Source organism: Peromyscus leucopus, chromosome 10 (genome assembly GCF_004664715.2).
Source record: "Peromyscus leucopus breed LL Stock chromosome 10, UCI_PerLeu_2.1, whole genome shotgun sequence".
Taxonomy (NCBI): Eukaryota; Metazoa; Chordata; class Mammalia; order Rodentia; family Cricetidae; genus Peromyscus; species Peromyscus leucopus.
In genome coordinates this window covers 93,592,042-93,642,674 of record NC_051071.1, presented here as the reverse complement: position 1 = coordinate 93,642,674, position 50,633 = coordinate 93,592,042, and the positions used below count along the sequence as shown (strand labels likewise).

Here is a 50,633-nt window from a genome sequence, read left to right as displayed (position 1 = left end):
CTTCCGCCTAGCCAGTTCCAGGTCAAGATAGCCATTTCTGGGTCTAGGTGTCTCGCATGACCAGGATCCATGACTTTGCATGGTTACGTAAGCACGCAACGCAACCATGTGATCTATGCACATGCGTGGAGTAGTTACATTGACCTGTGCACGCCCAGCCTTTATAAGCCGTCCCATATTCCTGACTTTCTCTCTCTCCTCTATTTCTTCTCTACACACGTGTCTTCCACAGGCCTGGGCACTCTCTGTCCCTTTCATTTTAATAAAACTCTTGTTAGTGGATTCTGTCATGTTTCGTGACATTTCCTCACAGGGTAAGAGCGCTGCAAAATAACTAACAGTCGGAACGACCCAGACCTCCCCTGTCCACGGGAGAGAAACACACTGGGCCAGGAGTCTTGTCAAAGAAGGACTTTATTGCATCAGGAGTGAACTTATATAGGTGGGATGATAGGGGAATGGTGTGAGGATAGCGAGCCAATGATATGATGCCATCTCAGCAGTTACTAGGCAGAGGCCAATTCTAGGTGAGCTAGTGTTGAGTCACTCATGTGGAAGTCATGTCCCAGGACAGGTCGCCAAACTCGAGCTAGGCTGGGGAAGTTACACTGGGCTTCACACTCGGGCCTTATGGGGCCCAACAAGAAACTGCACCTGCTTGCTATCTGATTAGAGCCCAGACTGTTTGGGAGTTTGCTGGGATCCTTTTATCTGGTGTCTTGACTGCTAGTCCAAGATTGAAGGGCTCATGGAAAGTTGATGACGCTGTAACAGATTTGAAACACCTGCAGAGAGGACCTGAGAGAACACTGCTAGCAAGGTGTGGAAAGTTGGACAGCTCTATGTGTGATATAGAACTAGCATGGTAGGAAAGCTGCATGTGCTAGGGATGACAAAGCCTGAAATATGGAGCTTCCCCAAGCTATGAAAGCCCAGAATATCATGAAGAGTCTCAGATTTTGCATAATGTGATACGGGAGGTTGTTAGCTTTTGGTTTTGTTAGTTATTTAGTGGCACTCTTACCCTGCGAGGAAATGTCATGAAACATGACAGAATCCACTAACAAGAGTTTTATTAAGATGAGAGAGACAGACAAGTGCTCAGGCCTGTGGAAGAGACACGTGTGGAAAAGAAGGAAGCCGAGAATATGGTGCCAGCTTATAAAGGCATACACAGGTCGATGTGGCTACGTGCCCTCCTGTATGTGTGAAGGGTGAGGTAACAGTTCCTCTAAGGTTTCAGTGCAGGAATGAGAAGGAGAATAGTCAGCATTAGGTTGAGGGAGGAGGCTTGAAATATTAAGAGGTGGACAAGTCCAGAAAGTAAGTGTGGCATCCTCTAGTAGTGCCACCTAGAGAGAAAAAAACCAGGAAGGAGGTAGAGTTTGTAAGTCTTTATAAGTTAAAAGATGGGACAGATTATGATGAGAAAACACAATAATGGGTGACCCAAAGCTTAGCTTTTTTGATTCCTGAATAAGGAGCTCTGCAGCTGCTAAGGCACAGATGCAAGGTGCCCAGCCATGACTGGTAAGGTCTAACTTCTTTGACAGATAGGCTACAGGTGCAAAGGAGGGTCCCAGCTGATGCCCTAGAGTTCCCAGGGCAAATCCCTCCTTCTCTGCTACACAGAGAAGGGACAGGTTAAGTCTGGGAGATGAAGTGCTGGGGCCTGAAGAAGAGCCTGTTGGAGCTTTTGGAAAGGTTTAGTGACAGGATGGAGGAGGGGCTCATGTGGTGAGCCCTGAGCTGCCTCTTATAAGGGGCGAGCAAGGAGAGAAAAAAGATGGAACCCAAGACCATAGGAAGCCAGCTATTCCTAGGAAAGACAGAATCTTTTATTTAGTAGAAGGGACTGTAAGAGACTGGATTAGATGCTTTCTGTCTACAGTAATAGCCTTGTGGGTTAGAGTAATGGATAGGCCCAAATAGGTGACCTGGGGAGTTGACAGCTGAACTTTAGAAGGAGATACCCTGTAACCTTGGCTGGATAAGAAATTTAGGAGAGCAGAGGTGTTAGTTTGGCTAACCTGTAAAGATGGGCTACAGAGTAAAATACCATCTACATACTGTATTAGTTTAGACCCAGGGAGAGACAGAGAAAGCAGGTCAGAGGCCAGAGCCTGACCAAATAGGTGTGGACTGTCTCTGAATTCCTGTGGCAGAACAGTCCAGGTCAGCTGTGTGGACCATTGAGTGTCAGGGTCAGTCCAGGTGAAAGCAAAGATATTTTGAGACTGAGGACTGAGAGGAATAGAAAAGAAGGCGTCTTTGAGATCTAGAACTGAGAAGTGAGAGGTTCCTGAAGGGATAGTGGATAGGAGAGTATAAGGGTTAGGCACTACAGGATGGAGGGGGACCACTGCAGAGTTAATGAGCTGGAGGTCTTGAACCAGGTGGTAGGTTCCATTAGACTTTTTAACTGCAAGTATGGGGGTGTTAAAAGGTGAAGAGGTTAGGCGGAGCAGCTTTTTCCTGAGAAGGTCAGAAATGATAGGCTTAAGTCCTCTTAGGCTCTGGAGTGAGAGAGGGCACTGAGCTTGGGTGATATATCTGGTAGGGTCCTGTAACTGGACAGTAATAGGCTGATGGTGTCTAATGATAGAAGGGTTTTGGATATCCCAGACTTTTGGGTCTACCTGAGAGGCTGTCAAGGGAAAAGAACTGTTAGAGTCAGGAAAAGGAGGATCTGGAATGAGGAGAATGTGTGGAGTGAAAGAAATGAATGCTCCTACCTTAGCTAGACGATCCCTTCCCATTAAATGTACAGGGCAGCTTGGCACCACTAAGAATGTGTGTGAGAGAGGGATGCCTCTGAAAATGCAATTAAGTGGTGGTATCTGATGAGGCAGGTAAGGCTGTCCCCCAACCCTGAAAATAGGGAGATGAGCAGGGTAGGTGGGCCTCCAAAACTCTCTCAGGACAGAGTAGGTAGCTCCAGTGTCCAAAAGGAACGAGATGGGTGCCCATTTACTTTTATTATTACCCTTGGTTCCCTGTGTGAGATGGGAGTGGCCGGGGTGGGAACCGGACAGTGTCAGTCATTGCTGTAGGCCAAGCCTAGAAAGTCAGCCAGAAGGTGGTCTTCGTCTGGCGTTCCTATGTCGCTTGGGACATTAGGACAGTCAGCTGACCAGTGACCCTTTTGGCAACATTTTGGACAAGGCCTTGTCGGTGCCCTTTGTGGGGCGGTGGTGCAAGCCCGGGCCCAATGGCCTTCTTTCCCGCACTTGAAACAGGGACCAGACGGCAGGGGATCCGCCGCGTGAGGCAAGGATTCCCCGGGAATCCGGACAGCATCTACCACTTCGTCAAGCCATGTAGCGGTAACGCCCGCATTACCGATACCCGTTCACCATGTCCAAGCAAAGGGCTGCAGATTAAAAATAGAGACAAGAGACAGCGAGTCATTCGCCACGACTGAATGCCGAATGCCCTTTATTGAAAGAGGGAAGAAACCTTAAATACAGGCTTACAACATAAATGGAGGAACCCCCGGAGGGCAGAAATTCGCTACCAATGGTCTACATTCCAGACCCAATGTTCTACATTCTTGCACCTAAGTTGTTAACGCCCAATATGCAGGATACACAAACAAGGAACTTCCCTTAAGCATTCAGAAGGGTGGATACCGGCAGGGAATCTGAATAGGGAGGACATCTGATCAAGGTCAGCAAGCAAGGCGGCAGCCACTCACAGTCAGGAGCCAGGGCCCATGGCGCCAACAAAGCCAGAAGAACATGTAGCCCTCACACAGGCCCCAGGACGCACCCAACAGCGGTGGTCCAACTGCGAGGTTGGGTTTCCAGGTGCAGGGCACCCCAGAAGCCCCTGCTTGGTCACAACACCAGATGTTAGTTACTTAGCAGCGTTCTTACCCTGCGAGGAAATGTCACGAAACATGACAGAATCCACTAACAAGAGTTTTATTAAGATGAGAGAGACAGACAAGTGCTCAGGCCTGCGGAAGTGATGTGTATGGAGAAGTGAAGGAAGCTGGGAATATAGCACCAGCTTATGAAGGCTGGGTGGCGCACGCGTACACAGGTTGATGTGGCTACTCCACACATGCATGTAGATCACATGGTTGTGTTCCACGCTCTTACGCAACCATGCAAAGCCATGGGGTCCTGGTCATGCAAGACCCCTTGACCCAGAAATGGCTATTTTGGCCTGGAACTGGCAAGACGGAAGTGTCTAGGTCCGCCAGACATGCCCAACCATGGGGGCGTGTTGTGAATCTATCAGGTTTTTTTTAAGTATGATTGATTATTTGTTATGCTCCTATTCTTCCCTTTTTGAAAACAGTGGGCTTTTACTCATTTTTTTTCATAGAATATACATTTAGGAGACTATGGACTTTTTAAATGTTGGGATTTTTAAGACTATAGGATTTAAAAAGTTGAAAGTGTTTTATGTTATCAATAACATGAGACTTTGGGGACCATGGATGGAAACATCTTGTTTTGATAGGAATGTACCATAAAATTATGAGTCAAATGAATGTTTTTCACCCACAGTTACTTTGAGTCATGCTGTGGGATGTCTTTCTGTATGGTGCAAATATGTATGGCTCCCATTGGATAATAAATAAAGCTGTTTTGGCCTGTGACAAGAAAGCTTACAACTAGGTGGGTAATCCAAACAAAGATACAGAAAGAAAAAGGGCAAAGTCGGGGGAGACACCAGCCCACTACCAAAGGAGCAGCAAGATGCCAACAGACCAGTAATGCCACAGCCATGTGGCAACATAAAGATTAATAGGAATGGGTTAATTTAAGATGAAAGAGCTAGCCAACAAGAAGCTGAAACCATAGGCTATACAATCTGTAATTAATATAACCCTCTGAATGATTATTTTATAAGTGGTTATGGGACCATGGGTGGGAAAGATTTGTCTGGACCATGGGGCAAGGCAGGACTGGAGAAATTTCCATCAGGTTATTTTATCAGTGTAGTCAGTAATGTTTTTGAGATACCCTGTGTTCCCCTTGTGCATCATTGTTTGTAGCCTTCTCCTGAGTTTTACCATTTATTGCATGATACTTTCTGCTGACTTCATAGAATTTCCCCCTTTCCTTCTATTTTCCCCCAGAAGTAGTATACAAGAAGCTATTCTTCTTAAGAAGCTTATTTGGCATGAGGCAAAGCTTGTGTAAGACCTCCCCAACCCAGCTTTTAGTTTTTCCACCTTATACTTTTCCTATCTTTCTCATCCCCTGGCACCTTCACCTCAGGATCCTTCCACTGAAGAAGGTCCTACTAGTTCAGATCACTGGTGTACTTAATAAATAATTGTGGAAATATCTTTGTTGTGTAAGTCTTCCATCTGCCCAAGTAGCTAGACTTGCAGTTTTCTCTATTTAAATTGTTCAAAGTGTAACCTGGAGCCTGAGCCTAAAAGACATAAGGATGACAGCATATGTGGAATACAAAATATGTTCTAGGCTGGTTCTCTTTGAGCATTAGCCAGAAATAAATGCATGCTGTCATTAAAGAGATTTTTCTTTATTAATCTCTTAAGTGTTGTAGAGTGATTTCTCCCTGGGAAAGCATATTAATTCTAGAACAGCTGCATTTCAAACCTTTTAGAAAAAAGTTTCTGGGACATGCTCCCTTATGTTGATTCACATGGCCTTGATCCCAGTCTGTTGCTCTCCAGGGCAATGACCTTGCTGACCTCTATATTACATCTCCAAATGTAGGGCCCTGTCCCCCCATTTTGGGTAGCTGCCGCCTTGCTTGCTGACCTTAACCAGATGTCCTCCCTATGCTGATTCCCTGCAGGTTCCCTTCTTTCTGAATGCTCACCGGAGGTTCTTTGTTTGTGTATCCTGCATTTGGTGTAAACAGCTTAGATGCAAGAATGTAGAACATTGGGTAGTGAACTTCTGCCCTCCAGGGATCGTCCATTGTGCTGTAAGCCTGTATTTAAGGTTTCCTCCCTCCTTCAATAAACGGCATTCGGCATTCTGCTGAGGCGAATGACCTGCTGACTCTTGTCTCTGTTTCTCGATCCACAGCCCCTCACTTGGACATGGTTACTGGGTGGTGGTAGCGTGGGTGTTACCACAACAAATGGAGGTTCTACAGAGATCCGAGAAAGAAGGGACATTGCTGATGGACACCTGAGTAAGGCTGGCCAGCATTTTAAAGAAAAAAGAAAAGGTAAGGGTGAATTGAATTGAAATGGGTGCAGCTAGCTCACAGTCAGTTAATTGGACTGCTGAAGCAGGAAGGCACCGAAGTTAAGATAGGGCAAGACAGCTAAAGATTTTAAATAAAAAAGGAAATCTTCCCAATAGAGAAGAGGAAAGGAAAGGAAAGGAAATTTTCCATTAGAAAAGGGAGAAAATTTTAATCAAGAAAAAAGAATTTTCCCCATAAAAAGGAGAAAAATTTTTAAACTAGGCCTAAAGATTTTTAGGGCCCTGTAGAGGAAGGATGAAGGAAAGAGAAAAGCCTCTTCCCAGTGGTAATGGAGGAAGAAAAGGCTCTTTTTGATATAAAATTTTCAGAATAGCTGAAACTCTGAGCTCCTCCTGCCTGCCAGTGTAGAGCGCCAGCATCCGAATTACAAAGAGTCGGCAGGTGGGCCTCACTGCTGCTGGATGAACAAGCAAGCAAGCCCAGAGGTTAGAAGTTTCGTTGTCTGTTTGCTTAATTTTGGTTTAAATGTTTTTTATTTTTCCCTCAGAGTGGGAATAATTCAATATTTAGGATCCCTTTGTGAGAAATATTTTTCTGTTTTTTTCCCTTATGGTGGGAATAACTAATTATTAGGTAATCCCTTCATGGGAGTTAGAGAAAGCTTAAACAGGAATGCTTGGTGGGAGTGTGCACACCCAGCACAGTGGACAAAGGCACGTGTGGCAGCATGCGAGATAGCCTGGAGCTGCGGGCAGACAGGTACACACGGGTGGAAGGCGGAACTGCGATGGAGTGTGGCCCGGGCAGGTGCTGGCACTAGAGCCTGAGCACCGGGCACTAAAAGTTTAAATGGGCCCAACTTCTAGTGAAAAATTGTTTCGGTCAGAACATGGAATGTTAAGTCAATGCTGTTTGAATTTCCAAGGATATTAACCTATTGGTGAAATTATTAAGGCCACTCCACATAGTTAAAAGGAGATTTATTTAATGGTGTAACTTACAAATGAAGGAATAGGTAGGTTGAGGGTTCTGGGAAAGATGCAGAAGTAGTCCGGCGATGTTCTCTGGAGAACTCTCCTCCGTCACCTCTAGCATCAGGGCTCCCAGCAGCAAGAGAGCACTGCACGTCCCGATCTCGGGTCTTCAGGCCCTCCCTTGGCCCCGCCTTGTGGGCATGATAGTTACCAAAACCTCAATGGGGGTTGGAACTTCCAGACCAAAGCTATATCTCCCCCCCTTTTTGTCTAAATAAGAAGGCTCTAACTTAATACAAGGCTATATACAAAGGAATGGTTATTAAATATTGTCCCGGAGTAATGAGGGATAATGACCTAGATAAGATGGAACTACAATCAAAATTCTGTTGATGTGAGACACAATTGCTCCTGGCTGCACCAATTGATCCCGAGAGAATGTTGGGCTTCTAAGACATTTCCATTTGGAAGTTTGTCTTTTTGGCACAAAATGGCCTACTGGGCAAAGAACTGCCCTTGCCTTGATGGCTGACAGTACAAATGCAATGCTGTCCTTTCTGGACAAGCAGAACACAAGGAAAGCGACCACTGTACTCTGCCAAGACAGGGTAAGATGGTCTTTCAGAATTCCTGCTTCTGAAAATGGTCTGTCAGATACTCTAGGCCTGTAGCCAATTTAAATGCACCAACAATGCTGAGAAACATTAGGTGACTGTCCAGGCTGCCAGCTGTCTCTGTCTACTCTTGCAAGACTCCCGAAAGTTGCTTGCATCCATCTACCATTTCTCAGGTACCATTATCTTCCTTCTCGGGTCTTTGATGTGGTTAAAGACTAGATAGTTGTAATTTCCTCAGTTATGATAAAAGATAAGTTAGATATAAAACCTTAAACTCACAAATATAAGATATATAGGACATCTTCTTTAATATTGTAACTGTAATTCTTGCTTGATAATTGTTTTGTTATATGTAATTTTACCATGTTAAAGTTAAAACCTTCCTTTTTAAAAAAAGAAGAAAAGGGGAAGTGCTGTGGATATTGTTCTATATAAATAAAACACTGATGGCCAGGGACCAGGCAGGAAGTAGGTGGGACAAGGAGAGAGGAGAATTCTGGGAAGCGGAAGGCTGAGGGGAGAGACACTGCAGCCACTGTGAGGAGAAGCAGCATGTGAAGACGCCGGTAAGCCACCAGCCACGTGGCAAGGTATAGATTTATAGAAATGGGTTAATTTAAGATAAAAGAACAATTAACAAGAAGCCTGCCACGGCCATACAGTTTATAAGTGATATAAGCGTCTGAGTGATTATTTTATAAGTGGATTGTGGGACTGCGGGGCTTGGGGAACCTGGAGAGAAGCCCTCCAGCAACACACATCCTTGAAATAAACCGGTTGGTTTAGCTCAGGAGTTTTGTCTGTCGTCCAATGTCTCTCTGCAGCTGTTGTTCCTTTCTCATCAGCATTGAGAAAATTCAAGGTTAATAAAGCACTATGCAGTCTATTTCTAGGAGTCACTGTTACCTGTTGCTGTTTATTTAGCATCTCCTTCAAAGTTCAATTGGATCTTTCTATGACTGCTTGGCCTGTGGGATTTTGTGGTATACCTGTAATGTGCTTTATATTGTAATAAGCAAAGAATTGTCTCATTTTATTGGAGACATATGCTGAGGCATTGTCTGTCTTAATTTGTACAGGTATTCCCATGATGGCCATAACTTCTAATAGGTGTGTGATCACAGAATCAACCTTTTCAGAATTCACAGGAGTTGCCCATTGAAATCCTGAAGAGGTGTCAATGGTATGATGTACATACTTTAATCTTCCAAATTCTGCAAAATGAAACACATCCATCTGCCAAATTTCATTTCTTTGTATACCTTTTGGATTGCTCTCTGCAGGTAATGGAGTTTGGTTATAGATGGAACAAGTAGGACATTTTTTCACAATATCCTTAGCCTGTTGCCAAGTGATGGAAAAATCCTTCTTCAAACCTTTGCTATTTACATGGTATTTCTTATGAAATTCTGAGGCTTCTAGCACATTACCTATTAGTAACTGATCAATCTCATTGTTACCTTGTGCTAGAGGTCCTGGCAGACCTGTATGGAATCTGATACGTGATATATATATATATATATATATATATATATATATATATATATGATGTTCCCTTTTTCTGATGATTTCCTGCAATTGTATGAATAATGACGTTAATTCTGTATTATCAGGAATAAATTCAGCAGTTTCAATATGTAAAACAACTCTCTTTGCATATTGAGAGTCAGTGGCTATATTGAGGGGTTCTATGAGGTCCATTAGTACCATAAGAATGGCATATATTTCTGCCTTTTGTACAGGGCTGTATGGACTTTGTACCACTTTACTTAAGTCTCCTGATTTATATCCTGCTTTCCCTGATTTATTTGCATCAGTATAAAGTGTGAGGACTCCAGAAATTGGCTTTTGTCGTACAATGTGAGGAAGGACCCATTCAGTCTTCTTTATGAATTCTATTCTCTTGCTTTTGGGATAGTGGTTGTTGATCTCTCCCAAAAAGTTACTGCAGGCTCTCTGCCAGTATTTATTATCTTTCCATAGTGATGAAATTTCCTCATTAGTTAAAGGTACTACAATTTCTGCCGGGTCCATTCCTGTCAACTGGCAAAGTCTTAATTTACCCTTTTGAATCAAATCAGACATCTTTTCTATATAAGTCTTTAATTTCTTATTTGGTTTATGTGGTAGAAATATCCATTCCAATATAATATCTTCCCTCTGCATCAAAATACCTGTTGGGGAATGTCTGGAGGGGAATATGACAAGAATGCATTTAAGTTCTGGATCCACACGATCCACATGTGCTTCTCGAATTGTCTTTTCTACTAGAGCCAATTCCTTCTCAGCTTCGGCTGATAATTCACTTGGACTATTTAATTCTTTGTCCCCTTCTAGAGTATTAGCCAAATTTTGTAGTCCATCTTTGGGTATTCCCATGATACCCAGTAAGTTGGAAATGCTTCCTAATAACTTTTAAAAATCATTAAGAATCTTCAATCGATCTCTCCTTAGTTGTACCTTTTGGGGTCTAATTTTTCATAGCTCTATCTTATATCCTAAGTAATTAATAGAATCTCCTCTTTGTATTTTTTCAGGAGCAATTTGCAGTCCCCAGCAAGGCAAAACTTTTTTTACTTCTAAAAACATGCTTTCTAATGTATCTAACTTTGGATCAGCTAATAGGATATCATCCATATAGTGATAAATTATGGATTGTGGAAACTTTACACAAATTATCTCCAATGGTTTCTGCACAAAGTATTGGAACAAAGTAGGGCTGTTTAACATTCCCATGTGGGAGGACCTTCCATTGATATCTCTTGATTGGCTGAGAATTGTTATAATTAGGTACTGTGAAGGCAAATTTTTTTCTATCATTTTCTTGTAAGGGTATGGTAAAGAAACAGTCTTTTAAGTCAATAACTATTATAGGCCATTCTTTGGGTAGCAGAGAGGGCAAGGACATCCCAGTCTGTAGGGAGCCCATTGACTGAATTACTTTATTAATAGCTCTCAGATCTGTCAGCATTCTCCAATTACCAGACTTTTTTTTAATAACAAATACAGGAGAATTCCAAGGGCTGGTAGATTCTTCAACGTGTTGAGCATTTAACTGCTCTTGAACCAGCTGTTCTAAAGCTTGTAGCTTCTCTTTTGTCAAAGGCCATTGTCCAACCCAGACAGGTTTATTAGTTAGCCATTTTAAAGGTAAGGCAGTTGGTACTTCTGAGAGTTCAGCAGCAGTTGTGCTCTATTTGTATACAGCCTGAATGGTTGGTGACTGTTTTTTTATAGCATGTTATGATATTATTCCTAGAAACATGCATTGGTCTGTATTCCTTTTCTGAGAGTGTAGGAATTTTAATCTGGGTATTCCACTGTTGTAACAGATCTCGGCCCCAAAGATTTACTGCTACATTTGTTACATATGGCTTCAGCCTTCCTCTCTGTCCTTCTGGCCCTATGCATTCAACCCATCTCGAACTCTGTTTTATCTGAGATAGGGTGCTAATCCCTAAAAGTTTGACATCTACCTGTTGAAGAGGCCAATTCGGATGCCATGATTTTGGTGTAATTATAGTCACATCTGCACCTGTGTCTATCAGGCCCTCCAGAACCAGGCCATTAATTCAAATTCTAAGCTTTGGTCTTTGTTCATTTATGGAAGTCTGCCAAAATATTTGTTTTATAGTGTTCTTTGTAAACTGTGATACAACTATCAGAGCTGTTTCATCATCCAGTGCAATATCGGTTTTACATTAGGCATTGGTTTATTCAGTTGTCCTGAAGAGGAATTTCTTCCACAGTAGCTGGGAATGTTCATACTACATTTGATTTGGGGGCCTGCAAGAGGCCCCCTGAGGTGTTTTCCGCCAGTAAAGGGTTGCCTCGTATATCTATTTTTGATCTGCACTCACTGGTCCAATGTCGGCCTTTGCCACACCTTCTACATAATCCAGGAGGTGGTTGGGATCTCCTGTTTAGGCTATTCCTAAAAGGAGTATTAATTCTAGGAGTACCCCATGTACAGTTTTTACTTATATGACCTGGTGTACCACATTTAAAACATTTGGTACCACGGGGCCTTCTTTCACCTCTGGGATTTGTCTCTCCTATCCAAGCCTCATTACTGTAGTTAAGAGACTCAACACCATTAGTATACTGAATCCATTCTTCCAAAGGAGCTGATCTGATCTTTAATGGTATAAGTATTCTTCTGCATTCTGTATTAGCATTGTCAAACGCCAAGGACTCAGTTAATACTTTTCTTAATTCTTTATCTGATACAGCTTTTGTTATAGCTGTAAAAAATCGGTGAAAGATTTGTGCAGTCCCTGAACTATCTTTGTGTATACCTCTGTTGGTTTTCCAGGTTCTGGAATTTTTTCCCAAGCATTTAGAGCTGCTGTACGGCATAGGGATATTGTATGCTCATCATAATTGGCTTGTACATTCCTGTCAGCGAAACATCCCTCACCAAGTATTTGATCTTGGGAGATCACAAAACCTCTAAGTTTACCTTGTTGTTCTAAATTTTTTGCCTCTTCTCTCAACCAGCTTTTCCACTGTAACTGCTGGCTATATTCTAGAACAGCTGATGCCAGTCATCTGGAATGATTCTATGTGAGGTAGATCACGAATTTAACATCTGTTTTACATATGTGGAGTGTATCCCATACGTAACTACTGCTTCCTTTATATTTTTAAAGTCCCTTGTTGAAATTGGTTGTAATGTATATGTATTATATTGTTCAGGGTGTGTGTCATCTGCTGGCTTCTCATGGATGATAACAGGATAAGCCATTGTATGAGAGCCATTTTAAGATGGTACAACCTCTATGGTCTTGCTCTTCTGCTTATTAGGTCCCTTGTCATGTTTACTGAGAGTTTCTTCTAGGGCTTGCAAACGAGCACCTAGGGTCTGTTCTAGGGAGTGAACCTCCTCTCTTGCAAGGGACTCCAGATTTCTCATGGAATCATGGAAGTTTTTATGTTCTTCAGAAACACATGATTCCATGGACCTTATCTTATCAATTAATGATAATTTTTCTTCCTTATATAGTGTCTGAGTAGCCACAACTTCACTCTGGAGAGTTAGTGTTCTAGCCATTAAATATTCATATTTATTATCAATAAAATCAATTTTGGGTACAAGCCTGTTTTGTAAATCCTGGTTAGCAGATTCCAGAGAAAGATTTTTTCTTGTAAGCCTTCATTGCTATCTTTGAAAGCAGATTCCAGAAAGAGAATCTTTTTCTGTAAGACTTCATTGCTATCTTTGAAAGCAGATTCCAGAAAGAGAAGCTTTTTCTGTAAGCCTTAATTGCTATCTTTGAAAGCAGATTCCAGAAAGAGATTCTTTCTCTGTAAGCCTTCATTGCTATCTTTTAAAGCCTGTATCAGTCCCAATAATGACTCATCTTTGTTTTTATTATTAAACCAGTGTTTGAACACTGTGTGAATTATTACAATGAATGCCAAAATGATACAGGCCAAATATGCCTGAGGAAGGTCGTATATTTCCCGGAGAATGTCATTCATCATACAGGCAAAAACGTTTTTAAATACTTGTGAGGTAATGTTGTCGGCCATATTACAAGAATTACTCAAAATTTGTTAGTCAATTTTAAAATATAAAATTATCAAGTACTTTTACTTGAAATAAGACACTAGCTTACCTTTCCGTGGTTCTGGGGGTGTAGGACTTTTCAGCCAGAAGGTGGCGTTGGTACAGCTCCAAAGCAGGGCCTGCTGGTGACCTTGGCTGACCACAGATGAAAGCAGGATTCCAAATGGCAGGGAGCTGGCACTTGGAGCAGGGGAATGCCTCACTCACAGCGGTTTTTCGCTGTTCTCAGGGCTAAGCTAGGGAACTGAGATCGGACTGGCTGCTCCCATTTTTGGGAATGGAACCGTGTAGACGTTCCCTGGTTATATGGAACTTTGCAGGCAGGTTTAGGTACCCGCCAGCTGGGGAGGAGGCAAAGGGTGGGAGCTACCCAGACCTTTGGAATTTTCCCCATGTGAGCACCAGATATTGGTGAAATTATTAAGGCCACTCCACGTAGTTAAAAGGAGATTTATTTAATGGCGTAACTTACAAATGAAGGAATAGGTAGGTTGACGGTTCTGGGAAAGTCGCAGCAGTAGTCCACCTCTAGCGTCCGGGCTCCCAGCAGCAAGAGAGCGCTGCATGTCCCGATCTAGGGTCTTCAGGCCTTCCCTTGGCCCCGCCTTGTGGGCGTGATAGTTACCAAAACCTCAGTGGGGGTTGGAAATTCCAGACCAAAGCTGGAATGGCTACCCACTACTTTAATCATCCATTATATAAAGAATGTGCTGTTCTTTTGATTGTCTTAATAAATGTTTGGATGAATGTTTGATTTTCATGGCAGATGAACTAAAGGAACAGAATTCATAATTTTGAACTATATATTAGGTGTGCTCTTGTCTGTTGATCATTGCCGAAAATTTGGCTCTGCTATTTAAGTTGCTTTCTAGAATTCTATAGAAATATAACACCTGAAATTGCATCCTGTAGCGGTAACGCCTGCATTACCGATACCCGTTCACCATGCGAAGGGCTGAGGATTAAAAATAGAGACAAGAGACAGCGAGTCATTCGCCACGACTGAATGCCGAATGTCCTTTATTGAAAGAGGGAAGAAACCTTAAATACAGACTTACAACACAAATGGAAGAACCCCCGGAGGGCAGAAGTTCGCTACCAATGGTCTACATTCCAGACCCAATGTTCTACATTCTTGCATCTAAGTTGTTTACACCAAATACAGGATGTAGGAACAAAGAACCTTCGGTAAGCTCTCCGGTGATCCTTAGGTGATAAGGAGACCAGCAGGGAATCTGAATAGGGAGGACATCTGGTCAAGGTCAGCAAGCAAGGCGGCAGTCACTCACAGTTGGGGGCCAGGGCCCACGGGGCCCACAGGTCCCCCCTTTTTTATTAAAAAAATGAGCTTCTGACTTAGGTTGTGTGGGACATCAGCAGACCACCTTACCCATCATAGAGACATCTGCCCAGGCCACACAAGTGCTCTGTCTTAGGTTGATGGCCGCCCTCCAAGAATTACCCATCTCTGAATACTCATTATCATACACTCAACCATGTGAGCTGTAGAGTGACTGCTGCCAAAGATCTCAAAGTGGCACTGGGCTTGCAATCTGTGCGACACAGAAAAGACCAACAGAAGTCCTAACCCACCCATAGCCATGAGGCTAAAGGCAATTGAACCATTCCCTTCTTGAATGAGCCTTCCTGCAAATTGGAGTCCTTGTAAGGTGGTATCCCATAAGCAAATGGAACTTGAGTTTTAATAATTTTTACAACTTTCAAAGCCAATTTTAATGTATAATAGTGGAATTAAATTTATCATGCCCAATAAGAAGAAAGATTAACTAACTGTGGTAGCTACTTTTGCTGCCAGGGTCTCCATTGTGCTAGCTGTAGTAACCAATTATGAAATAGCAATCCCAGAAACAATAGCAGCAGTGGCCACCACTGCTATAACAGCAACAATGGCAACAGCGAAGTCAGAGTCTCTTCTGGAGCGTGTGAGCATCATCTGTGTCTAGCTGCCACAGTCCACTGGCATGGACACGGCTCCAGGAACACGAACCACCAAGGCCCATTTTTCTTGATCCCAGCACTACTTAGGCTGGCAGGTCTGCAAGAGAACAACTGAGAAACATAAAGAAAACAAAAAAACAAAAACAGCAAACAAGGAGCAGAACTAATGGTCTCAATAATGGCTACATTCAGGCTCACAAATTTTAAGGTATCTTCAAAAAGACTAGATGAATTTCAGGAGGCCAATAAATGTTGCACAGAGCCATTCCTGAAAAGTAGGTACTACACCAGCTTGAGGGGGGTTGCAAAATGCGAAAAAGGCTTAGCTGGCATGCTACTGTTAGCAAATGAAGTTCATTGATCTTGAGTTATCCTTAATCTTCAAGGTGTGGCACATTCTCAACATTTTTGAAAAAAGTTACCATACATTACCTTCTGAAGAATCCAGCCACATGGCTACAGTTCCTAGGCTTACAATAATGTTCGCCAAGGCTGGCCATATTGGGCTCTCAATCCCCATTGGCATCAGAAGGGGAGTTTTTTTTACGAAGGCCCAATAGGTCTCTGCCATGTTGGGATTCAGCAGCAGCCACAGGGTGCACACAGAGTTCAGGAAGCCGAAGAGGAACTTCATTGTCCTGCGGAAAGGCACAAACAGATCCCCAGGCCCACACCAACACTGGATCAGGTCGCCTCCAAGTGCCAGTAGAAAGATCTTTCCATCGCACCAGAGGATGATTTGCAACAGGAGCCCTCCAATGCTTATCTGCAGCGGATACTCCAGCCGAATCCACCAATAAAAAATTTAAAATATATAAAACAAGGGAAAGAATAGAATGTGGAGAGGAGAGATGAGCCCCTAGCTCCCCCTTTTTACTTTAGCAATATAAGCTTTTAAGGTATGATGGCAGCGTTCTAATATAGCCTGCCCTTGAGGATTATAAGGAATACCAGTCTTATTAACAATAGAAAAATCTTGGCAGAATTTTGAAAATCCCGTACTACTGTAGGCAGGACCATTATCAGTCTTTATGCATTTTGGCACTCCCATGTAAGCAAAAGCATGAAGACAATGATTCTTTACATCCTTAACCTTTTCCCCTGAATGGACAGAAGCAAAAATTAGAGAGGAATATGTATCAATAGACACATGGACATATTGTAATTTTCCAAAGGAAGGCACGTGTGTGACATCCATATGCCACACATGATTAGGTAAAAGTCCTCGAGGATTAACTCCCAAATGAGGAACAGGTAAAAATTCCACACAAATAGGGCATGATTTAACTATCTGGATGGCTTGTTCCCGGGTTATGCCTGTATGATAACGGAGAGATCCAGCACTAAGATGATAACGTTGATGCAACTGAGTAGCCTTATCAAAGGCAGAACAGACTAATGTGACAGCCATACGAGTAATGGCATCAGCCCTCTGATTACCTTCACTTAGAGGTCCAGGCAATTGAGTATGAGCTCTAATATGGCCCACATAAAGGTTATGTGAGCGGGACCATATGAGTCCTTGCACTTGCAATAAATATTCATGAATGGAAGAAATGGATGGTATGTAGGCTGTTGTTTCCAAAGGCATGATGGCATGTACCACATATTGGCTATCAGTATAAATATTTACACTCTCATCAGAAAACATCTGTAAAGCAAGCAACAGTGCCTGTACCTCTGCCACCTGGGCAGAAGTGCCCTGGACTTTTATTCTCTTTACTATGTTACCAGAAAACACCACAGCAAAACTACGTGAAGTGCCATCAGTAAATACCACGCAGGCCTGAGGAATAGGAGTCATTTGTACTGTCTTGGGAAATATAACAGTATGCAATTTAAAAAATTGACACACATCATTGGAGGGGTAGTGAGTATCAAACCAATCCTGCATGGAGCATGTCAATATGGCCCAATCATTATCATTAGCTTGCAACCATGCTACTTGAGACTGGGTGTATGGGGTCACCACAATATCTGGCTCCTTTCGTAAAAGTTTGAACACTGATCTTGATTCCCTTAAATATAATCTGAGCGACAGCCTGTGGATAAGGAGTGATGATTTTTGTTGGAGAAGCTGGGGAATGTACCCAAGAAATAGGACCTGTTTGCCAAAACACTCCAGTAGGTGAATGAGTAAAACAAAATATCAAATACAATAAGGGAGAATTAAGATCTATATACTGCACATGAGCCTGTTCCAGGGCCTCTTGCACACGTTGTAGGGCTACACGTCCTTCCGCTGTTAATTTACGGGGAGATGAAGGGTCAGGGTCGCCCTTTAAGACATCATACAAGGGGCAAAGCTGACCTGTTGGAAGTTTTAAAGTGGACCGAAGCCATTGAATATCTCCAAGAAAGGTTTGGAAATCATTAAGTGTGCGTAGCTGATCCGTACGCAGAGTAATCTTTTGTGGGCGTATGCCCGTGCGTAACAATTCATGACCTAAATAATGATAGGGAAAAGATACCTGTACCTTTTCTGGGGCTATCTGTAAATTACCAAGGCTAAGAACCTCTTGTAAATTAGAAAAGGCATCAAAAACAAGTTTTTTATCTTTAGCAGCCATTAATATATCATCCATGTAGTGAATTATATAAACACCTGGAAAAGCTTTACGAACTGGAGCTAGGGCCAAAGACACATAAAGTTGACATATAGTAGGGCTATTGGCCATTCCTTGAGGCAATACCACCCACTGATATCTCTGATAAGGTTCCTTAAGATTTTCTGAAGGAACACTGAAAGCAAAGCGAGGACTGTCCTCGGGATACAAAGGAATGGTGAAGAAACAATCCCTCAAGTCAACCACAATTAAGTGCCAATGTTTAGGAATTGCCACAGGGGCAGGCAAGCCAGGCTGTGTTGCTCCCATGAGAAGCATGGTTTTATTTACAGCTCTAAGATCCTGTAATAGCCTCCATTTTCCTGATTTCTTTTTAATAACAAATATAGGTGAGTTCCAAGGTGAAGTGGAAGGAATGATATGTCCAGCATCTAACTGCTCCTTAACCGATGCATACGCAGCCTCCAATTTTTCCTTAGTAAGGGGCCACTGCTCCACCCATACAGGGTCATCACTTTTCCAAGTGATTTTTATCGGTTGTATTATTGAAGGCTGCTGTGCAGTGACCCCTATGGAAAAGACCCTAATCCTCTAGTATCCCCAGGACCCCTAGTGACACAGTTTTTGTCTGCCACAGGGAGCGGGTCTCCTTGCAACATTTTCCCTAAGCCTTTGCCCGGGCAGTAGCCCTGACTCTTCAGCATCTGTTGTACAGGCTGTGTAGTAAGTACAGCTCCCATGCCATCTAACACATCCCTTCCCCACAAGTTCACTGGAATGTCAGGTAGCACAAATGGTTGAAAAGTTCCTTCATGACCTTCCTCATCCTTCCAATTTAAAAGTAGCCTGTTCCGCAATGGTGTCTGAGCTGTGCCGATACCTTGTAGGTTAGAGGTAGAATTTTTAAGGGGCCAATTGGGATCTCAGGATTCTTGTGAAATTATAGATATATCCAGCACCAGAATCCAATAATCTTCCAATCTCAATCCCATATAATTTTATTTTTAATTTAGGCTGTTTATCATTGATAACTGTTTGTCAAAACACCTTTTTCCCTGTACTTCCAAAGCCTCCAGTTCTATATATCGGTGCCATTTTGAATTTAAAATATGAAAGCAATAATAATTGAGCAATTTTACCATCAGCTTCTATTTCTATCGTCCTTTTTACATATGCCAATTATAAAAGCATTAAATACAATCTCTATAGGATATGAAGAGGTAACTTTAGGTAATACTCTTTTAGAGTATTTTTATAAAATCTTAAAAAGAGGATTCTTTTTTATAGATTTCAAGTAACTCATTAACACAAATAGCCAATTACTAACAATGTGGACCAAACAATTTACCTGTATTTTATTTACTGGAAAAATAATTTTGTAACCTCTTTATCAGTAAGAGATTATCATTTATGGGTTTATCTTAGCAACATTATTTAATAAGCTGATAACCCAATTAATTTCAGGTGTTATATTTTTATAGAATTAAACCAAGAATTTCTAGAAAGCAACTTAAATTGCAGAGCCAAATTTTCAGTAATGATCAACAGACAAGAGCCTACCTAATATATAGTTCAAAATTATGAATCCTGTTCCTATAGTTTATCTACCATGAAAATCCAAACATTTATCAAGACAATCAAAAGAACAGAACATCCTTTATTCAAACAGCATTGACTTAGCATTAAATGTCCTGACCGAAACCATTTTTTACCAGAAGTTAGGCCCGTTTAAACTTTTAGTGCTAGTCCCTTCCTGGCCTCAGCTCGCTGGCTCTGCCCAGTGCTCAGGCTCTATTGCCAGCACCTGCCTGGCCCACACTCCATCACAGCTCTTCCTCCCACCGGCTCGAACCAGTCTGCCTGCTGCTTCGGGCCATCTTGCATGCGCTGCACAGGCCTTTGTCTGCCATGTGCCCCGCACACACAAACTCACGTTTAAACTTCCTACTCCCATGAAGGGACTACCTGATAATTAGTTATTCCCACCATAAGGGAAAACAGAAAAACATTTCCCACGAAGGGATCCTAAATATTGAATTATTCCCACTCTGAGGGAAAAATAAAAAACATTTGAACCAAGATTAAGCAAACAGACAGCAAAACTTTAAGCTCTGGGCTCGCTTGCTGTTCAGCCAGCAGCAATGAGGCCTACCTGCTGATTTTTTGTAATTCAGATGCTGCCTCTCTGCACTGGCAGGAAGAAAGAGCTCAGAGTTTCAGCTATCCTGAAAACTCTACAACTGGAAAAAGTCTTTACATTCTCCATTACCACTGGGAAGAGGCTTCTCTCTTTCCTTCATCCTTCCTCTACAGGGCCCCAGTCTTTAGGCCTAGTTTCAAAATTTTTCCCCCTTTTTACCGGGAAAATACTTTTTTCTTGATTAAAATTTTTTTCTCCCTTTTTTAACGGGAAATTTCCTTCCTTCCCTCTTCTCTATTGGGAAGATTTCCTTTTTTATTTAAAATCTTTAGCTGTCTTGCCCTTACTTAACTTTGGTGCCTTCCTGCTTCAACAGTCCAATTAACTGACTGTGAGCTAGCTGCACCCATTTCAATTCACTCTTACCTTTTTCTTTTTTCTTTATAATGCCGGCCAGCCTTCCAAGAGTGTCCGTCAGCTCGTTCCTTCTTTCTCAGATCTCGGTAGGAATCTCCATTTGTTGCGGTAACGCCCGCTTTACCGATACCCTTTCACCATGTCCGAGCGAAGGGCTGCGGATTAAAAAATAGAGACAAGAGACAGCGAGTCATTCGCCATGACTGAATGCCGAATGCCCTTTATTGAAAGAGGGAAGAAACCTTAAATACAGGCTTACAACACAAATGGAGGAACCCCCGGAGGGCAGAAATTCGCTACCAATGGTCTACATTCCAGACCCAATGTTCTACATTCTTGCATCTAAGTTGTTAACGCCCAATATGCAGGATACACAAACAAGGAACTTCCCTTAAGCATTCAGAAGGGTGGATACCGGCAGGGAATCTGAATAGGGAGGACATCTGGTCAAGTTCAGCAAGCAAGGCGGCAGCCACTCACAGTCGGGGGCCAGGGCCCATGGGGCCCACAGCATCTTGTTATATTTCCCAAAATAGTACAGATGACTCCTGTTCCTCAGGCCTGTGTGGTATTTACTGATGGCACTTCACATGGTTTTGCTGTGGTGGTTTCTGGTAACATAGTAAAGAGAATGAAAGTCCAGGGCACTTCTGGCCAGATGGCAGAGGTACAGGCACTGTTGCTTGCTTTACAGATGTTTTCTGATGAGAGTGTAAATATTTATACTGATAGCCAATATGTGGCACATGCAATTATGCCTTTGGAGGCAACAGCCTACATACCATCTATTTCTTCCATTCATGAATATTTTTTGCAAGTACAAGGACTCATATGGTCCCGCTCACATAACCTTTATGTGGGCCATATTAGAGCTCATACTCAATTGCCTGGACCTCTAAGTGAAGGTAATCAGAGGGCTGATGCCATTACTCGTATGGCTGTCACATTAGTCTGTTCTGCCTTTGATAAGGCTACTCAGTTGCATCAACGTTATCATCTTAGTGCTGGATCTCTTTGTCATCACACAGGCATAACTGGGGAACAAGCCATCCAGATAGTTAAATCATGCCCTATTTGTGTGGAATTTTTACCTGTTCCTCCTTTAGGAGTTAATCCTCGAGGACTTTTACCTAATCATGTGTGGCAGATGGATGTCACACACATGCCTTCCTTTGGAAAATTACAATTTGTCCATGTGTCTATTGATACATATTCCTCTCTAATTTTTGCTTCTGTCCATTCAGGGGAAAAGGTTAAGGATGTAAAGAATCATTGTCTTCATGCTTTTACTTAAATGGGAGTGCCAAAATGCATAAAGACTGATAATGGTCCTGCCTACAGTAGTACGGGATTTTCAAAATTCTGCCAAGATTTTTCTACTATTAATAAGACTGATATTCCTTATAATCCTTGAGGACAGGCTATAATAGAATGCTGCCATCATACCTTAAAAACATATTTTGCGAGGGGTGGTCAGGTGGGGGGGGGTTGAAAAAATAAAATTAATTTAAAAAACATATTTTGCTAAAGTAAAAAGGGGAGATAGGGGTTCATCTCTCCTCTCCACATTCCATTCTTTCCCTTGTTTTATATATTTAAAATGTTTTATCGGTGGATTCTGCTGGAGTATCCACTTCAGATAAGCATTGGAGGGCTCCTGTTGCAAATCATCCTCTGGTACGATGGAAGGATCTTTCTACTGGCACTTGGAGGGGACCTGATCCAGTGTTGGTGTGGGCCCGGGGATCTGTTTGTGTCTTTCCGCAGGACAATGAGGTTCCTCTTTGGGTTCCTGAGTGCTGTGTGCGCCCTGTGGCTGCTGCTGAATCCCAACATGGCAGAGACCTATTGGGCCTTTGTGAAAAACTCTCCCCTTCTGATGTCAATGGGGATTGAGAGCCCAATACAGCCAGCCTTGGCAAGCATTAATGTAAGCCTAGGAACTGTAGCCATGTGGTTGAATTCTTCAGAAGGTAATGTATGGTAACTGTTTTTTCAAGTATGTTTGAGAATGTGTCACAAAGACACCTTGGAGATTAAGGATAACTCTGGAGGTCACTGATCTCCATTTGTTAACAGTAGCATGCCAGCTATGCCTTTTTCATTTTTGCAATCCTCCTCAAGCTGGCGTAGTACCTACCTTTTCAGGAGTGGCTCTGTGCAACTTTTATTGGCCTCCTGAAATTCATCTAGCCTCTTTTGAAGATACCTTAAAATTTGTGAGCCTGAATGTAGCCATTATGAGACGATTAGTTCTGCTCCTTGTTTGCTGTCTGTTTTTCTTTATGGTTCTTAGTTGTTCTTTTGCAGAGTTGCCAGCTTAAGTTGTGCTGGGATCAAGAAAAATGGGCCTTGGTGGTTTGTGTTCCTGGAGTGGTGTCCATGCCAGTGGACTGTGGCAGTAAGACACAGATGATGATTCACACACTCCAGAAGAGAATTTGACATTGCTGTTGCCTTGTTGCTGTTATAGAGGAGGTGGCCACTGCTGATACTGTTTCTGGGATTGCTATTTCATAATTGGTTACTACAGCTAGCACAATGGAGACCCTGGCAGCAAAAGTAGCTACCACAGTTAATTGCTCTCTCATTCTATTGGGTATGACAAATTTAATTCAACAGTTATATACATTTTGATTGGCTTTGAAAGTTAAACTCAAGTTCCACTTGCTTTTGGGATACCACCTTATGAGGACTCCAATTTGCAGTAAGGCTCATTAAGGAAGGGAATGGCTCAATTACCTTTCACCTACTGGCTATGGGTGGGTTAGGACTTCTGTTTGGTCTTTTCTGTGTTGCACAGATTGCAAGCCCAGCCCCACTTTGAGATCTTTGGCAGCAGTTAATTCTATAGCTCCCATGGTTGAGCCTATATGATAATGAGTACTCAGAGATGGGTAATGCCTGGGGGGGCAGTCACCAACCTAAGGCAGAGCGCCTGTGTGGCCTGGGCAGGTATCTCCATGACGGGTAAGGTGACCTGCTGATGTCCCACAAAACCTAAGTCAGAAGCTCATTTTTTTAGTAAAAGGGGGGACCTGTAGGGCCCTGGCCCCCATTTGGGTAGCTGTTGCATTGCTTACTGACCTTGACCTTGATGTACCCCCTATGCTAATTCCCTGCCAGTTTCCACCCTCCTGAATACTTAAGGGAAGTTCCTTGTTTGTGTATCCTGTATATCGGGCATAAACAGCTTAGATGCAAGAACGTAGAACATTGGTAGTGAACTTCTGCCCTCCAGGGTTCTCCCATTGTGCTGTAAGCCTGTATTTAATGTTTCCTCCCTCCTTCAATAAACGGCATTCGGCATTCTGCTGGGGCGAATGACCCGCTGTCTTTTGACTCTGTTTTTTAATCCACAGCCCCTCGCTCAGACATGGTGATTGGGTGTTGGTAGTGCAGGCGCTACTGCAACATCCAAAGTCTTAAATTAAATGATTGCACCATCTCAGAATTTCAAAATTATCCATTTGAGTCATGCAATTGAATATCCATTGCAGTAAAAAAATAAAAATAAAAAAGAATTTGCATGTAGAACATGATTTCTACCTCCAGACCAGAATAGAATGGATATTTCATTGTGTACACTAAAGGGGGAAATAGGGTAGGCAATTAGCTGCTGGAGTCACCATTATGAAAAAGGACCTGATTGTAGCAGGGAGGGGTGATTTGGTAATTTCCCAGCATGTATTAATTGATGTCTTATGAATGAAGAATGAATGAAGACAGACCAGATTGGTTGGTGTACAATTTGGGAAGGTTAATTTGCACCAAAGTATATTGAATTTTTAATTAGTCAACCCTCCTATGCAGATATGCACAATCCTGTTTGACACAGTTATGCCAGCTCAGAGGTTCAAGAAAAAGGCCATTGACTGTAACCCTGTGTGTCAGAGTACAGATCTCAGCAGCAATAGACAATCAGTGTGTAATTAAATTTGTGCACAAAGGACTATGTACTTTGGAAGTGGAACAGAAAGTGCTCTGGGAGACTAGAAGATTTTTCTACTAAAATACACACTTCCCAAATTAGGGCCTTGTCTGCCCCTAGGGTAGAAGGGCATAGCTGTGAAGGCCTCTGTTGTCTGTCATTTGATCTCTGATCACCAAGTAGGGGAGCTGCTACTCTTCTGAGTCCCATCTGGGTGGCCTTAGCTAATGTGGGACCTTGGGAAGGCTTAGCATTTAGGAGTATCAGTGGAAGGTAGCTTGCAGGTTCTTTCCAAGATTCACCTCTGGTTCTGATGTAGGGAGCCATGAGAGATACCACAAGCCATGCCATGGTGAGTGTGGGGACTACTGACCCTAGACCAAGAGGAATAGTTCTGCTGAGCTTTCAGAGCTGCTATGATTGGAATGGACCATGAACCAGACTGTGGTTCTGCTGACCTGGGAATTGACTCTTCTTCTTTGAGATTCCCTGAGTGTACATTCTGTTGGGAGGGGGAGGCTCTGCCACCCTGGCTATGGGAAGCTATGATACTTGTAATATATGTGTCCAGTGTACACACACAGACATTGTTTTTAGTAGGAAGTTGGAAGACAGGTTGAAAAGCTGAAGGTCTGGTTTCTAGATGTTCTGAACATTGCACTACACTTTCAGGTTTGTCTTATAAATGTTACAAATATTTTAGAAACTGGTAGAAAGAAGTGTTGGGGTTCATTCTTCAGCAATATGTGATTAGACTTTTAAAATTTCTGATACCAATCTTGACCTGATTCAGGGAAGTTCAGTTCCAGGGGAGAAAAGAGGTTTCTGAGCTGCAGAGATATTCCAGGTTTACATGGTATTGGGCAGGTGGATAGGGAAGATTCCACATCATGTGCCATAACCCATATGGCAGGAATAGATGTCAAATTATTCTTCTGTACTGTTTTGTGATTGGGCATCACTGGGGCTGGGTTTGCCTGAAACCACAAGGGGACAAGAGAGTTTGCAGAGCCATTAAATGAGATTACCTCCATTTGCCAAGAGAGCTCTACAGCTTGGGGCCTCTCTGTTTGGAAGACATATCAGTAGCAGGATGGTCAGAAACATTACAGTTTAAGGGTCACTTTGAGTTAATTCTGTGGGAGTTGTGAAGTCTGTGTTAATTTCTATACACATAGAATTATAGGTACTTGGGTAACATTGGTCAAGATCACAATTTTTCTGGCTGAGTTTCCATTGGTATTTTGATTAAAGGTTGACTATATTTTTCTACTTTTCCTTGATGTTCCTCTTTTTGTGTTCTCTGTCTTTTGTATTTGTGAGAATTGTGGCATTGGTACAGCTATCTTTTAGATCAAACATCAAGACTGACAGATAGCATAGGCTCCAAAGCAATCTACTTTCCCAGTGTCATATACTTGATTTTTCAGCTAAGAGTTTGTAGTACAAGATGAACATGCCAAAAGCATTTCTTTCCATCATTTTTATAATTTATATATGTTCCTGCATGACTTTGAGGTAAGAATGTCCCCAAATGTCTCTGCTCTTACATTATGACCATGTTCAGAAGTGGATTTGTTAACTGAGCATGCACAGGAATAGGCAGAACTCTACATGAACATGTTCAGACTCCCTAAGTAAAATTCCATGCTTTCCTTGCTTAGGAAAAGCATTGCTTTGGAAATAACTCCCATGCTCTCCTTGCATCCTGCAGGTAAGAAATATTTCTCATTTCTTCTGTCTTGGCTATTCTTGGTAGTCGAATTGACTGCCTCTGGAATTACCTAAAACCCAAAGCATTGAGTACACCTTTGAGGGATTTTTTTCAGAAAGTTTTTAAATTAAAGACCCATCTGCAATCTAGATCATTTGAGGTGATAAGATCCACCTTTAGCATCAAGATGGCAGTACACAACTTTAATCCCAGCACTCAGGAGACAGAGGCAGTTGACTTTTCTAAGTTTGAGGCCAGCCTGGTCTACAGAACGAGTTTCAGGATTACACAGATAAGCTCTGTCTCAAAAACACCAAGAAAACATCAAACAAAGAATAAGATCCAAATTTAATCTGGATTGCACCTTCTGGTAGCAGCCTACATATATAAAGGATATTGAAGAAGGAAGTTCTCTCTCTTTACTGACTTGCCCTAGTTCTGGCTACCAAGTTCATTCCTTTACTAGCATTAGAGCCTACTTCTTTGGAATTTTGATGTATACTGAAGACCAGCTGAAACATCTAGCCTCATGGACTGACAACTACTGGATTCTTTCCATTTGTGGAAAGCCATTGTTAGACTAGCTGGACCACAGCTTGTAAGACATTCTAATAAATCCACTTTCTACATACATGGAGAGATTGATTTTTACCAGTCCTGATCATGTAGAGAACCTTGAATAATGCAGCCATGTTTTTTTTTTTTTATCCACCTACTAAGGAAGATGTGCTGGCTAACAATAGTACTCATAAAGACATTCTTCCTAGCTCCATTATTCTCTAAGCATTCAACTTACTGTGAAGACTACTCTTTTTTATTAGTATTCATTTGTCAAGAGTTGCCCTGAATTCCAGAAGAAAACTTGGAAAGCAATGGAGACATCATCTAGCCTTCTGGTGAGAGAAAGATCTATCATTATGGTTTTTGTAAATCTGGTTCCTGCATTTCTCTCCTTGTTCTATGTAGTGCCTGTGACTAACAGGTAGAAAGTACCTTCAGTTCACCTGAACTCAGCATGAAGCCACAGAACAAACATCTCCTTTTGTGTCCTTAAATCTCTCTTTACTTTTTGTTTGTTTGTTTTTGTTTTTCGAGACAGGGTTTCTCTGTGTAGCTTTGGAGCCTGTTCTGGAACTCACTCTGTAGCCCAGGCTGGCAAATCTCTCTTTAAAATAGTTAATATTCTGGACATCCTTCCACCTGTGGGACAGGGAATCACTCCACTCAACATTGAGGAAAGGACTGTGCAAGCTAGCCACAATGTGCCCAGGAGGAAGAATGGGAAGTGCCTATGGAATGCAGGAGGATAATAGGGTCAGCAAGTGGAGCCTAGGGCAAGCGCTATTGAAATGCGTATCTCTGCAGCTCTGGAAAAGGTCTGGGTCTAGGCTGGAAGGCAGGGTCAGAACCATTGTGCTGTGTCTTTAAGCGCATTGTAATCCTATGGGAGGTGCTTCGTCACTCGGACCTTACTAGCCAATCAGGGCCTCCAGGCCAAACTGCCAGTCAGAAGTGGTGCAGGATCCTTCCGGGAGCCACACAGCAGGCTTGGTTTTGCAGAGGAGCTGGCGCCAGTGTTTTCCTGTGCTGTGCTGTGAGCACTGCAGCAGGGAGCTGTGAGGGGGCCATGGGCAAGCTGGGAAGCCATAGCATGGTGAGTGAGGGGCTACTGTCCTCAGATGGGGAAGAGCCGATGGGGAGGTGCAGAAGCTAGTGTGGTGGGTCCTCCCTGGGGCTGGGTGGGAATCTGTAGCCAGATTTCCTGTTCTGTGAGTACCCTTGTGGTCCCTGCAACTTCCTGGACCCAGGCACAGGCCTCTGAATAACTTTGCTCTGTGGGCTGCATCTATGCAGAACAATTTGGGACAGGGACCCGTGTGTAGAAATATATTCAGTCAACAACAACATGCTTTTGGTGCATCCATAGAAGGCAGGTTGCCAAACTTGGAGAGGCCTAGTTTCTCCAGTATCTTCTAGACATTCAGCACTTTGCATTTAACCTTTATGTGTAAGGTCCATTTACAGTTAATTTTGTGGAGTTGCTAAAAGGCATCTCTTGTGTTGGATAGCACTTCATTACTTAGCTGTGATGTAGAAAAGTAGAATTGGTGATATAAAGGATTTACACAAAGAGAAAGGGAGGCTGTCTCTAAATAAAACACCCCAAAGATACTATGTTAACTAGGTTTGGTAGAGATAAGGATGCTAGGATACACTTTTTTCCCCCCACGAGGATTGTCCAGATGTTTGGCTCCAAACCATTACAAAGGAGACACCCCTGATTTACAACCAGTCACTAGGCTCATCTCCATATCAAAGAACAGGCCTCTAAGAAGCTGCTCAGGGAAGTATTACAGGGTCACAACCTACTTTAAGGCCTGGTGTAAAGTTCCAGTTTTCTTGAGAAAAGCATAGTTCTGAGAAATGGGCAGCATGACACCAGGTGACAAGGTTTTGAAAAGTAAAACACTGATGTGTTAAGGGCTGGTTAAGCCCTCAGGCAGGGAGGAGGAACATCTTGGGAGAGTTAACAGTCTGGGGCCTGGGCATTGGGTGCTTTGCCTAAGTCCTTGATATATTGAGAATAAAACAGAGCTCATTCTCTAAAACCAGGAATATAGAGCTGGTAATAATCTGGGGCCAGGGCCTTTGTGGAGGGGTTGCTTCAGATCCTTAAAACCCAACTCTTCCTACCACATGGAGCTATGGTTATTAGTGCCAAGGCCACTGTGGGCTTTAGTCAGCAATGTTCTTGAGATACCCTGTTTTCCCCTTGTGCAGCATTGTTTGTAGCCTCCTCCTGAGTTTTACCATTGTATGATACTTTCTGCTGACTTCATAGAAGTTCATTTCTTTCCATTTTTTCCCCTGGAAGTAGTATCAAGAAGCTATTCTTCTTAAGAAGCTTACTTAGCATGAGACATAGCTTGTACAAAACCTCCCCACCCCAGCTTTTCTTTCTTCTACTTTATACTTTTTCTATCTTTCTCATTCCCTGGCACTTTCACCTCAGGACCCTGTCACTGAAAATGACCTGCTGTATCAGTTAACTGGTGTACTTCAGAAATAATTCTGATAATATCTTTGCTATGTAAGTCTACCATCTTCCTAAGTGGCTACTTGCAGTCTCCTGTCCCTATTTAAATTGTTCAAAGTGTAACCTGAAGCCTGAACCTAAAAGACATACGGATGACAGCATATGGGGAATGCAAAAATATGTCTAGGCTGGTTCCTCTTTGAGCATTAGCTAGAGATCGATCCATGCTCCCATTCAAGAGATTTTTCTTCATTAATCTCCTAAGTATATGGAGTAATTTCTTCCTGCTCTAGACATAATTCTAGAGCAGCTGCATTTCCAGCCTTTTAGAAAAATGTTTCTGAGACAAGCCCTGTTCTATTGACACAAGTGGCCTTGATTTCAGACTGTTGTACTCCAGGGCAATGACCTTGTTGTCCTCTATATTATACCTCTAAAATTCTTAAATGTCTGTACCACTTCAGAGTTTTAAAATTATCCATTGGAATCATATAGTTGACTGTCCATTTCAATTCCAGGAAAAGGATTTGCATGTGGAGCATGGCTTCTGCCTTCAAATCAGAATAGGAGGAACAGTGTAATTGTGTACACTGCAAGGGGAAACAGGGTAGGCAGTCAGCTGCTGCAGTCACCATAATGAAAAAGTCACCATTATGATTATGGCAGGAAGGGTTTATTTTTTTTTATTTTTTATTTTATTTTTTTTTTTTGGTTTTTCGAGACAGGGTTTCTCTGTGTAGCTTTACGCCTCTCCTGGAACTCACTTGGTAGCCCAGGCTGGCCTCGAACTCACAGAGATCCGCCTGACTCTGCCTCCCGAGTGCTGGGATTAAAGGTGTGCGCCACCACCGCCCGGCAAGGTTAATTTTTAATTTCCCAGCATGTATTAATTCATATCATGTGAATGAAGACAGACCAGATTGGTGGGTATGCAATTTGAGAAAGTTACCTTGAGGCAATAAATATTGAATTTGCAATTAGGGAACTCTCCTATGCAGATATGCTCATTTAAGTCAGTTTAGAGGTTTGAGAAACAGGCCATTGAGTGTAACTCTGTGTGTCAGGTTAAAGATCTCAACAGCCAACATGTGCATATAGGCAAGATCAATCAGTCTCTTATTAATGGCCTTCCCTCTATTAGGGAAGGGCCTATTCTTTTTCAAAGTCAATATAGTGTAGCAGGAGTCTTAAAAGTTCTTATTAATAAAATCAAACCTGAGCCAGGTATTGGGGTGAACTGGAAGATCAGAAAACCAGAACAAGCCACAGCTACCTCACCTCACCGGATCCTCAGCTGGTCTTGTTTCCTCAGACTGGAGGCCACTGAGTCCTCATCCAGAATGGGTCTCAGCTGAATTGCTGCTCAAAAGCCTGAATGCTTAACCAGGCCAAATGCTTAACTAGCCAAATGCTTCTAGTTTCTGGTCCTCACTCACGCCTCATATATCTTTCTGCTTTCTGCCTCACTTCCTGGGATTAAAGGCTCGCTTTCTGGGATTAAAGGTGTGAGTCACCGTGCTTGGCTGTATCCTTGAACACATGGATTTCTGCCTCTGGAATGCTAGGATTAAAGGCATGTGCTACCACTGCCTATCCTCTATGTTTAATATTGTGGCTGTTCTGTCTCTGACCCCAGATAAGTTTATTAGGGTGCACAATATTTTGGGGAACACATACCACCTCAATATAGCTGTTTTTTAATCTTAAAAATACATTTTTATCATTTAAAAAATTATTGGTATCATTTTTAAACATTTTCTTTATGTGAATTAGTGCTCTTATTTCTATTTGTTTCTGTTCTCTAATGTTTCTTGATCATTAAGAATTTCATTCCTTTTTTTCTCAAATGCTATTGATTTATTTATTTCTGTTTAGAATAATATCTCCTGTAGCCCAGGCTTGCCTGGAGCTATGAAGTTGAGAATTATTTTGAACATCTAAACCTGCTTCTGCTGCCTAGTGCTGGTAAGACAGTCCTTGCACCTCCTCTCATGCTGGGCCTTGACTGGTCAGTGAGAAGGATAAGAGAATAGTAAATGAGTGTCCTCCGGGCTCTGTGACTTTTATTGGAGAGTTACAAATGAAGAAGGACCTGTGCAAGAACTGAGTTCACTGACCAACTTTGAAGCTGATATAGTCACAGCACAGAAAGGGAATGGCAGGAAGGAGAGTGAGCACTTTCCTGCTTTTGGCAGTAGTTGATATTAGCAAACTTGAGACAGGTAATCAATTTTAGATGCTCCATAAATGTCCTGACTGGCCATTTCTTGAGGTCCACAGACCAGTACCATCTAGAATCTGGGTAAAGGACTGACCTTATCATGGAACCAAATTACTGCAGTTACACTAGTTCAACCAAAATAGAGGATCTTTATAAAAAGTTGTGGCCCTGCCTAACAAGATTGGTATTTTCCAGGTTTAAGATGTACAGGCTGAGAGAAAATGTGTGAGTAATCCTTGGTGTGCTCTCATACAAATCCCTGGTCTCTGGAGCATATGGCCTGAAAGCCTGTTTCAACTTTTCAAAATAATTATTTGAAATAAAAACATCATATCCACAGTCTCTTCGTTGCCTCCAAGCCCTACCGTGATCCTTCATTGTTTTATAATTCATGGTCTCTTTTTTGCTTTAACAACAGTCACTGTTTGAATGTGACCTATGTTTGGCTGCAGAACTTCCCAGCTAAGAAGCAAAGGATTGGCTACACTGGACATTGAGTATGTAATGGAATGGGCACACAAAGGACCTGTGCCTTGAACAAAGAATAGGAAGTGTTTTGGAAGAATGGAAGAATGTCTACTAAAATGCAAACTTTCCAGACTAAGGCCCTGTCTGCTGGGCTGGAAGGGCAGAGCTGGGGAGGCCTGTGCTATCTGAGTCATTTGATCTCTGCTCACCCAGTAGGGAAGCTGCTAATATTCTGAGGCCCAGTAGGGTGACCCTAACTAATGAGGGACTTAGCAAGGCTTAACAATAGGAGTACTAGCTTTCAGGTTCTTTCCAGGATTTTCTGCTTCTGCTGTATGGAGTTAGTTGTAAGGAAGACCATAAGCCATGCCATGGTGAGTGTGGGGTGTTCAGAACAGGTGTGCTGTGCTGTCATTTCTGCTGGGACTTTGATGGACCATGAGCCAGACTATGGTTCTGTTGGTACATGTAATGACCTGGGCAGTGGCCCTTGTCCTCTGAGCCTCTCTGTGTGAAATTTCCTGGGGAGGGGGAGGCTCTGCAGCTTTGTCATGGGAGAATAAGATACATGGAATATCACTGTCCAGTGTGCACACACAGGCATTGCTTTAGTGGGAAGTGGGAAGACAGACTGGGAAACTGAAGGTCTGGTTTCTAGAAATCTGAACATTGCACTCCACTTTCAGGTTTGTCTTATAAATGTTACAAATAATTTGGAAACTGGTAGAAACGTGTGATGGGAATCATTCTTCAGTAATACATGATTAGAATGCTTTTAAATTTATGATACTAGCTTGACCTGATTCAGGAAAGTTCAGTTCCAGGGAAGAAAAGAAGTTTCTGAACTTGCATGGTATTGGGCAGGTGTATAAAGCAGACTCATGTGCCATAACCTATGTGGCAGGAAATAGAATAATTAAATTATTCTTCTACACTGTTGTATGATTAGGCATCATTGAGGCTGGGTTTACCTGAAATCAGGAGACATGAGAGTTTGCCGAGCCATAGGAGGAGATTAACTCCATTTGCTAAGAGAGTGATAGAGCATGGGGCCTGTTGGTTGTTTTTATTCTTTGTTCTTTTGGCTCTTTGGGGGGGCCTACCACCCAGCTCCCAAATAATCACACATGGAGGTTTATTATTTATAAATGCCTAGCCTTAGCTAGCTTTTCATAACTTAAATTATCCCATCTACCTTTTACCTCTGGGCTTTTTCCTTTTCTATAATCTTACTATCACTCTTACTCCGTTGCTGGCTGTGTCGCTGGGTGGCTGGCCCCCTCTTTTCTCACTCTTGTTCCTTTTCTCTCTTGGTATGTATTCCCTCTGCCTGCTGCCTCACCTATCCTCTTTCCTGCCTTGCTATTGGTATTCAGCTCTTTATTAGATCATCAGGTGTTTTAGACAAGCAGAGTAACACAGCTTCACAGAGTTAAACAAGTGCAACAAAAAAATGCAACACATCTTTGCATCATTAAATAAATTCTCCACAGCAGAAACAAATATAATACATCTTAAAATAATATTCCACAACTGGGGCCTCTCTGTTTGGAGAAAATATCAGTAGCTGGAGGGTCATAAACATAACTGTTTAAGGGTCATTTTGAGTTAATTTTGTGGGAGTTGTGAAGTCTGTTAATTCCTATACACATAACATTATAGGAAATTGGTAACATTAGTCAAGATCACACTTTTCCTGGCTGAGTTTCCATTGGTCTTTTGATTAAAAGTTGACTATATATAATTTTTTTTTTGCTTTTATTCTTGGCTCGTTATTCTTTCACAAATATTGTACATATTCTTGATTGTTGTAGTTTTGTAGAAGTCACATTGTATCAATAAGCATATTATTTTTTCATAATCCCATTGAGCATCTGTGTGTTTCCACTGTGAATGTAGCTTTGGAATCAGGTATCCTGTTATAAATTTTTGGGAATTTTCTTTGGACTGTATCCAATTCATGTTGCAAATTTACCATACACACATCTTAATATTGATGCATCATGTTCCCATGGATCATTTATTTACTTCTGTGTTTATTTAGGTTTTGTTGTTGTTGTGGTTAATTTATGAAAGACTTTTAGTTTATTGGATAAAAAATTCTATGGGCCTGGGCAGGTGACACAGCATGTATTCTTCTTGGGGATGACCTGAGTTCATATCCCAATGCCCAAGTTTGGAGGCTCATAACCACCTACTACTCCAGATACAGGATCTGACACCACACCCTCTTTTCCTGTATGTCACCTGTATATGCATAAGAGCATATTCTCTCTCACACAGAGACATGAACAAAATGTGGGGATAAACTTTTCTTTCAAAAGTTCTTGTGACTCATAAAGCAATTAGAGCCAAACAAGTTGCTTTAGGTGTATAATACAAACCATACACTGTTTCTTTAAAAAATCTGTTTTCTTGCATTTGGTTTGGAAAAGTTTTTATTTCCTCACTCTGATGCAGACTTACAGGCTCATTAGTTATAGGAAACAAAATGATGCCTAAGTGATCCTAACAATATCCTTTTCTTTATTATAAGAGAATGAAATCCTTTTAGTAATCAAAACTTTTCTACAAAGTTAAAACATCAGAAGGCTTCACACAAAATTCTCCAATTTTGATGGAACACCCCCCCCCCCGCCACACACACACACACAGTCCATTTTCTATTATTAGCAAAGGAGAGAATCTGAGTGCACAGGATGAGTGCTGGCCAGTGATTTCTTGTGATTAAATTTTGATTAGAATCTTGTTTAAGGGATCATGATTTTACATATATATATTTGTAGATATGTCTTTTTGTCTTGTTTGGTCACTGGTGCCATCTATGTTGTTTTTTACTAACTGTCATATAAATTTATTGTTTCTCTGGAAAATGATGGAAATTCACCTTTTTTTTTCCCCAGAAATTTTACTATATTATGTCTTGAGTTCTTTGAATTTTTATTGGTTTGGGAAGTTTCTGTGGAGAGACAGTTTTAGTTTTCTCTTCTTGATTTCAGAGGCTTGCTTCTCATTTCTTGACATATCTGTGTTTTCCAGTTGTTTCTATCTTCATGTTTAGGTTTTTGCAGCTTAAGTGATTGATATGGTTAATATATTCATTTTGTGTTTTTAAAACCTTCTCAAGGCTGGTCAGTGATGTCTTTAATCCCAGCACTCAGGAGGCAGAATCAGGTGGATCTCTGTGAGTTAAAAGTCAGACTGGTCTACGTGAGTTCCAGGACAGGCTCCAAAGCTATAGAGGAACCCTGTCTCACAAAACAAACAAACACACAAACAAACCTTCTCATATTATTGTTTCTTTGTCTTAATTAGCTTCAGCTGTCAACATGATATAGCCTAGAGTCATCTGAGGGAACATCAATTGAGGCTATTCCTAGATCAGAATCACTACTTACTATGTTTGTGAGAAACTGTATTGATTAATGATTGATATGGGAAGGCTCTTTCACTAAGGTTGCAGTACCCTAAGCAAGTGGACCTGAGATGGATAAGAAAGCTAGCTGAGCAGGAGACAGTGACCAAGAAAGAGAGACAGCCAGTAAGCAAAATTTCCCTGTGATTTTTGCCTTCAGTTCCCAGTATGAGTCTCTATCCTAAGCTCCCACAATTGTGGGTTGTGATCTGGCTGTATCAGCCAAATAAACCTGTCCATTATCTCTAGCTGAATTTTTTCTGTGTCCTACCCAGTCCTCAGCCACTTAGACCCAAGTAAACACACAGAGGCTTTTATTAATTAAAACTGCTTGGCCATTAGCTCAGGCTTATTACTGACTAGCTCTTGCACTTAAAATCAGCCCATTTCTGTTAATCTGTATGTTGCCACATGTTTCATGGCTTTACCTGTGTGCCATTACATACTGCTCCCTGGATGGCAGGCTGGCGTCTCCTGACTCAGCCTTTCTCTTCCCAGAATTTTCCTTGTCTGTTTATCTTGCCTATACTTCCTGCCTGGCTACTGGCCAATCAGCATTTTATTAAACCAGTGTACAAAAGCATTATCCCACAGCAATTATCTGAGATGGTTTTGGTTAGAAACAAGCAAGTTAGAACAAAATGTGGTACACCAAAAGTTATTTGGTGCTGAGAACTCAGATTGTTATCTTTTGGAGTAATGTTGAAGATATTAGGACTTGAGATGGCAACAGTCATAGAAAGCTGCACACAGAGCTTAATCAGCTATTCTTGTAGGACTAGGAATAAGGGAGTTTTGAAAGTAACAAAGACTGGAGATTGAGGTCATAGGATTTCAGTGAGAGACTCCATGAAAAATTTAGCTAGGTCATTTGTATAATATTTTGTCCCCAAATCATTCTTATTTTCTCCATTCCCTGAGAACTGAGTAAAGCAGAATTAAAAAGTAATTAGCCAATTTCTTAGATAAAGTACTGATTCTGTTGTGTGTTTATTACTGATGATTCAATCAGATCTACAGTGTAAAAGAAACAAGTGGTGCAGAAAGAAATTAAAAGTCAGTTTCTTAGAGAAAAACAGCACTAGGTAGTTTCAAATGGGAGTCCTATGGTGAAACAAAGGCAGGAAATTTCAAGAAGTTTAGCACCATTTAAGAGAAGGCCCTTCTTGGCATGTGAAGCCTAGGAAGGTACCCTAAGGGTAAGACTCCATCCATCTAAGCCTTCAATTTATGGAAGGAATAGGCAACTTGATTTCTAATCCTCAAAATCAACTTCATATAGAACCTGCTGTAACTCTGGTCCAAGTGTGGTAGGGTCCATCACAACTTAGAAGCCAAATTTGGGGGGATTAACCCACATTGTACTAGTCCTGGAAACAAGAACGATGCAAAATTTATAGGTCATAGTTTCTTCCTGTGTGGTTACAGTTCAGCACTGTTGCATCCATCTATGTTTGGCAGAGTCAGAAACCCAATGTGGAGACTGTGAGAGTTCATTACATGAAGCTGTGAAGATGAAGCCAGTGTTGTATGTTGAGATGATAGAATATTGAGATACCCAAGCTATGAAACATCTGCCATGGAGAGCTATATGCAGAGTATGGAAGTAGCAAAGGAGAGACATGTATGAAAAATTTCAGGGATAGAGCTAAGCCCTTTGAGAATGAAGGCCCCCACCTGTCTGAGACAGAGCTACAGGATTTGTTTTTTACCTTGCTGAGTTTTAGTCTTGCCTTGGTCCAATCTTCTGTCACTGTGCCCACATTTATTTCTTTCTTTTTTAAAATTTATTCTCTCATTCATTACATCTTCGTTGAGTTTCCCCTCCTTCCACTCCTCCAAGTCCTCTACTGTTCACCTCTTCACCAGATCCACTCCTCCTTCATTTTGCATTCAGAATAGAACAGATATCCTTCATTTTGCATTCAGAATAGAACAGATATCCCAGGGATATCAACAAAACTCTCTATAACAAGTTACAATAAGACTAGGCACAAACTCCCATATCAAGGCTGGATGAAGTAACCTAGTAGGAGAAAAATGATTCCATGATCAGGCAAAAGAGTCAAAGACAACCCCCCCCACACACACACTCCCACTGTTAGGAATCCCACAAAAACATCAAGCTACACAACCATAACATATGTGCAGAGATCCTGGTGCAGACCCCTCTAGGCTGTTATTGCTGTTTCAGTCTCTGTGAGCCACTATGAGCCTTGCTTAGTTGATTCTGTGGGCTGTGTTCTCCTGTGTCCTTCTTTAAGTTAGGAAAATTTTCAACTATCAATTTTTTTTGAAAATATTTTCTTTAAGCTGAGATTATTCTCCTTCTCTTCCTGTTATTCTTAGGTTTGGTCCTTTCATAGTGTTCCAGATTTCCTGGATGTTCTCTTTCAGGAAATTTTTAGATTTAACTTTTTCTTTGATTGGCATATCCATTTCTTCTATCATATCTTCAAAGCCTGAAATTCTCTGTTCCATGTCTTGCATTTTTTGTCAAGCTTGCCTCTGTAGGTCCTGTTCAATTACCTAGATTTTAATTTCCAGAATTCCTTCAGTTTGCATTTTTAATTGCTGCTATTTACACTTTCAAGTCTTGTACAGATTCATTAATTTCCTTCACTTTTTTTTTCTTTCTTTAAGGGATTTATTCACTTTCTTCAATATTTCATTTATCCTTTCCCTACTTTCTTTAAAGGATTCATTCACTTCCTCTTTAAGGACTGTTATCTTTATAAAGGTGGTCTTATTGTCTCTTAATTGTGCTTCAACTGTGTTGGAATATTCAGGGCTTGCTGTAGTAGGATAGCTGGAATCTGTAGTGACATTGCTCTGGCTGTTGTTGATTGTGTTCTTATGCTGGTGTCCAGGTATCTGGGTTTGAGGTGATTATGGATCTAGGTGCCAATTTCTCAGTTTGTCTTTGTTGGATGGATGTTTTGTTCCTTGGTTTCTATTTGCTCTCTGGTCTTCTGGTTAAATGTGGCCTATGACTGGAAATCTTATAATACATGTGACCTTTGTTCTAGCAAGGAGTATCTGCCCAATTTGGGGGCTGAAAAAAAGGGAAGAAGGGAGGAAGCTTGGGGATAGTGTTGAGGAGGCACTGAGAAAATGGGGGAGGTCTGTGGGCAGGTGGCCTACATGGACTTTTGGTAGATGGTGTGTTATTTGTTTGAGCAAGGGGTCTCCACCAAAGTTGGAGTCCACAACACAGAGATGAGGAGGGAAGTGGAACTGGGGTAGTGTTGGGGGTTATTGAAAAAATGAAGGAGGTCCACAGGTGAGCAGCCTACATGGATATCTGATGGCTGGCATGGCCTCTGGTCCAGCCGGGAGTCTCTGCCTCAGTTTGCCTACCTGTTCTTCTGGCTGGTGTGGCCTGCACTCGAGCAGAGGCTATCTATCTATTTGATTTGGGGGTATGAACATGGCTTTGGTGTAGGGTTGTTGAGGGGGGGGGATTATATTTGTGGGAATGTATGAAAAGTGGAAGTTTCATAGGCTAGTGGCCTACCTTCCTGTTCCTCTGACTGGTGTGACATTCACATGAGCAGGGGTTGTCTACCTGAGTTGGGGATTAGAACACTGTCCTATATCTCTTTTTCTGGATGGGAATATATCCTGTGCCATTGTGTTTTGGAAATCCTTAATTTGTTTCTTGATTTTATAAGATGTGACAGTCAAGAGATTGTCTTGAGTGTCAGAAGAGACTTTGGACATTTGTGCTATATTTGGGCTGCTACAGATTATGAGGATCATTGAAGTTAGACTAAATGCATTTTCATTTTTCTTTATATTTATTCTTCACTCATACAATGCATCCTGACTACAGCCTCCCCTTCCTCCATTCCTTCCAGTTCCCCCCTCAAATCTCCATTTCCCCAGATTCACTGCTACTCTGTTTCCCTTTACAAAAGAGCAGGACTCCCAGCGATTGTGGTGGTATTCTAATTGTACTGAAATGTGATTTTGATTGTATGTTAATAAATAAAGTTGCCCGGGGGTCAGAGCTATTAGAGCCATAGACAGAGTGTGGCGGTGGTGGCGCACGCCTTTAATCCCATAGATCTCTGTGTGTTCAGAGATACAGCCAGCATTGGAGACATATGCCTTTAAGACCTGGGGGGCTGTACATACAGACAGTGATGAGGCAGTCACGTGTTTGGGTTTACAACCAATGAGAAGGCAGAATGACTATGAAACGACTTACACACAGGGAAATAGCTCTCTTTTGGGAAGCTGGAACCACGGCAGGAGGAAGGGTGAGATTTTAGCTCTGAGCTCTGACCTCTTGGCTTTCTCTTTTACATTGGTTCTATGTTTCTTATTTAATAAGACGGTTGGTTACATCAACAAGGGATATCTGCCAACACATCATAACAAGGTGCAAACCCTCATATCAAGGCTGGACAAGGTAACCCAATAGGAGGGAAAGTGTCTTGAGCAGCCAAAAGAGTCAGAGACACCTCAACTCCTATACTTAGAAGTTCTTCAAACACCCCAGGTTAAACAACCACAGCATGTATGCAGAAGACCTGGCACAGAGCCATGTAGGCTCCATAATTGCCACTTCAGCTTCTCTGAGCCTCTGTGAGCCCTGCTTAGTTGATTCTGTGGGCTATATTCTCCTAATTTCTTCAACTCCTCTGGCTCCTACAATCCTCACTCCCTCCTTCCACAGGATTCCCAGAGCTCAAGCTAAATGTTTGTATAGCGATCTCTGCATGTGCTCCCGTTAGCTGTCGGAAGAAGCCTTTCTAATGACAATTGGGCTAGGCACCAATACATGATTATAGCAGAAAATGTTACAAATCATTTCATTGACTTTTTCTTGGTTATATGTATTTGGTTCTACCGTAGTTCTCTGAGCCATCCAAGTTCTGATTTCTGGCTGTCCAGGCAGTGTCAGGCATGGGCTTTCTCCCACAGCTTGGTCTTCATGTTAGACCAGTCATTGGTTGGCTACTACAGAAACTATGAGCCACCCTTGCCCCAGCATATCTTGCAGGCAGGACAAGTATGAGTTGAATGTTTTGTGGCTTGGTGTCCCAGTCCCATCACTGGGAGCCTTATGTGGTTACAGAAGATGGCTGGTTCAGCCTCCATATTCTTGATTATTAGGAGTCCTCACTAGGGTCACCCTTATAGGTTCTAGCAAGTTTGTACTGCACTGTTTTCATATCCCCTGCTAAAAGCTCCCAATACCATTCATCTCTCCCTGTATTCTCCCCCTCTGTCCCTTCATTACTCATCTAAACCCTCTTTTTCCCAACCTCACCTGCCATCAGTATATTCACAAAATCTATTTCTTCTTCCCAGGGAGATCCATGCATCTCCCCTAGAGATATTCTTGTTACTTAGCCTCTCTGCATCTATGGATTGTACTGTGATTACTGTGATTGTACTTTACTTAATTGCTAATATCCACTTATAAGTGAGTATATACCATGTTTGTCTATGTGCTTATGGTTGCCTTACTCAGGATAATAAAGAACTAAGGAAACTAGACAACAACAAACCAAATAATCCAATTATAATGGGGTACACCTCTAAACAGAATTCTCAGTAGAGGAATCTAAAATGGCTGAGAAACACTTGAAGAATGTTCAACATCCTTAGCCATCATGGTTATCAAAACTACTTTGAGAGTTCATCTTACACCTGTCAGAATGATTAAGATCAATAACACAAGTGACATCTAATACTGTCAAGGACATGGAACAAGGGGATTCATTTCTTTTGCAAGTACAAACTTGTACAGCCACTGTGGAAATCAATATGCAATGGTCAGGAAATTGGGACTAAATCTACTTCAAGACCCAGCTATACCACTCCTGGGCATATACCTGCTATGGGATGATCTGTATGTCAAATCTGTTGCTCTGATTGGTCAATAAATAAAACACTGATTGGCCAGTGGCCAGGCAGGAAGTAGGTGGGACAAGGAGAGAGGAGAATTCTGGGAAGCGGAAGGCTGAGGCAGGGAGACACTGCCAGCCGCTGCCGCCATGACCAGCAGCATGTGAAGATGCCGGTAAGCCACCAGCCACGTGGCAAGGTATAGATTTATGGAAATGGATTAATTTAAGATATATGAACAGTTAACAAGAAGCCTGCCACGGCCATACAGTTTGTAAGCAATATAAGTCTCTGTGTTTACTTGGTTGGGTCTGAGCGGCTGTGGGACTGGCGGGTGACAAAGATTTGTCCTGACTGTGGGCAAGGCAGGAAAACTCTAGCTACATATGCCCAAAAGATGCTCCTCCATCCTACCAAAAGAATACTTGCTCAACTATGTTCATATCAGTTTTATTGATAATAGCCAGAAACTGCTATGTCTGTGAGAGACTGTGTTGATTGATGATTGATGTGGGAAGGATCCTCCACTGAGGGTAGCAGTATTCCTAAGAAAGTAGGCCTGGGCTGAACAAGGGAGCAATCTGAGCATGAGACAGTGACTAGGCAAGAAAGAAAGCCCAGAAACAATCTTTGCCCATGGATTTTTGCCTTCAGTTGCTAGCTTGAGTTTCTATCCTAAGTTCCCAAAATGGTGGACTGTAACCTAACAGATTTAGCCAAATAATCCTGTTCTTTACTTGAGAATCTTTTGGTTAATGGATTTAATCATAGCAACAGAGAAAAAGTTAGAACAAAAATGGGACACCAAAAGTGATTTTTATTGCTAGGTAGAACCTGGGAATGATGTCTTTTGGAAAAATGTGGAAAGTATCAAGACTTTAGGTGGCAAAAACCATAGGAAGTTGTACACAGAACTTAATTGGCTGTTCTTGTAGGACCAGGAAGATTAGGATATTGAGAGTAATAGCAGAAAGTGGAGATTGAAATAATAGGATTTCAGTTGAAATAGACTCCATAAAAATTGAGCTAGAGGTCATTTGTGTGATACTTTGGCTCCAAAATCTTTCTTGTTCTGCCTATGCCCTGGAAATTTAGTAAGGCAGAATTAAAAAAAAAATGGGACAATTTATTAAATGGAATATTAAATCTGTTAGATGGTTATTACTGATGATTCATTCAGATCTACAGTGAAAAAAAAACCAAGTGGGGCAGAAATAAATGAAAACTAAAAGGTAGTTTCAGATGGCAGTCAAGTGCTGAAACAGGCAGAAAATTTCAAGGAGTTCATCACTTTTATAGAGAAGGCCCTTGTGCTGGAATTGAAGCCTAGCAAGGTGCCCAAAGGGTAAGACTCATCCAGCTAAACCTTCAATTTATGGAAGGAGTAAGCAAAGTGATCTGTAGCCCCAGGAAGCAACTTCATACAAAACCTGCTTCACCTGTGCTCCAAGTGTGTTAGTGTCCATCCCAATTAAGAAGTCAAGCTTTGCAGTATCACCCATCATGTGCTGGTCCTGGAAACAAGAAAGAATCAAAATTTAAAGTCAAGGCAAAAGCAGTTTCTTTCCCAAAATTTAAAGTCTGTGGTTACAGTTCAGCATTGTTGCAGGTGTCTATGTTTGATAGAGTCAGAAACCCAGTGAGGAGACACTTAGAGTTCATTGCATAAAGCTGTAATGATGCAGCCAGGTGTTTGTTGTTGTTGTTTCTCTTTACTCTTTTGGGGGCTGGGACCCAGGTCCCAAATAAATCACACATGTAAACTTATTCTATCTTAGAAATGCCCAGCCTTAGCTTGGCTTGTTTCTAGCCAGCTTTTCTCAACTTAAATTATCCCATCTACCTTTTGCCTCTGGGCTTTCATCTTTTTCTATTCTGTATACCTGTCTTCTTACTCTGTGGTGTACTGTGTAGCTGGGTGGCTAGCCCCTGGTGTCTTCTCCTTTTATTGCTCCTCCTTCCTTTTTTCCTCCCAGATTTCTCCTCCCATTTATTCTCTCAGTCCACCAGCTCTGCCAATCCTTTCCTGCCAAGCTATTGGCCACTCAGCTCTTTGTCAGACCAATTAGGTATTTTACATAGGCAAAGTATCACAGCTTCATAGAGTCAAACAAATGCAATATATCTTTGCATCACTAAAACAAATCTTCCATGGCATAAACAAATATAACACATCTTAAAATAACATTCCACATTTCCCCCTTTTTGTCTAAATAAAATGAAAGGTTTTAACTTTAATATAATAAAACTATATACAACAAAACAGTTGTCAAGTAAGAATTACATTTACAATATTCAGTTCATTTGTATTTAGTAAATTCAGAGAAAACACCCCATTATCCATCCCATCTTAGTGACTCTAAAATTTAATACCTAATTTGCTTTCTATCATAACTATGGAAAACTGAAACTCTAATTATTTGTTAATTTCATCAAAGAGCCCAGAAGGAATTAATATTACCTAACAACAGAGACATCTGCCTGGACAGTCACCCAAATTTCCCCTACAACATTTGGAAATCCATCTTCAGCCTACATGCCTAGAGTATCTGGCAGACTTTTCAGTGAAGTGGGAAGTTTGTAGGACTGTCCTGCCTTGTATTGACAAAGTTTCTCAGTCATTTTCCTCTGTGTCCTGCAAAATATCTGACAGACTCTTCAGTGAAACAGGAACTTCAATGGACTGTCTTGCCTTGTTTTGGCAAAGTTCAGTAGTCAGTTTCATGTGGGTCCTACATATCCAGTCTGCACAGCACACTGTCAAGAAGTCAAGGCAAAAGCAGTTTCTTTCCCAAATGGCTAATCTTGCCACAATGAAAGCAAACTCCCATGGAATTTCTTCAATGCCCATCATCCTTTTATGAAGTAAATTGGTACTGCCAGGAGCAGATGTGTCTCATTGTCATGAAAAAACCTTATGTTAACAAAACATTTTAAATGCCACATAGGTGTTTGAAGTGTTTGAAGACCATTTATCTGTCTAAAATATACCTATTTAACCTTGAAAAATACTTAATGTGACTACAAGTTTGATTATTATAGATTAACTACTAACCTCATTTCTTAATATACATTGCATTTTTGTTTTGTTTTGTTTTTTTTGAGACAGGGTTTCTCTGCGTAGCTTTGCGCCTTTCCTGGAGCTCACTTGGTAGCCCAAGCTGGCCTCGAACTCACAGAGATCTGCCTGGCTCTGCCTCCCGAGTGCTGGGATTAAAGGCGTGCGCCACCACTGCCCGGCTATACATTGCATTTTTAAATGAGGTGTAAAGCACAATACCCCAAACAAGAGTAGACACACATAGAGAGTGTAACAAAAATTAACTTTAATTTTTTTTTATCAGTATACCAAAATCCATGCCAATGTAAAATATCTGAGATTAATAGTTGGTTTTTTATCCTATATTCCCCTAAGTAGTAACACACATCCATAACTCACCAAATAACCAAAAGCCTTCTACACCCCTCTTGGGAATGTGGGCACCATATTCTCCAAACTGCTTCCTGTAGTCTATGGGTGAAGGCATCTTTAGGGTCACAGAGAGAAAATTTGAGATAATGGCCAAGTCCTGGGAAGACAGGTGATAATCTTTGTTGGTAGATCTCACCTGCCAATATTCAGGAAGTGTCCCCTGATCAAATCTGATCCATCTCATCCCTGAAGGGAATCCACAGCCTCTCATCTCCTATGGGAATAAAAGCAAAAACTCTTCTCCAAAGCATTTTTTATTTCCATTTGATACATATATTTTTTGACTTCCATTTTAAAGTTAAGATAGCCCTAAAGCATCTAGATTGGTTTAGTTTTGCAGTTCAGTTTACAATCCTATGTCTGCAAGCAGTTGTTCTTTGCTCATCAACATTCAAAAAATTCAAAATCAACATAGTAATATATAGGATCTAGACTCTGTGTATTTCCCATGTTTACATGGCTTCTTCTATATTATTTTTACTGTCTCTTTAAAGACTTTACTATTTTTAATCCATTTATTTCTTTCTTTGAGAAACAAACTGGAACCTGGTCACAGTTTTTTTTTTTTTTTTCTCCATCTGATCCTCTTTTACTGAATATCACTTAGTCTTTTTTGATTACATGGGCAAACTTTAAAATTGCTAAGCAACAGCTGGGTCCTCTGCCTGTGGCTTTGGTGACTGGCTCTGTCTGCTTCTCAGGTTGTGAAAGCCAAGCCTAAAGCTTGCAGCCCAATAGGGGATGCATGACAGAAAATTGTGTTCAACCTTCCTAGCAGATACTTGCACTGCCATGGGCATTTTTTCCTTTTTTTTTTTTTTTTTTTTTTTTTTTTTTTTTTTTTTTTTTTTTAATATACCTGCTGCTCAAGGACTTTCTGTAAGGAAGAAACTCTTAAAGGAGCCGTGAAAGTCAAGTCTCACGTTGATATGCCAAAATGTTGGTTGTTATTATTCTCACTCTTAGCTCTTTTGTTCTTTATTCTTTTTTTGGGGGGGGGCACCACACAGCTACCAAATCAATCACACAGAGTCTTAATATTACTTATAAATGTCTGACCTTACCTTGGCTTCTTTCTAGCCAGCATAACTTAAATTATTCCATGTACCTCTTGCCTCTGGGCTTTTATCTTTCTCTATTCTGTATACTGTTCTTTAATTCTTATACCATGGCTTGCTGTGTAGCAGGGTGATTGGCTCCCAGTGTCCTCCTCTTGCTTCTCCTTTTTTTCCTCCCAGATTTCTCCTCCCATTTATTCTCTTTGTCTGCCATCCCCACCTATCCTTTCCTGCCAAACTATTTGCTTTTCAGCTCTTTATTAGATCAATCAGGTATTTAAACAGGCAAAGTATCACAACTTCACAGAGTTAAACAAATGCAACATAAAAGAATGCAACACATCTTTGCATCATTAAAACAAATCTTCCATGGCATAAACAAATATAATACATCTTAAAATAATATTCTATAACATCCTGGGTTGCATTTTGACACCACAACACTTTGAGATACCTAACCTATGAGATATCTCCCAGGGAGAGCTAGCTGCATATAGGGAGTCAAAATAACTGAAGGGAGAGATGTATGAGAAGTTTTGGGGATAGGGCCATCTAAGCCCTTTGAAATTGAAGTTCCATGAATCTGAGACAGAGCTACAGGATTTGATGTTTGTGCTGCTGTGCTTCAGTCTTGCCTTGGTCCAATCTTTTCTCAATATGTCTCTATTTCTCTATTTTGGAATGTGAATGATATTTTGTACCATTGTGTGTTTGAAAGATGTACTTGTTTTCTGATTTTACAAGATATCACAGTCAAGAGATCATCTTGGGTGTCAGAAGAGACTTTGGACATTTGAACAGTGTAGGGTTTGATGCAGACTTTGAGGATCATTGAAGTGACTAAATGCATTTTCTTCATAGATGACCATGAACCTATAGTGACCTGGATCAGAATGCAGTTGAATAAAAAACCTCCCAGATAGGATGATGTATTTGAACACGTGTCTCACTTTGATGACTTTCTATCAATTGTTTTTGAAACCTTTAGTAGAAGGAGCCTTCCTTGATGAAATCCTCACTGGGGATGTGATATGAGTCTCTATAGACTCAGCCCATTTCCTGTTCTTTGGGTCTACTGTGTTGTGTTTGAACTAATCAGCCAGCTTCCTTCTTCTGTCATGCCTTCACCACCATTATAGACTCTATCCCTAAATCACATAAGATTCAGTAGAAGCAATTGATATTCTTTGCTAAGCCAGTTTTCTACCCTGTAGCAGGAATCTTAAAAGTTCTTATTAATAAAATCAAATCCAAGGCCAGTTATTGGGGCGAATACTGGAAGGTTAGAGAGACAGAACAAGCCACAGCTATCTCACCTCACCAGTTCCTCAGCTGGTCCTGTTTCCTCAGACTGGAAGCCTCTGAGTCCTCATCCAGAATGAATCCCAGCTGAACTGTGCTGCTTCAAAGCCTGAAAGCTTAACCAGCCAAATGCTTAACCAGCCAAATGCTTCCAGTTTCCGGTCCTCACGCCTTATATACCTTTCTGCTTTCTACCACCACTCCCTGGGATTAAAGGCTCAGTTTCTGGGATTAAAGGCGTGTGTCACCATGCCTGGCTGTTTCCAATGTGGCCTTGAACTCACGGAGATCCAGAGGGATTTCTGTCTCTGGAATGCTAGGATTAAAAGCGTGTGAGCCACCATTTCCTAGCCTTTGTATCTAGTGGCTGTCTGTTCTCTGACCCCAGATAATTTTATTAGGGTACACAATATTGGGGGAACACAATACCACCACACTACCCTTCTGGTTTTTTTTTAAATGTTTGTTTTTGAAAACAGGGTTTGTCTGTGTAGCCCTGGCTGTCCTGAAAGTAGCTCTATACACCAGGCTGGCCTCAGACTCAGAGATCCCCTTGACTCTGGCTCACAAGTGCTAGGATTAAAGGTGGGCCAACATTCTTGGCTTTTTTGTTTTTATATTATTGTGTGATGGGCCTAGAATGTAGGTTTTTGTCCATGTCAAGTATATGCTGTTGTACTGAGCTTTACTCATAACTTAAATTTTGGCAGAGGGTATCATTTTGTTTCCCAGGATGACGTGTATTCATGGCATTAATACTGCCTGAGGCTTCTGAGTCATTGTATTGCAGGTACATCACCTTCTTCTTGCCTGTTGTGTTTGTTTTGAATTTATTAATGAAAATGAGTACTTTACCTGTATGCATGGATATGTACCACATGTGTACCTGATCCTCACAGTGTTCAAAAAATTGTCTCAGAAACCCTGAACTTGGAATAATGGATAGTTGTGATCCCCCAAGTAAGTACTGGCAATGGACCCCACCTCTATGCAAGACCAGCACAAGCTCTTTACTACTGAGCCATCTCTTCTGCCCTGTGTTATGATCAACATTTATATTGCTAATGCTTTCATCTGTCCATTTGTAACTGTTTCATTATGTAGTGTCTTTTAGTAAAATCTTATTGATGTTACAGTTTAAATTGAGGCACTTCAGGTTTGTGGAAGATGAATACAGAAGTGGAGTGAATGCATAACTCTTTGTAAGAACTCTAGTAAAAAAAAAAAAACCTCTAAGTTCTTTTTTGTTTGTTTGACTGATTTTTGCACAGGAGACAGGGTCTTAATATGTGCTTCTGGTTGTCCTGTAACTGGTTGCATAGACTAGGCTGGCATTCAACTCTGAGACAGATATACCTGCCTCTGACTTCTGAGTGCAGGAGTTAAAGGTATGAACCAATACACTCAGCTTTTCTATCTTATTTTTCTTTTTTGCAGTTAGTAATTATTCATACAATTTCTCTCATGTGTACTCTATATTGTTGGTCTGTTTACTTATCTCTCTATGTTTTTTAGTAGGTATTTTCTCTTGCAAGTTGATATTCCATTCACAGGGTACAGAAATGACAGAGGTGAACTTCCTATTTAGTTTCCTTTTAAAATGACTTGGTGATTGCATTATAATGTCTATGTCATGGAATAAGTGTGGGGAGCACCAGAATTACATGATTCTAATGTCAAAGAAGTATACATTTACAATGTTGTCAGTATCATGCTTTCTGTTGTATACATGTGTGGGATATTTTAGAATGCAGTGACCTATGATGATGTGCATGTCAACTTCACTTGGGAAGAGTGGACTTTGCTGGATCCTTCCCAGAAGAATCTCTACAAAGATGTGATGCTGGAGACCTACTGGAACCTCACTACTGTAGGTAGGATTGAATTTTCCTTCAAGTTTTAAAATAAGAAGACAACTGTTCCTTGTTTTTTATGTTCTTCTGTAATTTGATTAAGAAGAGTGAGGTGAATAAATCAGGCATGGTTCTAAGATACCCTGAAGACAGTAACTTAAATTTTGCACAGTTTTCAATAGCATAACATACATTTTCTGGTACTATATTTTAGGATACAGTTGGGAAGACCATAATATTGAAGAACATTGTCAAAGTTCTAGAAGACATGAAAGGTAATTTTCATGTGAAAGCTCATACCAATGTGCCTCTGAAGAAATTTTAATGTGTCCTGGAAGTTTTAAACAAAAGCAACAGTGTAAATAAGCACAGCTTAATGTGCATTGATGATTGTTAAATTCTCACAAAACCATATACCTCATTTCAGGTAGGTGAATTGTATTTGCAAGGCATTATTTTAAGACAGAAGACAAGGGAACTATGCCTTAACAGATATCACCATTTGAATCATAACACCATGGGAGCTAGGCTGTAGAACTGCCAATCTATTTAGTTTCATACCACTCATATTACAGAAGCTATACATGTTGAAGAGGTGATGATTATATCTCCAAAACTTTCTAATAAGCAAATAGTCCATAGAAAAACTAGTGTAATTCATATACTTGTTGTGACTGTGCTAAATTTAGTAAGAGGGGCAGTCAGAGTCAAGAGTCAAGAGAAAGTTGTTGTGGAGAAACCTTAATACCTATACCACATGTCTAGAGGAACAGAAAGTCAAACTGTGTAAATTCAATGTAGAAACCTTTTTATTCATTATTTTCCCTTTACTAGGCATATGATATGTCACTCTGGATAAAAGCCATATGAGCATAGGGATATGGAAAAATTTCACATACCTCTCTCTAAGAACAATTAGAAAATGTATAGCAGTCCCCACGTTGAGTATACTTGTTGAATTTGATTCAAATATACAAGTAATTGGTTTTCCAGTTTCATTGTTAATACATCAACAAACTCACACTGCAAAAAAGCCCTATGAGCACTAGGACTATGTAAACACTTTTGTTTCTCCTAGTTCACTTTGCAAATGTAGTATGACTCACATTATAGGAAAATTTATGAATGCAATAAGGGTGGTAAAGCTCTGAGTTTTTCCAGTTCTCTTCAAATATGTGAAAAATTTCATATAGAAAAAAGATTCTGTAAATGTAAACCATGTAATAAAGGATCTTACCATCACAGGTATCTTCAAAGATACAAAACAACCCTTAATGAAGGGTTACAACACAAGTGTAAACACAGTGATAAAACCTTAAGATCTGATTCCTTTTTACAATTGGACCAAATAGTGAAATTAATTCATATAGATATAAAGATTCAACAGTGTATTGAATGTGGTAATGCTTTTACATGTGCCAATTATCCTTGCAGGCATGAAAGAAGTAGTAGTGGAGAGAAGCCTTCTGTATATACTCAATGTGTTAAAGCCTTTGCATTTGACAGTCATCTTCAAAGGCATGAAAGAACACATATTGGTGAGAAACCCTATGAATGTAATCAATGTGGTAAAGCCTTTGCACATAACAGGAATCTCAGAATACATGAAAGAACACATACTGGAGAGAAACCCTATGAATGTAATCAATGTGGTAAAGCCTTTGCACATAACAGGAATCTCAGAATACATGAAAGAACACATACTGGAGAGAAACCCTATGAATGTAATCAATGTGGTAAAGCCTTTGCTTATCATGTTAATCTTCAAGTGCATGAAAGAACACATACTGGAGAGAAACCCTATGAATGTAATCAATGTGGTAAAGCCTTTGCACATAACAGGAATCTCAGAATACATGAAAGAACACATACTGGAGAGAAACCCTATGAATGTAATCAATGTG

General features: G+C 41.2%; 1 protein-coding gene across 1 annotated transcript; it reads left to right on the top strand.

Annotated features, from left to right (window-relative positions):
• Nucleotides 1-27,556: 27,556 nt before the first annotated feature.
• LOC114691848 (zinc finger protein 120-like) lies at nt 27,557-50,365 on the top strand (the record flags this gene model as incomplete). The annotated part of the gene is made up of 4 exons (XM_028867447.2): nt 27,557-27,695; nt 48,624-48,750; nt 48,944-49,004; nt 50,164-50,365. Coding segments are annotated over exons 1-4 (417 nt in total), but the record flags the coding sequence as incomplete, so codon positions are not given.
• Between the last annotated feature and the right edge of the window lie 268 nt (nt 50,366-50,633).